Raw genomic sequence first — 72,089 nt, 5'->3', positions numbered from 1 at the left:
ACTGTAGTCAAAAGACTTGCTGCGGGTCTCAGCCATCTGGACACTCGGTTGTGGGTCATGAGGTGCCTGCTCAGATGCTGAGCGCCTCATCTCTCTGTGTGGATGTACCCCAGGCACTGTCAACATGTGAGGAGCTCTTGATCTCCTCGGTGGTGCTGATGTTGCCATCTCCAAGTCTGGCCGATTTGACTCTTCAAAGGATGTGGAACGACTGGATGCATAAGACGCGCTACTGTCCTGACTAGGGCTGTGGGGCAGAGATATAGAGTCAAAACTGGATTCCCCAGAAGACTGGGCAGCCTCGGCTAGACGTAAGCGCTTCTTCTTTGGGGGAAGCTTCTCAATAGGAAGCTGGGCCAGAGAGGGACTTCTCTGAGGCCACTGAAATTCATCAGGTTTCTCTGAATGTTTTACGGTGGTGGCTGGCTCTAGAGAGGTCTCCGCGCTCATGTTGGAATCCTCTGTGACCATTATTTCTGGAACCTGTACACTGTGTTGGCGGACCAGCTTTCGGGATGCTAGTTTTGTTGATTTTTGGGGTTGTTTCTGAGGCACCAGTTGATATTCTTCATGAGGTGGAGAGTTTTTTGTTGCCTCAGTGCCTTGATTCTCATTGCACAGAGATTCTTGTTTTTCAAAGGAACTAGTATGTTGGATTACTGAACAGGTTTGCAGCGTCGGCCTTCTGGGACCCTCATAAGCTACATTGCTATCATCTTTACACTGACCTGACAGGAGGGCAGGGGAGGGTAATGAAGGAGAAGAGGGGTCATCAAATTCAAAACTCTCTTCTTTCCTTCTCTTGCGCATTGCTGAGGATCCTGCTCTGGCTGCATGGTTAATTAACTGTGAGCACTCCATTTGACTAATTACCACCTCATTTCTGGGATGATGAGCTAAGCACAGGCTTTGCTTGTGTTTCTTATAACCCTCCCAATCTTTGCATCCAGTGCCACAGGCCTCACACTCATATGGCTGCGGTTGAGTTTGCTTGTGGTCAGGCACAGTGGTTATGCTGTCAGGGTAAAATGAATGAGATCCCTCATATTCCTCTTTTGTAAGTTCAGCACCAAGTGGGATTTCAATAGCAGGCTGCCGTCTTAACATCCCATAACGACGGGATGCCTGCCTTTCGGAAGGCTGTCGTTCATCAAAGGATTGACTTAGGCGGAATTTACTGAGTCCACCACTGGAGGCGTCAAATGAACTAGCTGCAGATGGCATTGAGTGACTTCTCACCAGAGGGGCGGTGGATGTTTGGCCAGCTGGCTGCTCCACATTTAGGGATGGATGATGAAATTTTTCACATGGAACTCCCATGGTGATGGAGCCACTGTTTTTATAGCCCAGATCTCCAGCTTTAGGGCTATGAATAAGTGGTTCTTTCATAGATGAACTCTTTTGCGACTCTGAACTATTCTTTCTAGAGAGTGAGAACCTCCTTGGCTTTACACTGTCGATTTTACTGGTGTCCACAACCGCCTCGTTGATGGTGATGAGTTTGGTGATATGGTCGATGACCTGCTTCTTGGGGACCGTGAATGGGATACTCTTGTCCTCCTGACCAGAGGGCTGCTGGTTGTGGTGCCGAGACATCCTCTGTAGGTGTCCGAGACGTCCATACTTGCCGAGGATGATCTCTGCATAGCTTTTGGCACTTGTGTTAGGAGGGCTGTCCTGTGATTGCTCAGTACTTTCAGAGCGAGAAAAATAACCAGACTCTGTGCTGCCTTTACTCCCTAAAATTAGAGATGAGGTCTTTTCATCAGAAGAGTCTCGAGGACCATGTTTTCCCCTACTGAGACGCAGGGCCAGTCTCTTTTTCACTGCGTAGGAGTCGTCATTTACTCCACTGCAATCTTTGGCCCTGTCTGTTTCATAACTCTTGATTGAGGCTACACTGCCTTGTCTCTCTGTATGGGAAGATGCTGATGATAGCTGTCTGCCTTCATCCTCTGACTCAGTCACTTGCTCCTCTAAAGATTTGGGCTCCCCGAGTGCTAGACCTGCCTTCACCCTGTGTGTATGCGATTTGCGGTGTTTGTACAGGTTACTCTTGGTCTTAAAAGAGAAGCCACATGGGGCACAGGGATAGGGTCTTTCGCCTGTGTGGGAGCGAATATGTTTCTGCAGGACACTAGGCTTTGCACATGCACGGCCACAGTAGGTGCAGACATATTTGCCTGGTCTCTGAGGCTTACGCTCACGTTTTTGCTTTGGGGTCCCCTCCTGGGTTTCCCGTTTTGACTCTGTGGGGCTACCTGCTGAGGAAGGTGGGACTCCCGGTGACAAATTAGAAGCTGTGGTTGCTTTTGTTGCCTCTTGTTTGTGTTCCAGCGCTGTATCTGAGTCGATGCTCTGCCGCTGGTGCCTGAGACGTTTACGCTCAGGATGCTGTCTTTTGGACTGTTTGGGTTGCTGTTGTGTGCATTGGGGCTTCGGGGAGCCAGTTTTCTGTTGCTGTTGCGTGCCATGGGGCTTTGGGGATCCAGTTTTCTGTTGCTGTTGCGTGCCATGGGCCTTCGGGGATCCAGTTTTCTGTTGCTGATGGGGCTGGGAGGGAGACTTCGGCTGCGGGCCTCGGTGAGGAGACTCTGGTTGACAATGCTCTTGACCTCCGGACTGCTCCCCAGTCGTCAGGCGACTATGCAAGGCCTCCATAAAATGGAAGGACAGCCTCAGGTAGACAAGTGGGATGCGTCTGCCTGCACCAGGCTACAGAGTTCAAGCCAAATCATGAACTGGATAATGGGTTGTGAGTGAAAGTGAGTGAATTCTATCAAATTACATCCACTTTAGCTGACTTTCAGGCTTCATCATTTTCACTTGTTTTGCGTAAACTTTATTCCTTGACAGCAGAATGATGCCATCAAATGTAGAACGGCGGCATCAAAGAATGCAGCTGCGATTTGTCATGTGCTATGGAGGAAGTCCTCTGCCAGGCTGACCTTAAGTATCCCATCATGAAGCACTCAGCCAGTCTTGCTGCCACACACTTTGATGCTCAGCTGACTCAGTTGGATATAGGATTCTTCTTTCTCCTCAGCATTAAAGATCTGTAAAAACAAACAGCTCATTATACAGAATATAGTGCAAACAATTCAACTTCGAGACACAGTCAATCCTTTGACCCCCCGCTCGCCAAATATAGATATTTATGTTTCATGTGTTACATAATAACTGTATGTGTCATAACATTCAGCTTTCACTTTCCCCTGGCTGTGGAATACTTTTAAATAAGAATGGTTTATGTAATATTTTGGTATAAAAATATATCAGCATGCAGCAAGTAAAAATGAAGATTCTGCTGACATTCCCAGAGAGAGGCAACATATCTGATGACAGGAAAAGTCCAATAACAGTGTACTTTAAATCTGTTATGGTCTTCAATGATTTCAAATCAACCATACATTACAAATTTCAAAGCGGTGGACCACAACGTCTTTCTGTGAGACAGTGTTAAATATTAAGAAAACCCAAGTAGGAGTAATTTTCCCGAGGGAATATATGATCCTCCTAGTTAAGGAGGGAGTTACTCATGTTACAAATTAATTGCCATAAAAGCAACTTTTTCTCTTTTTGGTCTTAATGAAAACGCTTTGCTTGAAGTTTTCTCTGCATAATTAACTAAGGGACTGTAGCATGTGAACCTGGTATAGTGTCCCATTACGCTCTGATTAATGCTGTTTATTTGACATGCTATGTCGTCCAGTATCAGACCGTGCGTCCCTCACGATCATGATCATCCAACAGTGCTACAGTGCAAGAGTGCCACATTAGGCAGCATGCGAATGGTTCTACCTGCATCATTACTTCATACTGAATGGATCATTTATCCGATTAACCGCTGGTTAAAAAGGCCAAGCCAAATGAGGGCAAGGGGTGGCTGTTTGCTCTGAGAGCATATACAAGGTGAATCAGTGGAGATACTGCAGAAAACTCCCAATGTCTTTTGGTGCCAGCATACTGAAACAGTAAACAAGGCATCCCACGCACTGACCAGCTGGTTTCTACACCCACGTTCTGGTGGAAGACGGCAAAGCTGCTGGATTAGATCCAAATCCCTGATAACAGGTTGATAGCCATCTTTGGTTTAACTTGTGGAAAGAGTATCCATGCCAGTACTGGAGGAATATTAAACCAATATTACTTTTCCTTATGACAAAAAAGAGGCACACTATAAATGTATATTATATCTGTTCTTTGCAGAGGATCATTCAGATGCCATAGCCTTAAACCTCTTGCAGTGAGACTAGTAAGTGGTAAATGTAGGTCAGACAGGTAGTGTAACTAGACTAGTGAAGAAGAGTTAGAGACAGTCATCTTACTGAAAAAGAACATGTCTGAGCTCAGACTGTGAGACGTTCGAGCATCTGTGTACTCTTCACAAGGGTGACAATGACATGTCTGCAGTACAGAACTAACACCTAAAACCAAGTGGCATTTCTAAAAATCAAGCAGCGCATCTGCTCATTTACACTTGCATGTGTCACACTTGCTCCAGAGTTAACTGAAGAAGTGTTCATTTGCACCTCAAACGGTGCAGGCAGTTTTTTCCCCTCAACCCTTCTCTCCACAAGGATCCTGTTTTCCCCCTCCCCTGTCCTTGGCTCTCAGCCTCTGTGATTCTCTCGAGGTGTACCGTTGCAAGGCTCTGCTACAAAACACATCTAGGGGTAATGTTGTCAGCGTTAGTCAGACCGCTGTTTGCTACTGTGAATTACTATATACTGAGCAGAAACTGAATATCCATGTCCTTCGAAAGCAAGAATCCGGGTAAAAATGAACACATCTCCTATTAATGTGTAAAATAACCAAACTGTCTGCAGTAAAACAGCTTTGTGGATAATGTAGGCCAGGTTTCCGCCAAGAAAAGAAAATGCATGGAATGATCATGAGTCAGACGATGTTATAGGAGTGTAATGCGAAAAAGATGCAGTGTTCTTTCAACCACTGTCAGACATTCTTTCCAAAAACACAGCTACACCTTAATGTAATGCATCCATCATTAATACTACTAATCACAGCTAGGCTTTAGCCTCTAGCCAGCATATAGAGCCTATAATGAGGAGAAAAAGTTGGCTGGTTCTCACAAGGCATCAGACAGGGATATAGACAGTGTGTGCAGTATGTGAATCCTGTTTACCCAAATACTGTATACTGTAATGTGTACCCTAAGATCTGTGAACGGGCTACTACAGGGGACAAGGACACAACGTAAAATGACATTTTCTGATGCTTGTCTGTTAGTTGCAGTGTGGGCATGCGCTTAGTTAAAATCTGCAGACCGCGCTCAACATCTTCAGGTACTAAAACACATTACCTCGAGTAAAGCAAAAAAAAAAAAAAAAAAATCTCTTATATAATTTTGTGGAATGCTGTGTCCATTCACACACCACACAGAAAGAGAATATTGTATAAATGGCTTTTTAAAAATCTTGTCAATTTCCTCTTCTCACACTAATGGGCACCCAGCGGTGGTTCCTATGGTAACGGCCCTAAACCATGTGGTAGCAGATGGAAGGAGAGCTGGAGGGCTAAATTTATCTTCCAGCATCCTCACCGACTACAGAGAGAGGGAGAGAGCGAGGCAGGCGAAGGTGCCTCCCTCCTAGCAGCTACGGCTTTTTGAGGAGAGAACGGCTCACATCTCAAAGGAAAATCAATAGTTTGGTAGTCTTGAATTCGTACTACACAGATCCTCCTCCATTCTTTCAGGGGGAACGAGAAAGGAAAATGCACACTTTACATGGGGATGACAAAGAGCACTGGACCAGTCTCCATGAAAACTAGGCTACACTATTTTACCACTAAATCAATTTAAACCCCTCTTTTCTCCTAGTAAGCTTGACCTAAAAACATTTTAAGCGGAAAAAAAGGCAACTATAACTGATTAATATGTAAAAATATGTATACTGGCTTGACTTTAACCTACTAAATGAGGTTAGGTTCAACCTAAATGACAATGACATGCAAGGCATCCGGATATGGAGGCAAAAAAAAAAATAGGAATTTCATTTTATGATGAAACACAATGAAAACAGCAGGCTGATTTGAACTTATTTCACCCTCATCTTCAATCATCATCTTGCAGCCTCATCTGAACTAAGCAACAAATGCCCTCGTGTGTTGTTGCGTTTCCACCACAATGTCAGCTGAACATTAGCGATGATGTCAAGTCAGACGGCGCAGCTTCATCAGCGGGCCTGATAGCAGCGCTCTCTGGGGACAGAGGAGAGCCCTCCGGGAGTCAACACATGCACAGCCATTCCTCTATGTGTGTGTGTGTGTGTGTGTGTGTGCACCTCAGGAGTACTCCCCAGTCCACAGGAGGACATGCCAAGCATAGGAGGTTGAATGCACAACACAGGGAGCTCATTCACTCCCAGTCTGAGCTGTGAGCTTTAATACATACACAGCCCACGGACCACTCACTATATGCACTCTCCCTCTCCTTCATTCACACACAGACACACACACACACACACACACACACACAAAACACCCTCACTGCAGAAGCTGCACTGTCTGCATTTCTTTAAAACAGCCAAAATATTCGGCTCATCTCAAACGTCTCTGTTTGCTCAGAGTATTCCTTCCACAAACGACACATGTATATTTTTTTTTTCCACCACTCACTGGCCCATTGATGTAGCAGCCTTTTGCAGCAACAAAGACCTGAATGGAGAAAATCCCCCCCCCCCATCCCCAGTCCTCACATCACGTCACTCACATCACCTCACACACATCAAAATCACTGCAGATGACAAAACGGATATCAATGGCATTTTTTTCCTTTTTTCTTTTTTTTTTTTTTTTTACCTGTTAGCAGGTGGTGCTGTCCTCCCGATTGTGAATGAGTGGAGACGGAGAGAGCAGAGAGAGCCAGCGAGAAGTGAAGGGAAGGAGAGAGAGAGAAAGGATGAATGAGAGTGACGGTGAAGAGAGAGGGGTAATCGAGTCTTCGCTCTACGTGCACTGGGCTGACAAACAGGTAGCTGAGTATATTATGCGTATGAATGAGGAGGAGGGGACACTCTCTCTCCGTCTATCTCCACCTCTTTCATACACCACCCTCTTAGTGTCTCTCTTTCAGGTCAAAGTGAAGTAGCAGCTCCTTATTTGGAAGTTGACGTAAGCTTGTGTTTCTTTTGGCAGCGGTCTCGGGCTGCACAGCTGGCAAAGCGGTGAGAGGTAGAGGGGCTGGGTGAGTGGTTGGTGTTTTAATTTGACTGGGAGAGGGGGGCGGAGAGGGTTACTTCATATTTTTAAAACACAGTTTCCCCATTCAGGTCTCATTTTCCAGCATAGGTGGAGAGCTATTGCTGCCACATTCCGAGAAAACCCTGGAAAATTTGAAAACATATAAGGACCTGCATGGAAAAAAAAAAAAGGCACAGGGATCCAGTTTTTAAGAGCAGCTCTGGAGAATGTCCACACACCACAGCGCAGCGTTCAGGCTCCTGCCAGGGGTCCGGCTGAAACAAGTCCAGGCAGCTCTGACATCACTCTCCACTCTTTTATGCCCCCACCACCACCACCACCTCCTCCGTAAAGCTTGCAGACATGTGGAGCATGGAGGGAATACCAGCCGGTGGGATGAAGGCAGGCGGTCAACAGCTCATCTGGCGGGGCGTGAAAAGGGGAAGCTTAGAGGGGAATGGAAGAGAGCCCAGGGTGTCCATCCTGCACCAGGAAACAGAGAGTCCTTGTGGCTAGGGCTCCAACTTTGAAAACGGTACATGAGGGACAGCTGTGATGAAGGCAGCCGATGGACGATTTATCCTTATCGATGAAGCATCCGAAACGGTCTGTAGATCATTACCCTTTGAGCCCCCTGTAAAGCAGCTCCTTCAAGAGTCACTTTGCCATCATCAGTTTGGTATAATTCTAACCTCCAGCACCACCTGCTTTTTTTAAACACACCCAACACTAAATGTCTTTCCATCCACCTGTATTTAAACGTGTTTTCAATTTTCCACCTGAGAAGAAACGAAGGAACTTTGAGAGAGGTTGAAATATCGCGAAAAAAGTTTTTACACTTGGTTGCTGTGGCGATAAAACAAAAGGTAAGTGCGAGTACTTTGTTTTTGTTCGTTTGAGCTTTGACCTGGAGCTCTTTTAATTACGTCATCTCACTGTGTCCTCTTCTCTTGCAACGGCTTTGTGGAGAATTACCAACTGTTTATCTTGATGAACTCCTGATTTGTATAAACATGCATTCATTTGCATTTTCTTTCGCCAACTTTCTGGAATTTTGTTTAAAATCTGGGATGAATTTGGATGGAAACCTCACTACTGTTCAAGAAAAGGCCGTGTGTACAGTGCAGATCTGCCTGTTTTTAAATCCTCCTACAATATCCTGTGTTCGCTGAGGTCCCTGTAGATGCTATAGAAGACCGTCTTTTCTTGCATGACAAACATCCCTAACAATCTAAATTACATCACGGGACAAGTGAACAATGGCTACCTTTGTGTTGCAGAGACGGTGGAAACAGGAATGCCCCCATGGACGTTAGCAGCTAAAGTCATGCAAGCGTCTTTTAGCAAACACAGGAAGTAACATTATTTAACGTCAAGATCGTCATTTGTCAGATGATCTCGCATTCTTGATGGTTTATCGTTCAAGAAATTTTCAAGTGCATCTCTAATGTCCGCTAATGTTACACATTAAAGTTTTAGGCAGGTGTGAAGAAATGCTGTAAGTAAGAATGCTTTCAAAAATATATAATTTAATTGTTTGTATCTATCAGTTTACAAAATGCAAAGTGAGTGAAAAGAAGAAAAATCTAAATCAAATCAATATTTGGTGTGACCACCCTTTGCCTTCAAAACAGCATCAGATCTTCCAGGTAGACTTTCACTGTTTTTGAAGGAACTCAGCAGGAAGGTTGTTTCAAACATGTTGGAGAACTTAACCACAGATCTTCTGTGGATGTCGGCTGCCTCAGATCTTCTGTCTCTTCATGTGATCCCACACAGACTGGATGATGTTGAGATCAGGGCTCTGTGGGGGGGGGGCACCGTCACTTCCAGGACTCCCTGTTCTTCTTTACTCTGATGATAGTTCCTAATGACACTGGCTGTATGTTTGGGGTCGTTGTCCTGCTGCAGAATACATTTGGGGCCAATCAGACTCCTCCCTGATGGTACTGATGATGGAAAAGTATCTGCCTGTATTTCTCAGCATTGATGACGACATTAATCCCAACTCCATTTGCAGAAATGCAGCCCCAAACTTATAAAGAACCTCTGCAGACACTCATTATTGTTCCTCTCTGCAGCCCGTCAGCAAACAAACTGTCTTCTGCTACGGCCAAATATTTAAGTCCAGAGCTCCTGCTGCACCCCAGTTCCTGTTTTCATGCGTGGTTGAGTTGCTTGGCCATGTTTCCATGTCAGAGGTTTGGCTTTTTGGCTGCAATTCTTCCATGAAGACCACTTCTGGATAGACTTCTCTGTACAGTAGATGGTGTACCTGAGTCCCACTGGTTTCTACTGGAAATTTTCCAATTTAGAAGGGAAGTAAGCATAATGTGTCTTTCCTTGTTCCTTGGCCGACCACTGCGTCTGCAGTCCTCAACGTTGCCCGTTTCTTTGTGCTTCTTCAAAAGAGCTTGAACAGCATATCCTGAAATCTCTGCTCTGAAATCTTTGCCTGGGAGAGACCTCGCTGATGCAGTAGAACCACCTTGGGTCTTGTTGCTGTGCTCAGTCTGAACATGATGACCTGTGACATGAAACAGTCTTCTACGACTTCACCTTTACAGCAGAGCTTGGCTGTTCCTCACAGTTTTTAGCTTCGTACTGCTGTTTCTGTTTCAGTTAATGACTGATGATCATTAGCACTTGTTTGGTTTAATTAGTTAAACATACACCTAAATATGATCCTACAAAATCCCTGACTTTGTGCAAGTATGCCTAGAAAAACTGATGCTGTTTTAAGGGTGGTCACACCAAACAGTGATTCGATTTACATTGTTCTTCTGTTTGCTCACTTTGCATTTTGTAAATTGATTAAAATAATGAAATTGTCTGTGCTGTGCAGTACTGTACAATAGTTATATGTGATAATTCAGCCATTTATACAATGTACAGTAATCAGTAATTCATAATAATACATTATGAAACAATGACCCTGGATCTGCCATAAATTATCCAATCCCATCTTTGCCAAGATCTCATTATGACAACTCACAGATGAACTTTGTTTTACAACATGCGTCAAGAAATCGGCATATGGGCTACCATATATGCCATTCATAACGTCTGACAATCATTAGCCCATATGCCGATTTCTTGACGCATGTTGTAAAACAAAGTTCATCTGTGAGTTGTCATAATGAGATCTTGGCAAAGATGGGAACCACTGCAAGAAAATAATTAAAGCATTAAACTGCAGAATGAACACGTATAATGATCTTCTGATGTGTGTAAAACACTAAACAATTAACTTTGGCATGCTAGTTCCAGGATACGTTTGTTATAATGAAGTTAATAAAATAACATCTTGGCATTTATGACAAATGACTGTTTATCGGTCTAAATCGGATGAAAACAAAGATGATCGTATTATTTGAGTATGACATGAAGGCTAATATTGGGTCAGTAAATCGATTTAACTCCACTTATCAGTCTTTCTGCAGGTGACAGTGCTGCCGGTGTGTGAGCTCGTTCACAGGAGAGGTTTGTCTCTGTGCAGCTGGGGCTTGTCTGGATGGCCTTGTCACAGTGTGAACATCATGCTACCAAACACGTTTCCTCAACAGAAATATTTCTTTTTGTTAGGAATGTGGGCCGAGGAAGGGATGGAAACATAAGAAAGATAAGGTCTCACAATGCTGTCCTCTTTTCACTAAAACCCAACACTGTGAATTCATCTTGCACCTCGAGCTATACAATACATTAACATTTAGCTGTGGCTGAATAGGAATGACGGACTATTTTTAAAAGATGCAGATGTGAAGGCTAAATCTGCCTAATTTCAGTTTAGCCACCATTTTATTTGCAGAAAAGTGTTTATCCTGACTCTAAAGCTGACATAAACCTGTGGCGGAGAAGAAAGGGCCTTTTATGGGGAAAAGCACACAATTTACTGAAATTGAAAGGGCTTTATCTATTGTAGGCTGTAGAAATCACCATTCATGGACCAGGTCAAGCACTTTACCTCTCTCAGCGATGCTTTACAGTAAAGCCTTGTGTTTTCATTTTGGGTCGCCCTTCTCATCAATTGGGTAATCTCAAACAGTGATCTACATTAGAACGGACTTAAGCAGAACAAGGCCAGCAGAGAGAACCTTCAGCCTCTCGGAGTGCAGGATTCAAGTAAAAGCCAAGGGGCAAATCAGGCTGTTAATGCCTCCGGCCGAATACAAGCTTGTGTGCTACTTGATCTACCACAGGCAGCTATATGCTTAAAAAGGGCATCAAGGCTATCACTCTAACCAGCTGTCCCTGGTTTGTTTGTTGGCTTCCAACCAATGACGATTTTGCATTGTCTGACGATTATTTTCTGCATTAATAGATTAGTTGTTTGTCCTACAACATGTCACAAAATGGCAAAACAAATGTTGAAAAAGCAAGACGGCGTCCTCAAATGTAATGTTCGTGGAGGAGTACACAAACCATAAAATATACACGTTTATGTAGCTGGAATCAGAGAAGTTTGATGTTTTTGTCTTAAAAATGACTCCAACTAATTAATTCAGTAGTCGTCAAGTAGCTCTATTTGTGTGTCTGAAAAAAATGACTGAAGTGGCATCACCTCTGCTTAAAGATCACCAATTTACAACAGAAAGCCTGTGTTACATTGTTACACTGACTGGAGTTACACACAGTGTCTTTTTTTTTCGATGATTGCCAAGCAGATTTCTGGACGTTGATTCACAATGGATATCAAAGATGATAAATCCTTGGAAAGTGCAAGTCACGCTGACTCTAAAAATATGTGTATCGTGGCTGTGTTCTCAGTTTTGACACACAGTTGCAGAGGAGAAGCAGCTTAAGTTCCTTAATTGCCTCCATGAGCTGTGTGTCACAACCGCTGCTGCAGCTGTAACATGCCAAATCAATGAGCCAAACTGCAATAACTAACTTCCCGTTGTTTTTGGAACATCTGCTTGTAGTTTTGTAAAACACCACATCACCCCAATGAAATAATTTCTCTCTTCAGACATCTGACTTCACTTGCTTTAGTCAGGGACGACCCTCCATTAAACTGGAGGCCAACAACAGTGACCGGTCAGTATTTGATTCGACAAGAAGGCCCATATGGTCAAACATATACACATCGCTCCGACCCCGGTTGGTTCGGGGAGGAGTGTCAGCAGCAGCAGGCTTAGGACAGTGCTGGCTCCATCCTGCAGTGCCACAGAGGGAGTTTCTGGGCACTATGCCACCTGTCAGAGGGGAGAAAACACAGGCAGCATCCTCCTCAGCATCCCAGCTGTCCAGGGCTTCACATATGGCCCTTAAACACCACAGAGACACCAGAATGTGTCACTGCCACTGCCTCCTACAGTACAGGGTGGTCTTTACCGAGTCAGCCAGTAGTACTTCATGACCTCGGACATGCATTATCAGTGTCTGTTGAAAATGTGGGACTGCATGTTTGATGGAGAACACGTCTGTGGGCGTGCACGCTGTAGGCTCAGGGTACAGAAAGCCAAGAAGAACAGGGCCTTTTTCATGTACAGAGTGTGTACCTGGCTATAAAAATAACGCTGTGTCTGGATCTAGAAGGTTGATGTGAACCTTTTTGCATGAGTATGTGTGCGCATATGTCTGTAAACCCAGCCAATAAATCCCAACATACAACCATGACCGCAGGGCCCCTTGCCTCCCTCCAGACGTCCAGCCACAGAAAGACCAGAGAACCCCCCCCCCCCCATACAACAAGATGCCCCTCTCAACCTCAACCTGCCGAGATGGCCACAGAAAACGGCAGTGTGACCGACACATGGTAGGCTGCCGCAATGTATAGAGCCAACGGAGGAAAAAATAGCCGCCTGAGCTCTGAAAAGTGTCTAAACAAAAAAATAAGAAGTCTCCGCTTGCTGGACTTCCCAACAGCAGACCATGTTGACAGATGTTGTGCAGATCCCAGCTGTGGTGGGTGGTGCTGGTTCAAACTCTACTACCAAATGTTCCAATAACATACTAATTCCATGTGTGTACAAATGTACCTTTATGGACCAAAGGGGCCTGTGTGTGTGCTCAAGGTGCAATAATTCAGTTTTTGACTGTGCCCCACAGCATAATACACCTACCAGCCCAGTGCCCTTTCAAGACTCTCCCAAAGCTACACACCATGACTTATAACAAATTTTCATTTGTAAAGTACTTTATTTTTAGATTATTTTTGTTGGATTTCACGCTAAGGTGTGCCCGTCACAGCCAGGGTTTTATTTTTGGTCCTCACTCAAGGGAAATTGAGACCAAATGCATGAGATTAATGATGGCCAGTCGCCATGATGTGTTATCACAATATAAAGGGATTGGCAGCAGAGCGACTGGAAGCAGGGGAAACAGCTAGCCTGGATCGGTGACGGCAGCACGTTCGGATGTCACTGCCTCCTGCCAAGAAATAGTCCGGTGCAAAATCCCCCCAGGAAACCACAACTTGTCACTTTACACTTTCGTTTTCGCTCCGATTAAACAAACAAGGTTTAAAGGGATACTTTGTTCACCTTGCGGGCTCTCAGTGTTGCCTGCACCGAGAGCTCTCTGCTCTCGTTTCGGGTGATTAATAAAGTGAAGGGATGTACTCAAAAGTAACACAGAAGGATTCCGACAATTGTTACCTCCCATGTTACCTACACCCGGAGCTCCCCGCTCTAGGTGTCGAGGAACACATCATCTAGTAGACCGGCTCTAGTGCTGTCGTATGATTGAATAACTGATTTAACAGTAAAATAACAGCAATCATTTAATTGATGAGTCAGTAATTTAATTGAACAATGGCCATACAACTACGTGTTTGACGTCACATGGCAGACACCAGGAGAGGGATGCCCCAAGGGAGCGTCGGGTCAGGCCACATGGACGAAGGTCAAACATTGTTCATTTGCATACAACACCCATAAAAAAGTAAGTAAGTAAGTAATATGTTAATTAGTGATCTTAACTCCACATCTGCTTCGTGCTCCGGCTGCAGTTTTGCAGGTCTCGCCAAGTTTCTTCTGGGACACTCCTGAAATGCACTGCAGTGCTTCTGGTGGGATTTGAAGTGTTAACTACAGCGGAGACAATCAGCTGTGGCAGCTGCGGCGCGGCCGGAGCGTAACGCAGGCGCTCCCGGTGGCATTTGGCCCTGTGAGGTGCTGACTTTGGACAGAGCCGGGCTAGCTGTTTGGGCTAGCAATAGCTACATTAGCTGCTAGCCTTCTGCAAGCATAACTGCTAACACTAACCGATAGTAAACAGTCAAAGAGAGGATATTTTCTAAAATTTAGTTTGTTTTCATGTGTGACTCTCACAAGTTAAAAGAATAGTTTTAGTGCATCTGGCAGTTATTTTAACATCTTTGAATTAGCTTTCTATGAGATCATCTGAGTGTTAGTGATACCTCTCAAAAATGTGGCCATTTCCTCATAGTTTCTAGACGAAGCAATGTCTGAGACCTGCCGACTGCCAGAGGAGCTGTGACCAGTTGTCTGATGTGACTCAGACTTCTGTCAACAATCTTACAAAATTTTATGTTTACTGGCGCTTTTAAGAACATCAGCGCGATTGTTTGTGTTTTATTTTCAACCACATGCCTTAGCATCACAAAGAAATACTGATAAATGCTTCATTATCCTCGTCAGAAAAACAGGAAGCGCGATGTGCGCGGACAGATGTGCATCATGGACCACCAAAGCGCTAACCTTAACAGTTTCAGTCAATCATGCTCAACATACTGATCTGCACGGGTGGTCCACCACCGAAGCCCTATTTTGAGCCAGGAAAAACCCTGCTTACAGGCCGCCGGAGGCTGTGCCAGACACTGGCTGATGTTCCTGTAGTTCCTCGGTCAGCAGCGCAGGCTGATAAAGTCGATACTTTGTGGCCTTAAATTATAAAACAGCAGAAGAAAGCATTTGGGTAACTAGTCGCACACTATACTTCCAAATAGAAACACTGTTTACAATAACTATTCTGATCGTTTGGCTGGAGATTCCTTTTCTGCTCTTCAAACTTGACAAACCCCAATGTATATACTACAGCTAAGGCAATCACTCTATGAATAAAAATAGTGTTATGTGGCTATTTGCAGACAGAGACTCACTGACAACAGACTCATTTACAGAAATGTGGGAAAGGCTTATATTTAGAGCAGCAGAAAACCAAATCAGGAACAAGGAAAGAGGCACAAAGATCCATAGAATGGGAGGCATTGTGCGAGTGAAGAGAAAACAAGTCGGAAATAGAGGAAATGCTAAATATAGGCAAAAATGAGCAGCGACCTGCTATATTTGTCCCCACATCTAAGTTAGGCAGTTTCTGCGAGCGTGTGTGGTTACAGGGTGTGAGTGTGGGTTTCAAGTGAGGCCGCTGGCTGAGACTGTGACAGTGTTTGCATACACTCGTCACCACGACCATGACAAAGGCGTGCTGCGAAAGGCTTCACCTGCAGCCGAATGACAGGCTGAGACAGACAGAAAGAGTCATACTACATGGTGACATGTGGTTACAAATGTATGACATGAGGATTAGTCGATCAATCAACTGATAGAAGATGCAGCTGCAACTTTTGTTCATCGCTTTGTCGTTCATTATGCACAACTGCCACCAATGAAAATAATCATTAGTTGCTGCCACAAACTATGATACTGAAAATCTGATAAAAGTGGTTTATACAGGAAGTGGCCCTAGGGATGCTGGGACACTGTAAACGATGTGACACCAGTGAATCATCGTTTCTTTTCCACTCCAATGTTCGTACCAATTCTCAGTGTTGATTGTGATATTTTTGACATTCCTTACTTTACGAAGTTCAAACACGTATCCCTCTACAAAAGCATTTCATGTATTAACCATCTAAAATGTTGTCTTACAAAAACTTCCTCCATTTATCAGCTTTTTCCTGAGCTTTTGACCGCACCACATGCTCCTCATCAGGGGATGGGGGTTTCCTCAGCTGTCGCAGAGATGGCTCTGTTGACTCGGCAGCTTTTCACAGGGTCAAGTTCAGATGAGGTCAACATACAGTGGGTTAATAGGAAAAGGTCCTAACTGATATACTACTATATATGATATACTATATACATACTTTTATATATTTCTATTTCTATTTTACTTTATGTTTGAAGTGTAGTCTTACAAATTGCTTACAAAAAGCAATTTCCCCCTGGGGATTATTAAAGTAATTCTGATTCTGATTCTGATTCTGATCTGAGGACCATCTGTTGGCAAACCACTTCAGATTGAAACGGCTCATCACAGTTTGAATATTTTATTTTTTCCCAATAAAGCAAAACTGTCAGGACTGAGGAAAGTGTGCTGTCAACACTTAATCAGACAGTGGATGTTACAATCATAAAGTGAAAGGGTCTGCTCTGAACCCGTGCGTCCCTGCCGACCGCCGTGTAACAACGGTAACACGACTACCACGGTAGGCCTTGTAAGAAGGCAGGAAGATGTTTCAAACCAAATCGCCACCGATATCAGAGCGAGAGCGAAAGTGCACGGGGCATTAGCGCATGAAAAGAGCCGGGGAGGAAACAAGTGAATAGCTGATAACGACCGCATGCAAAGTCTTCGCAGGAGCCTGAACGCATGCAGCAGGCAGTAATTCTGGTAATTCTGCATGATGCGATAGAACTCACATAGATCAATACTAACACTGTTGAGCTCCATCCATCTGGCTGCGCCGTGCGCTGAGTTAGGCAGGATGCTGAGCACAAAACAGTACACCCCAACCCGCCTTTATTTCAAAGAAGGAAAGAGAGAAAAAAAAAGTCTCTGACCTTTTGTGTGCATCCACATCATTAAGACACAGTTCATTTCAGAGCTTAGAAGCTCTACGTTTGGAAAAAACCCACTTCAAATACAAGGTTTGTTTTGTTTTTTTTAGCTGAGCTGTGAACTCAAACCAGTGTGCTTGGATCTCAAGGTGATGTAATGCAGGGAGAGAGCAGCCATATGTTCTCTTATTTCACCAACAGTGAATCAAAAGACAGGGATGAGGCAGCCTGCCAAAGAGCCCGCCTGTCCAAGAATCCATATCTTCCACACAAAGAGACGGGGGGGGAAGCTAGTGTTACTGCAGGCAGCTGTAATATTGTGACATACAGAACGATGCAAAGCTTTAACTGGGACGTGGCTGGCGGTGCGACTGAGGTCTACCTGTAGGTGCAGCTGAGGCTCCGCGTCCAGCCGGGCTGTCCAGCAGTGCTGCAGTGAGTCTCCGTCACGTGAGGATCGTGGACAACAGGTCCAGGAAAATTATGTAACACAAAAGCCCGCGGTCTAGGACCGTATATTGACCTCCGCTGAGAGAAAACATGACCTTGATCGACAATGACAATGTCAACAGGAGTAAGCAGGGGAGGGGAGGGGGGGGCACACAGTGGGGTGGGGGCGTCAGTGTGACATACTACAGTCAGCCTACCTGAACTCTAAAATACTCTCTCCTCAGACAGGACGCTGGAGATGCAATGCTCATTGTGACGTTAAAGCTGCTATGATCAATATTTTGACTGTCACTGATACCAGGACTCTACAGACAATGTTTTATTTTTAAAAAGCCAATGAATAAAATGGTGCTGTTTCTCTTACTGCCTGCACACCACGAAGGGCTTATTTGACACACACACACACACACACACACACACTTTGGCCATAAGCAAACATCATAGTCTAACCTCTGTTCAGTGTTAGAAAAAAAAAAGGTAAAATGAATTCAAAGGGTCTGAGATATATCAACACTCTATAAAATGATCTGAACCTGCATCCAACGTCTTGAAAATAATGTAAATCAATTTGTAGATTAATTAGTCGATTGACAGAAAACTAATAACCAAGAACTCTGGTTATGATCATTATTTTCATTTAACGTTAAAAAATAAATCAAAAATCATTTCATTTCAGAAGATTTACTTTCTTTCTCTGTCGTAAAATTCATACATTTGGACTGTTTTTTAAGATGTGGGCCTCGTGGGCAAATGTTTTTACAAATTTCAGACAGAATGATTCATCACACAAAGATAGATGATGAAAATAAGAGTGGGGCCAGCTGCAGCCCCATTCTGGACCACAGGCTCGGCAGTGCAAGAAAAGCGCAGGTGTCACTAATGGCAGTAATCGCTGCTCAGTTCCAGTAACCGTCACACACAATGCCAGGACCCCGCAAACCAGATGAGCTGTGCGGACACACTGCTGCCATTATTAATGTTATTAACGTTATTGCTTGCACCATGCGTTTCCTGCAACAACATGCCAGAATGGAAAAAGGCTGATGGACACTCATCTTGGTGAAACCCATGAAATGACTAACTAAGGTAGAAACAATAAGAACTAAAATAGTAATAATACAAACACAATCGTTACTGTTTGTGTGGAATACATGTTTGGAGAGAGCAGTGTTACATGTGTGTGTGTGTGTGTGTGTGTGTGTGCCTCCACTATTTGTGAATGAGAGGTGCAGCTGACGGGCCTTCTGCCTGACAGGCTGCTCTCTCCGCGGGGGTCACTCAGACCAGAGGCCCCTCCACCCAAGCTGGGTCCATACGCTCGCCTGCGGGGTCACTGACGGCATCCAACCCCCCCACCCCACCCCCACCCCCCCAGCGAGGGGCTGCAGCTCAGCCAAGGGCCTAACGCCTCACAGCGAGCTCACACATGCTCTGATTCCCATGCACCTCCACACACACACACACACACACACAGCATGTAAACACGTCACTTAACACCCGAACATACGCTGTTCGTAGAACACACGTGCAGGCTTCTCCTTTCCCCGTGCACAGGCCTATCCTTTCACTGTCCTGTCATCCTCTCAGTAAGGAGGATCGGGGGGGTGGCGTCTTCTCGCTTCCGGCACTTCTGACATTTAAGCTCGTGTCTCTGCAGCTCGGGGAAAGTCCTAAAGATTGATGACAGGGGCCACCCTAGGGCCCCCCTGCTGCATGGCTGGCTGGGATGTTGCACCCCCCCCCCTCCCTCAACTACGTGCAGAACTGTGTGTGCGCTGCACATCCCGACTTGCACGTGAGCGCCGGTTCCATGACACATCTTAAATCATAAACGGAGCTTTGCGCGCCCAATGTTTGATTTATTGCTGCTGAGGTCGCTTACAGTTAAAAAAATGGGGTTTTCCGGGATCGAAGGCGGGAAGAGGAGCCTGATGATATATTGCATTGGGAGGAGATTTGTTCCAATAAGACTGGTGCAGCTTCAGCATTATGTACAGCAGCAGCGAGGGAAGAGTTGATGTTCATTTCCTACTTCCTCCAGTCGAAGCTGTGGTGGACGCTCAGAATTAATGCTGCCGTGTCCACATCTGGCTTCTCAGGGATGCTCACACACATCCAGACCGGCTGTGCACGCTCTCTGACTGACCGTCTTCACACACAGAGGTGCTGTTGCATGTGTTTTAAACACCACAAATGATGGAGGTAGAGGAAGGAGAGCTACTGCCTCACCTCCGAACAGCCGACTAGTCGCTGTCTGACTGTTGGATTGTCATGGTACACGACTGAATGGTACAAAGTCGTTGGGATCGTGCTCTTCAGCCCCAGCGTCGGAGGGCCTCAGACGAGCACAGCGCCGAAGCCAGCGACCCCTCTGAGATACTGCAGAAAAATCCATTTGTGGCATCACGCTGAAACTAGAGTAAGATAAATCTTCAAAGTAAGGACACTCTGCCCTAATATGTGTGCAGTACGATAATGATGGAATAAAATTAATCCGTTTTTCTTCCATACATTCTACTTAGAGGAGTTATGAGGATGATTTCCCATCACCTCCTGGGTAAATATATTTTCAGTCCCTCGCCTGGAAGACTGTTCCCTTTATGTTTCACTAAGGTTCACACTGTACGTCCACTTGGCGTTTTCTGCCCTCGCTAAGTGCCTGGAGGAGTGATACGGACAACATCAGCGAAGCTCTAGAGATACAAGTGCCCTCACATTTCACCTGCTACCAAGGACACTGTAATGACTGACATTTGAGGGATGAGGCGCCCACTGGTGACTCCATAAGAACGAGCCGCATGAATATCAATGTTGTCCTCTCCGGCGCTGCTGCCCTTGGCTGAACAGAGGGACCTTTGACGGGGCTCTGGCAAAAACCGAGAGCGTAAGCCATTTCATAATGCAACAGCACGCCGTGGGACTTCAGGACACACTCTGAGACTCTGCACGCCGCGGAAATGTTTACCATACCACCACTGTATGTGTCAGGAGCCGGCAGGGTTAACGCTTTTGAGCCGTGCAGCTCATGTCCAGTGTCAAGAAACACACACACACACACAATTCTGGCTGTGGTAGCAAACACGGTGAAAGCCGTTTGGGCTTCAGGCCTATCAGTGCCACAGTGAGGACATTATTCTCCCAAACATCAGTACTGATAGAGGCAACTCTGTCCCTACTGTCCCTGAACAAACTCACAGGAACTACAGTGTCGCCAATGGCCAGTGGTGATGCTTTCGATTGTGCCTGACACACTGGAGAACATGTCCACAGCTTGGTAAGGGCTTCTGTGTATAAAAGCAGCTGATATGACGATATATTGGGATAGAAAGACGTCCATTGTTTTATTTTATACTCATCCGTTCATTTCGTTGCATCACTAATCGCTCTCTTTGCGGTGATGTTTTTCGTCGTTGGGGCAGCGTTTCCTCCACGCGACACGGATGCAGGCGGGGACTTTGCGTGAAGGCAGCGCAGACATGGAAGAGAGAAACCATGACAGGGCGGGATACTTCAAAACATGAGGAGTCCACCCAGCCAAAGCAAAACGAGGAGCTGGGGCCTAACAGAGGGGCTGCTTCTGTCGCATGGATGTGCTTTGGGTATGAAAAGTCTGACACGGACCGGAAAAATGTATTTTGCAAATTATGCCACAGACTGCCCCCCCACCACCACCACCACCCTAACAACCTCAAACAGCATCCACCTGTTTTACCACCTGAGCGAGCCTCGTGTGAATGTACAGAGAATGTGCTGTACCACAATATGTAGCGCTACCTGGGTATGAAATGACCAATACGATGTGTGAAATCAGTGGAGTGCTCCTTTAAACGTGTGTATATACAAAGTACAACAGGCAGATTTATGACACATGGAGTCTGTTCGGTTTCAGAAATGTTGTGCTGTGCTTTGAAAAGACACAAGGTCAACGTTTCAAGTCTCAAGACAGGAGCTGCCTCCTGCTCATCATCTGGGTGAGTGATTGATGCAGGTACACGCATTCAAAGACGACTGCTGGAACACACGGCAGAGGATTGTTATGTCCCCTGTGCATCCTTCCTGAGGTGAAGGACGACTCCAGGGGAAGGAAAAATGATAATAAGCAACCACAGTCACACGCCGCTGGCTTTTCCATGGAGCCTTTGAGGAAAGAAATTCCCTGTCGAGGACGCGGCCGGACAGAAGAATGGCAAAAATGTGACTCGTTCACTCCGGCGTGAGACAGCAGGACGGCATGACACACAGACAGGGAGGAGGCCTGGGGTCCTAGTTACAGAATGAGAGTGCTGCACTTAACTGTACAAACACTGAGGCTTTACTGTAAAAACACTGAGGCTTTACTGTAGAAACACTAAGACCTTACTGTAAAAACAGACTTTACTGTAAAAACACTGACACTTTACTGTAAAAACACTGACGCTTTACTGTAAAAACACTGACGCTTTACTGTAAAAACACTGAGGCTTTACTGTAAAAACACTGACACTTCAATGTAAAAACAGACTTTACTGTAGAAACACTAAGACTTTACTGTAAAAACAGACTTTACTGTAAAAACAGACTTTACTGTAAAAACGCTGAGACTTTACTGTAAAAACGCTGAGACTTTACTGTAAAAACAGACTTCACTGTAAAAACGCTGAGACTTTACTGTAAAAACAGACTTCACTGTAAAAACTCTGAGACTTTACTGTAAAAACAGACTTCACTGTAAAAACAGACTTCACTGTAAAAACAGACTTCACTGTAGAAACACTAAGACTTCACTGTAAAAACACTGAGACTTCACTGTAAAAACAGACTTCACTGTAAAAACGCTGAGACTTCACTGTAAAAACAGACTTCACTGTAAAAATGCTGAGACTTCACTGTAAAAACACTGAGACTTCACTGTAAAAACAGACTTTACTGTAAAAACACTGAGACTTCACTGTAAAAACAGACTTTACTGTAAAAACACTGAGACTTCACTGTAAAAACAGACTTTACTGTAAAAACACTGAGACTTTACTGTAAAAACACTGATACTTCACTGTAGAAACACTAAGACTTTACTGTAAAAACAGACTTCACTGTAAAAACACTGAGACTTCACTGTTTTCTGTAAAAACAGTGACGACGCAGCCCGAGTCATTATGTCACCTGTTTGTCTGAGATGTTACAGTGTAGCAATTAACTTCTATAACTAAGATCCTTGTCACGTCCGACCAAATCATGCACCAATTTATGAGACATTTTCTCACAAAGGAGATCTTTGAACAACAACATGTCACTTTATATCACAAACCTTGCCGTTGCTTTATAAAACTGACCTAACTTTTCTCATTAGAACATAAGTTGGTATCATGTTATGACAACAGTGATGTGCTGTTCCTTCCCATCAGCATGTTGCACTTCATATGAACAGGAAATGAGAATATGTAACATATATATATATAAAACATGTGGTGCTGTGTTCACTGACACCAGCTGTGGGTTACATTAAGCAAGCCTAAAACAACCCATCAAAACTTCTCTCACATCCAATAATCACATTTCTGGTGATTTTTTTTATTGGAATTATATATTTTAATCATTTAACATGTATCAAGGGAAATATGTGGAATACTCATCAGCCCAGTGTGAGGATTTGCTTTCTGTCTTTACTGCTGACTGGGAAACTGAAGAGCTCACCTCGGGTACATTGTGGCTTTTACATTCTACATTTTATGGACTTAATAACCAATAGATTAACGGATGATGAATGTCATCAGCCCTTGCAGCCTCCTGGCAGCAGGTAGCGTGATGACAGCAGAGAACTGATCAGAACAACAAAAGCCTGCCTACGCCCAGGACAGAATTAGCTTGGTCTAAATCTTATGATAAAGCGATCGCATTCACATGCAGGAAATGAAAAGATGCCTTGTTGTATCAAGTGTTGTGCAGCAGAGCAGTGTTGCACAGACACAGCTGTCCTCAGATGCCCTCTAATCCAGCAGCACCACAGCAGAGAGGAGTGCTTTGGGGCTGCAGAGCCCCATCAGCACTCTGGGTCATTCTGTAGGCACATCCTCATGGATATTCCTTTTATTTCTACAGGGGACAGAAATAGAGAAACCACGGGGGTTGGCGGAATCCACTGGAACATGGGACCTTAAAGCTTATCCACTCGGCCACCACACTGACATCCAAATCAGCCCAGCAATTGAAGCTCAGTCGTGATTATGTAATATTATTGGCGATTTGAAAAAGAAAAAAAAAAAAAAAAAAATCCGCCCCGATCTGTTTCTACTGTTTGTTCTCGCGCATGATGTCATGTTGGATTCCTTGCAAGCAGGTTATGCAGAGCAGCGAGTCCGATGGCTTTCGTTTTCTCTTGCATGTGGGAGACGCCGACGCCAAACCCCGTTCAAATAATCACACATTTTAGTCTAATCACTCTTCTCCGCGAGATGTTTACATTACAGAACACCGATGGTATTTTACCACAATTTTTCAAGGGTTTTTGAACATTCGGCATTCACAAATTCAGTAAATGTGGCCACTGGTTCTCACAATGACCTCCCACTAAAATAGAAGAGGAGAGTGGGGGGGTTGGACTGAGGAAAATTGGGGGAATTAATGCAAGCTGGTTGGGTGGATAATATACATTTGCCAAAAAAAAAAAAAAAAAAGAAAGAGGATAATTTAGAAAACGTCATGCTCATACCGGACATGCGCGCTTACAGACGAATTAATAAAATATATCAAAGTGTCCGATTTTTTGAATGGAGGCTGGTTTGCTAGAAACGGGGCGCATAGCGGTGATGTAGCCCCGCGCTGCCGAATGACAGAGCCAATAACTAAAAGCCATGACCGAAGGTGACACACACACACACACACACACACACACACACACACACACACACACACACACACACACACACACTCTTATTTGGGGGATTTTAAAATGGTGTGACTGGCGGTTGCTGCACTTATATGAGACCTAATACTTCCGCACCGCTGAGTTACAGCAGCAACAGTAACATCGATGAAGTGCACATCTTGGCATCGTAAAGGCAGATTACTCCAGTTTTTTGACGTAGTGCCACAGAGCCGAGCCATGCAGCCCTGCTGCTACAACCAGCGTCAAGCTAACAGGAACACAGCAAAGCCTCCGAATACGGCGTTTTCAAAATAAAACCTCTTCACGAACCTAAGCCGCTCTCCTCGTGCCAGTGTGTCTGCACTAGATCCGCTCCGTGTTGTCCGCTTCACAGTTACTGACGTGTATTTTAACACCACCTCGGCTGTTTTACGGGACCAGCTACGCGCTGCATTCAGGGACAAATTCAGTGCGTTTATTTCTGAAATCACTGCACTTCCTGTCTCGTTACGTCCAATTGTGGCTGACTTGCCGCAGCTCCCCACCTCCTCCTCCCTCTCCCAGACAATGAATGGAGCCAGTTTGGGGACTGGGCTAGCCCAGGACCACTTCAGGTAGCCTCACACCCCTCCGACATGTTAGCCAAAAACACCCCACAAAGCGGACAGACCCCCGGCTCAGCTCCACCTTAGCTGTCCATCGTAGCCTGAGCTGCCTTTATCTAACCATTCCGAACAAATAGCGACATGAATAACATACTGGATAATAACACCCCCCTCACCCCCCCACGCCTGGTGAAATGTTACACTAAAACAGGGCTACCAAATGCATGCTAATGAGCCCAGCAGTCCGACACCATGGAGGAGCTTACGTTACCTGCAGGATGCTCAACTTCACTTCTCTGCGGTGCGGCCACGGCTTCACGAGATGCGTCAAGTCAGCGGAGGCGCGCCAAGGCGGCACAGGAAGTCCTCGAACGAGGCCTTCAAAATAAAAGCAAGAAAGGTACGAGCTTTGGGGCGTTGACCAAAATACACAACCCTGAAGCAAAAGATGCCATGACTGCCCTCGAGTCCCCGTGTAAACTTATAAGTGGCTTTAACTTCTGCTGTAAATACAACCACATTCAACTGTTTTCAATTAGAGCTGCACACTTAAAAAGGAAGGGGTTTGATAGCCAAAGCTTGCATTTCAGACCGGAAACGCCCTGTTTCACTTTAGCAAACTTGATCTTCAGCAACACCTCGTACAGTGCATCAGATAATAGTAATTATGCTAATTTATTGTAACACCTCCCGCTGCTGGTATCTGGCTCACTAACCTGGCAGCATACAGGTCATGCTGTCCCACACAGGCAGCTGATCACACCCCCACCAGGTCCAGGGGGGTGGGGGTGGGCGGGACGGGGGGGCAGGACGGGACGGGATCAATCCTCCTGAAAGTTGATGCTGCAATTTGCCATCACCACTGTGAGTGTGAGGTACACAGAAAACAGCATTTCCGGAGACAACAAGAGATATAATGCCACGAACCATGTGAAAATTAATAAAGCAGGTGTGTTAATAAAAAATAATAAATAATAAAAAGTCAGCTGTCACCTTTCAGCCTAATTATTATGAAGAGAATCAGAGCCGAGTTCCGGTTTGGACGCGGCTCACTCCGGCTACCTTGACGCTGCCAACATCCCGCCACAGCTGGAGCGAGACTCTCACGCCTGCCCAAGACTCACGCGCACTACCGCGATACCCCGCCCCCTTACAGCAACAATACAAATAAAAAAAAATACAAGTGGGGGCAGTAAGACTCGAACAGGTTTTAAAGTCTCTTAAACATCACTCAGAGCATCAGGTGACCAAACAACACACAAAACAAGATGAATCACTTTTTCTTTTTTTTTTTTTAAAATCAGCCAAACATGATCTCATTCTTAATGCGGGCTCATTATCAGCTATCATCACTATCATTAATTATTCAACAAATATTTGAGTCTATCATTTCTTTTATTGATTTGAATATTGAAGTTTTAAATGTGACATACCCCCCCTCCCCCCCATCATCACATTTCAGGGACGTGCTCCGTCTCCTGACATCACTTAGTCCTCAGACCTGCGGCAACAAGAGCGTCTAATGACCTCCACAAACCTACAGGGCTCCATTTAGCTTGTTTTTCTACCTGGCTGCCAGGTGCTCAGAGCCCCCAGAGGAGGAGGGGTGTGGCTGCTGTTGATGATGGTGATGGCGACGGTCCCCCCACTCCCCCCTCAGGGCAGGGCCCAGAACACCAAAACCACAACAGTCACAGAGCGTGATCCTACAACTGGCTTATGCAACTGATCAGAGCCTCCTTCAGCGTTACATAAGAGAATTAGATCAGCCTGCTGCTCACAGCTGGGCCGGGGGGGGGGTGGGGTGGGGGACCACCGCCATCACCGCCACCCACAACAATGTGGGTCACATCCCAGCTTCAGCGTGGCTACTGTTCAGAGCGGTCAAATGTCACGAGCCACCAAATGTTCAGTGGAACGTGAGCGGGCTTCACTTGTCCAGAGACAAAGTGGGACATCACGGTGCTAAATGAGCTGCTTGGCGCCGTGTGAGTCAACAAAGCTGTCAGCTGCCTTTAAAGTTCCTCTGTGATGACAAGGGAAGAAAGATCAAACTGGACTGTTCCATCAGGCCTTCTTATTCAGCTATCCAGCCTGTTTCCTCACCGACGCTGGAAGCTTTACAACATTATACATGTATTTATGACTATGGCATTTGCATTTTCTCTGCTTGGTTCAGCACGGATGTCTGCTGTGTAGATCACTCGTCCTTTGTAGTGCTCTGAAAAAAAACCCATCAGAGACGTATCCGTCTATTTAGAAGTGGAAATAAAAACAAACCAACAACGTTAGACGTTATTTGGACTACAAACAGAGGTGACTAGCTGTGATTTCAGCTGGACTTTAAGACCCCGTTCACGCCTGGTTTTATGGTGATCTGAGCACACACCTGTGTCCACCGTGGGTCTCCAAGGTGTCCGGTTGTGCTCCGATTCCAATCCAGCCCGTTTCACTTGTGCTTAGATGAGAAGACGTTTTAGCCAGTTGTTCATAAAAGTCGTGGTCAGACCAGTTTGGTGTGGTGGAGCCTGATCTCAGCCCCACTGAACACCTATGAGAGTCGGGCCTCCTCTCCCAACATCAGCACCTGACCTCACAAATGCTCTTTTGGCTGAATGGGCACATTTTCCCTCAGACACACTCCACAGTCGTGTGGAAGAGTGACGGCTGTTCTAGCCAGCTCCACCATGATGCTGATGGTTTTAGCAGGGGATGTTCAACAAGCTCGTACAGGCGTCCACTGACTTTTGGCCATATAGTGCAAACAACTACAAAAACATGTCTGAACAGCTGATAGATCAGTTTGGTCGTTTGGAGCTCTGAGGCAGTCTGCTTCCAGCCCTCTGGACGGCTGTCCACAATCTTAACTTCTCAAACAGGTCAGTGTTGTGCTCACTGCCAGTGGAGCTAACTGGGGCTTTGCAGGAGGGATTAAAGGGGAATTCCACCAATTATACACGTCAATATCGGTTGATGGACGTTGGGGAGACCTACTCTGTGTGTGAAAAAGTTGCACAAAGCCTTTCGTCGTCCAGAGGGAGCTGTGTGAAGTCTGATAAATGTTCTCAAGTGAGGGAGTGAGTGCTGGTTGGGTCTGAAGACTACAAGTACTGCAAGAGGACTACAAGATTATTTTGGTTTAGGTTAGAGCCTCTGCTGCTTTGAGTATGACAATTTCTCCTTTACATGAGTATGGTTTATGTGAGTATTGTGTGGACGCTCCTGCTAATTGCTGAGTTTGGGTCTTTCAGCCACATCCCTTACAAACAGGTGCATAAAGCCCGACACGTCATCATTAAAGCTCCATTGACAAACATTTAGAATTTGGAACGGGCCATAAAGAGCTCAGGGACTTTAAACATGGCACTGTCAGAGGACGCCACCTTTGCCACAAAGCGGTCGACCACGCAGTCACAAGAACGGGGCCAGCAAGCTCCAAACTGTCTCTGGAAGCAACATCAGCACCTGAACTGTGTCTCCGTGGGCTTCATGGAATGTGTTTCCACGACCGAGAGGCTGCCCAGAAGCCTCACATCACCACGAACAATGCCAGGCACCAGCGGGAGAGGTGGAAAGCACGCCGCAACTGGACTCTGGAGTAGTGGAGACGTGGTCTTTGGACTGATCGATCTGGAATCTGATGGATGAATCTGGGTTTGGCAGGTGCCAGGAGAGCGCTGCATACCAGAATGCATAATGCCTCGTGTAAAGTTTGGTGGAGGGCTGATGGTTTGGGTGTCCCTTTGGCCACACGGTGGAAACAACAGCAAAAACATAACTGCCGCATGTACGGTCAGTTTATCTACCTGGCTGTGCTTTAATGGCCAACAATGCCTGTAAAGTGTTTTTTTTTTTTTAAATAAGAGAATAAAAAGAAGCAGCCACAGAGGGTTTCCCATGTTTAAGGGAATATTAGAGCATGGAGATGTGGGTAGAAATGTCCACAGTAAAGTTACTGAGATTTGTCCCCATGTGTCCAAACGCAGCTTCAGAGGCTTCTGTTTGTCGTTCCTCCCACCACAAGCCTTGAATGTATATTGTGAGGTATAATGAAGTGTTGTGTTCGCCCCCCTGCTCATGCTGATCTTGTGATGGAGGGGAAAAGCACATTACTTGCCAAGTATGTCTACGTACGTGTGTGTGTGTGTGTGTGTTGCACTGGGGAATCCTGCATCGAGGGAACACAGTAAATCACATTTTAGCAGGCTCATGCGATTAAAGGGGGGGGGGGCAGAAGCATTTGGAAATCCCTGCTGACCAGATTTGATGACACCGTGTTTGCTGTTTGTGAAGAACTACTGTGTAAAAAAAACAGAGCTCGTCATCATCCAGGGGTAGAATGTTACGCCACATATGAACAGATCAGCTCCACGTGACGACAGCCAGCACGTCTCCTAGAGACAATAGAGACAGTCTGATTCGATGAGCGACAGCCCCGCCTGCTGGACAGAAATGCTGCTGACGCTCTGACTAAAGACAGAGAACTCCAGCTTTATTCATTATGACAGAAAGTGAACATACAGCATATTGTGGAGGCAACCAAACGCTGAAAACGATCATTAAAAAAAAAGAATTAAAAAAAAAGGTATCAAAAATTGGTCCCTCTGAATAACTTGTGTGCAAGATATAATAAGGCACTTGATATAAAACTAGCTGTTGGAACAAAGCTGTGCAATAAAAATACACGTCTAGAATAAAGTGAGCCTCTAAAATGTGGACAAAACCCTTCCATGAAAACAAACTGATTAAAAAGGGAATGGTAAGAGGATGACAGGTGACCGTAAATGTAGTGGAAGAAAGTCATCAGTTCCCCGCAGACTGACATGAAGTTTCATTTGGTTTTGCCCTATAAAAAGCATGTAGTGCTCTCTATTAGAATATCTGTAGCAATGTAGGAAAAACAGAGACAGTGACCTGAGGAGGAAAAGCTGGACGGTGGGATTAAAGCTCACCCCAAACCTCTTCTGCAAGGCTGAAAAATTTCAACTCCAGCTCCGAATCAAAGCACGTCACCTTTTCATTTTCCGGTTTTAAACGTGGAGCTGCGATCAAATCAGACAATCAAAGCGGAGCATTCTCATCAGCTACCTTTCATGGGGGTGCAAATAGCATGTTGACAGACTTTGTCGTTTTGTTTTTCTTTAATTGAAGTCTCTGTCGGGGAGCACCAGCGGGGCCACCAGGGTCCACAGGTAGAGGGCCAGGCCGAGCCAGCTGGAGCAGATCTTCACCCACACGGCCGGCATGCTGCTCTGCATGGTCAGGTAGTTGGAGTCGGGCCTAGAGCCAAGTCAGGCAGACGTTGTGAGACGGTCGGCCCGTCTGAAGGACGAGCCGCAAACAGCGGAGAGCGGATACTCACCTGTACCAGTTGGTGAGGGTCATCATGATGTAGAGGGAGGCCAGAAAGAGGCTGAAGTGGAAGAAGGAGTAGCTGTAGGTCACTCCCTCCTCTTCGTTGTCCACGGCCCGTCGGACGCCGTCCTCCCCTGTGGCGTCCTCTTCGGCGACGGTCAGACCTGTGCCCTCCTCCGTCTGCATCAGCTTGTTCACCTGGGTGTTGTTGGACGAGCGGATGCTGTGGGGCACAGGAGGCCATCTTGTCATACGTGGACGTGTGTTTCCGGGCTCTGTCTGAATGTTCAGGTCTGCTGACGGACCGTCTCTATGCTCTGGTTGGCTGCACTCTTTGCACTAAGGAGGTGGTCAACACCACTAATATAAGAGACTTTCAAAGTGGTCTCAGACTTTTGGACCTCGCCGCCTGTAAAACTCTCTGGGTGCAAAGATTAACGCTCAAGCTGCTTTCAAACACGACGTCAACTTTAACTTCTCGTCACGAAATATTGAGCTTCCAGCGTGTTCGTTTGGGGGCTTTTCTTAAGACAGAAGAACACGTGACATGCTGTCAGTAATGTGTGCAGAACTTAACCGTCTACAGTCAAATCAAATCAAATCACGACGACATGAAACCCCAAGACGAGACTGCCGGTAGAATACCTGGCGTAAAGTGTACAGAACAGGAAGATGATCAATCCCACGATGCCCTGCGCATCCCACCACTGGACGTCTGAGGGGGCTGGAGTGGGAGGAGCAGGTCCTGGCGGTGGAGTCGGACTGCTGGGCTGGACCAGACTCAGCAGACTGGGGTTACACTGCCGGTCTGAGGGTCGGAAACACGGAAAACAATGTCAGCAGGCGACAACTAGCGACACAATTCTTTATTCGTGAATAAAATGCGGTTGACGCAGATTCAGCGGACTTACTGGGGTTGTTGGTCATTGCCGACCAGGTGACGTACATGGTGTAGAGGGAGATGAGGGAGGCCTGCAGCAGGCCCGAGCTGGGCTGAGCCTCCTGTGGAGACGTGGCAGGGGACCAGTCACAAAACAAACCCAGTGCCAGTAAGACAAACCTCTCTTCATCGCTCAGGTCATGTTATCAGTCGCTCACAGAGGAGACAGACAGTCGTTGGTAGAGTATTAATTATGAAGGAAGAAACACATTTTACCATCAGTCTCCTGGAGTCTCTACGTTACCTGCACTTTGGGCAGAATGGCCACGATGGACACGATGATGCAGAATATCAGGTTGAGGCTGATGAAGACCTTGTGCTCTGTGCAGGCGTCAGGCTGGGTGTAAAACACGTAGAAGAGCACGACAGCAGTGAAAGCCAAGGCGTAGTGGACGATAGTGAAGGACAGCAGAGCTGTGAAGGAACACGTGAGCCAGGAGTAAAAGTCAGTCAGTCACATGAAACCCTGCGTTTCACACTGGCACTTAAAAAGGCTTTAAAAGGGGACTGACGTGTCTACCTGCAAACCAGCACCTGGTGTTTCCTTCCTCTGCCTTCTCCAGCCACGACTGGTTCCAGGAATGGGCGAAGTCCACCAGCAGGATGAGCTGGATGATGATGAAGATGAAGGAGCCCACCACACCAAAGTAATACCACACTGAGAGAAGGAGAGGATGGAGACACAGAAGGAGACCCTCGGTATGAGACTGACCAGATCAGGTTGTACGAGTAATGATGTTTAGCTATTTTAGGAACTACCAGCATCACAGTGGACAACTACAGTACTGAGGTTAAATATCACTCGCTAATCTTGACTCAGGATTCTGTATCTTATTTGTCTTCAGGGTGTGTGAGCCTGGCGTCACCAGAGCATATGCAAATGCAAATGAGTTCCTTTCCGCACAAACTGACAGACCTGCTACCGATCAGGGTAACGAAATGTGACCAAAAACTAAATCCTGTGGGATGCACGTCAGCACATCTTTCAACAGCTGTGAGAGCAGTTGTTAGTTCTTCTAGACAACATGTGCTCCTGCATGTGTTGTCTAAAACATGCATTCAAAAGAATGTAGCAGATCAGCGGCAGCCATCTTGTTGTTTAGGGAACGCCTCCACATCGCTCCCCTGTCAGTCATCATATCAAACCCGTCCCATGTTAGATTTGTCTGGTGCAACTGCATTGTTTGGCCTCCACAGACACGACGACAGTGCGGGATTCATACCTGTGTTGAAAATGCCATCCGGAATGAAGAAAGCTCCCACAGTTATGCCGACCAGCACCAGGAACTTAAAGAACCAGAAACTGAGAGGACAAAAGCAAAGTTATTCTGAGTATGTACTGAACAAGTATGTCTGTGTCCCAGAACAAAAACAAGCAGTCCCCATGTTTGGCCACCAGAGGGCAGCATGCTTTCACCACACAAGGACTGTGGTCCTCAGTACGGACCCATTTTGGATGGCGGCTCGGGGGTCCTTGCTGCTGCGCACTCGGATCATGATGACGGAGAAGAGGAAGAAGAAGCAGGCCATGGCGAAGCACATGCGGTACACCGACTTGTAGCCGACGATGACGTCACAGTTCACCTTGTTCTCTATGCCAGGTATGGTCGAGCCCCCCACACAGAAACCTGGGATCTGACAGCACGCAAAAGAATGGATGGGCAGAGGACAGGAAAGGATTCAGTCAGGTCAAACGGAGAAAGCTTTAGGATTCTTCCAATTAATGGCAAAAAAAATAAACATAATCCAAGCATCCTGTGCAGCTGCTCCACAGTGTCACTGTTGCTGGGTTACAGCCTCACGAAAACCAATTTGAATTAATTGCCTATTTCTTCTCAAATTGGACAGGGCAGCACACGTGCGAACATGTAATGATGCTTGGGCCTTATGCAACAGTTTAAGAGCCTGATGTAACAGCCCCGTGTGGACCGTTAAATTAGATGCCATCTTCTCTTATCTGATGTACCTTTTTAAGATTTTCCTCCATGCCTGGGAGGATCATAATGACGGACACCATCGTCCCGAGCAGCAGCAGGAAGGAGAAGGCCAGCCGGCTCACGGTGGAGTTGTAGGTTGACGGGCAGCATGACGACAGGAGGCAGGGGGCCGCGCCGCACAAGCAGGACGCCTGGAGAAGAAGGGACGAGGGAGAGAATCAGCAGGGCCTTCATGCAGATTCATGTTTTAGAAAAGTCAGGGACAAGGCTCTGGGGTGAGGGATAATCAGGGTAATGCATGCATGGCTTGCAATGAAAGAGGTTGGGAGGAAAAACAAAGCACATAACGCCGCGTCTGCTGTCAGGGCAACCATCTTTCTCCATCCTCCGCACGACTCCAGCGAGGCAGAGGCAAACAATGATTTACAGTGGCAGCAATCGGGCCTGTGATTAGAGCCGCCATCATAACAAATCTCTCCCTCCCTCCGTTTCTCATCCGGCGCCGCGAACGGGATCACAGAGGATTCCTGCATGATTCAGATGCAGACCGCTGAGAGGTGAGTGAAGCACTGAGGCGGAGACCGGAGCCGAGATCAGCCATCCTTCACTAAATACGAGTATGCACCAGAGTACACAAGCCCAGGGTGTAAACACTGATGCTGTGACCAGAAGAGTCCCGTTTCTGTGGTTCACAATGGCCTATGAATATACTGCCATGGCAACAAATAGCTCTTATTAAGAAGAACTCCAATCCTAAAACAGTCAAGATGACACAAATACCAAAAACAAAATTCCACATTTACTAAAAGATTATAAAGAACTCATAATGGTAACATTGGATATTAGATATTATCAAATCAGAGCGCACACAGCGACCTTTTACATGCTCACTTTTACAAAACTATATTAGAACTGGACATCGAACCAACAACACGTGTTGGCAGCACAGAGAATCAAAACTGAAAACTGCCAAGTTTGCCGAGCTTCTTAGGAGTAAATTAAAAATGGGATTTGTAGAAAACAGGTTGTAGTTCTCAAAGTAATAAGGCCTAAAAATAATAATGTCTTGGCTTCAGTACTGTCAAGGCACTCGTATCAAACCCCTGACACCGTAGATGTTCAGTGGATTCACAGAAAAAGTCAAAACAAAATGACCTATATTAGATGTGCCTGCATCTTCCATCTCCCTTCTTCCTTCCCCTGTTTGGTGCATGGGAGGGAAGTCTTGTTTGTCATTTTCTTTTAATCTGACCTGAAATCTCTTGTTGTCTGATGTGGGTAAATACACAACCAGAGGAGCAGTTACTGTCTGAGCCAAGGCAGGAAGGATCAGATGGAGCAGCTCGGCAGTGACTCCCTGCTCCACAGGTTAGTGATGCGATCCTGACTGAAACCAAGGAGAAGGAACCCGGAAATGATGCCTTTTGAGAAAATACCGTGCAGATCGATCAGGTCTGATATTATCACACATATTAGTCAATAACTGCGGTGATTCAGAAACACTAGCAGACCAGTCACCCTGTGAGGGAGCAGTAAATGAAGTCAAAGGGCAACACGAAGACGCTCCTGCTCTTCCACCAAACTCCATTCAGAAATATGGCAATTTAATGCCACCTTAGAAAACCCGTCAACTTTACGACCACACGAAGCGTCGTTAGGCTAGAACATGTCACCTGTCGGTCTTAAGGTTAGTTTAACTTTAACACGGTTAACTTGTTAAAACGGCACAACTTTGTCAACTTCAAATGTTTTGGTCGCTTGTTTTTCCGCCATCTCCGCCAGGACGGTTAGCACACTGGAGAGCGTCAAGACGAGTAATGTCACTTCCTGAGTCACCTGGTTTAGTTCAAGTATTCAATTAATGTTATTCAGGGTAAATTAAACGTCACATGAGCCATTAGAGAGGGGGTTTTATCGGTACTTTCCCATGAAAGTTAAATCATACTGTAACGCCACCGCTGTCTTGACTTAATAACCCAACGCAAGCTGACGTTCAAGTTCTCCAGAAATTGCCAGAAAAAAACTAAGTCTACGCACAACCGACAGCAACACAACAACCGGTAAATGTTTACTCACACAACTGCCGAGGGAGCCCAGGGCCAAACAAGCACCCATGTCGGTTTAATTCTCAGATCAGATGAAAGTCGTAAAAGCTTAAAAGTTCAGGAAGAAACTGAGTCGAAATGGTGAAGTCAAGCCACTTAAAAGACCAGACGTAAATCCGTCTGGTTCTTTCAAAATAAAAGCTTTGATTCGTTTATACACACTGTCTTTGGTACACACGTACATTTAAATATAGTCTGCACAAGAGTAGGATGTGATATTCTTTCTGTCTGTTTATTTAGGCATTTTAGTGTAAAAAAAAAAAACAAAACATAAGGAACACGACGAATCCATGAAGTGTAATAAAATGTGTCGCTGATGTGCTATGAACACAATACGTTGACGGTTTCAGTTTTGTTTTATTATGAAATTCAGTCTACTTCCGGCTTTGTTTAATTAAATTACACTCACTTTACAGAGGGCGTTGAGGTTAACGATTGAGCTGTAAACCAACACCCAGACTGTGATTGGTTCAGTGAGACGTCACTCCAAAAGCTTCACCAATTGGATGTTAATGCGCCAAAGAGAAACCCACTCTATTATGTTCCTGTCATTTATCTCCCCAACACCTAAATTATACTGTGCTTCAACACCAAATACGTTTGATTTAATTCATATAAATTCAAAACACACTTTCTTGAGCTTTTGCCTCCTGCTGCATCACATTATTTTGATCTAAGAAATACAAACTGTTTGGTGTTAGAGGCCATGAATCAACAGATGTGCTACCGTCTTTTCTCCCCTCTGAAGATGTGCTGTTATTGTTCTTTTTCATAAAGTGAAACTTTTTATTTTAAAACTTTATAGTCTGTGTCAGGTCACTTTTATTCATAGCACATTAAAAAAGACAACATGAGTTGACCCTCCGTGCTTTCCTTTCGAGGCAGATGGGTTGGTATCTGGATAGAAAGGGTTAACTCTATTTAAAGGGAATTACAGTATTTAAGCCAAGAGGTGATGAAAGGATAACCGTTTCCAGGTCCTTGTGAGGTAAAGCTTTAATTTGGCTGTGGTTCTAAGCTGATAGACGCTGCCCCGCACAACACAACTGACTGGCTTGTTAAAATGCAATGAAGTGTCCAATAAAACACAAATATTTGTTACTACATTGTGCAAATTGTGCAGACAGGGGCCTAAGTATGGAAAGCTAAAAGGGTCACAATTCAACTTTGTTTTCATTGCCATTGCAGTTTTAATGCAATTTGATATCACCATGTGGCATTTATAAACGCTGTTAGAAACAATGCTTGTGGTTTGTGAACACGGCTTCATGTGCCTGTAAAATATGACAGACGGCAGATGGGCCAAGTACATTGCTCTGAGCTTTCACCCAGGAGACACTGGGGTTTGTTTCCCCTGTGAAACAAAATGTCAACGTGTGACGTAAATTTAATGTAATTATATCACATGCGCCATTGTGACTCACTTCTGTTGCTGATGTTCTTATTTCATTGTAAACCATAATCTTTTCCTAAACCTAACCATGTAGGTGCGGTGATTTATTTTGAAGGAGTAAACTAGATGTTGCTAAGCTGACTGCGGAATGAGACACTGGACTTTCACACAGGAGTTTGCCTCCCGTGTGAAATGAAAACGTTGGGTTATTTAAATGACATAACTTATGTGAACTATGTAATTGTGTCACACACCTCAAGTAACTTCGTGGTCCTGCAATTGAACCATGGGGGATGCCACATTTACTGGGAGCAATTCTTTCTCTCTGGTAAGAGGTAAGCCATTTTACACCGATTGTTGCAGTTTTGTAGTTTAATCCAGCTGTTTGAACAGAATGTCATGGTTGTGTAAAATGCTATGCTGAGATAGAGTGGGACTACAATGGCACGAGAAGCAGAATAGACAAGAGAGAAGAATATCGTTACGTACCTTCAGCAGAGTGGATTCTATCGGCGTTCTGTCTGTTCAAGTAGACGGAGATCAACACAACAACAAAATCTTCAAAATAAATGGTAGCTTTAAGATGGCCCAGGAGTTTTTATGATCACTGGGGTCTAGTCTAAGCTTTCAGTGAAGGTTACACAAGTTGCATGCTTAAAACTGGACAGGACGACTCCATTTGTTAATCAGGTATTTATTATAGCCAAAATAAGGGGGCAGACAGTGACAGAACTGTCACAATAGGTGGGAGTTTGTCTTTTTTCCATCTGAACTCTGCACTCCTACAGCCTCATTCAAGAGCACAGGTGGAATCACTGAAACAGGGGGCGCCAACAGGTGTCAGGCTTGGGTCTTTTTTAGTTTTAAAGGAGCCACACAGTGTGTCACTACATCCCATAATAACCACGCTGAGCCACTGAGGTTTTGTGCACTACTCTGTATTCTGTGCCAGGAAACGTATTACAGGGATATTACAGTTGTTTGCATCGGTAATAAATATTCATACCCTGTGATTCACACATACAGCTTGTCCTCTACAAGAGGACACGGAGACGAGATCCTTTCTGTGGATACGTATGGGAAACACAGGAAGGCAGAGGATACAGGAAGCTAAAGGAGTAGATATGGAGGAAATCACCCGCACACATCACAGTCTGTTTCCAGGTGTTGGGGAGTATTACTGCATAATATGTGGAAAACAGCCCTGTCTCTGTCGATTACGTTGATATACAAATGATATAACAAATTTGCAACTGAAAATTAATTTTGAGGGAAACGTCACATCGGCTGAATCCTATTTTTTATCAACAAAATGAGGAAAAGTTGTTAATTAATGCACCTGGGAAGTTCGACATTGAACATATCAATAAAATATTCACTGGCAATGTATTTAATGTGATTTCCATATTTAATGCCATACGTATTTCATTTGTTTTCATTTTATTTTTGGCCAAAATAACTGACATGTCTTTTCCTATAATTAACCAAAGTGCTTTCAACGCCCAAACTTAATCATGCAGACCCTGACCACCTCCGTACGACTCCACAAAAATGTTTGATTCACTCAAAGAAACGATATCTGCGACATAATCCAGGATTTACATTTGCCGGTATGATTAGATTAGGAAAATAAGTTGGTCATTTACAAACGGCAGTTCTAGGAGACGGGGATTGGTGGGAAAAGTAGTATGTAGCCTTTAGTGCCTCCAGAGGGAGCCGTGTGCGAATCTAGTGACCGTCCTCAGGTGATGTCACTTGAGTCAGCCTCGGGTGGGTTTGGAGACGACAAGTTTTAAAATGAAACCCATTTTTGGGGAGCAGAATCGGACAGATGTGAGCTTAGCACGCCTCTGTAGTCTGCTGCAGACTGGACGCTACAATAGCAGCCACTAGCGTGACGCACCCAAATATATGACCAAACTGCTAGCAGGTGGACGGCATTGTGGGTAATGTATCACCACAGTTTGACAAGGAAGAAGAATGTGTGCTATAAAAAGATGATTGCCTCATTTTTGAACTCCTGGACTATTCAAAGCCCCAGCTGACTTTACTTTTACTCCTGTTCTGTCTGGAAGTCGTACATTAAGTCCAAACTTTGCTTAAATCAGCATTTACAGCCTCACTGTTCCAGGGGGACATTTTTAAACTTTTAAATATAGTTTTGATATAAATAATTCAGCGATGTCTGCAACAACTGCGTAGTAACAAAGACTAGAGGAGAAAAACTGGGATCCAAAACTAACATATTATGAGATGATAAAGGTGCAGGAATCCAGTAAACGTCCTCTAAGACTTTCCGCTTCACTTAACTTCTACTTTCCTCTCCTCTCTTCTCTCCTATTCTATGACTGCATACACTACTTGTGTTTTTCATGGGCTGGATTAGTATTTAAGAAGAATACAAACATCAAACTTTATATCGCATTACTTCATCTGAGCATCCATTACTAGAATAATGACCAAGAAACCACCCAGTATCAAACTCGATCTTGAGTAACACACACACACTCAATGCGCTCTCTGTGAGTGTGTGTTTTCCAGTCAGAAAGATGTGTGTGTGAGACCCCTGTGCAACACGTATGATGCATTAGAACATATTTGTATTTTTCGGCTACAACAAAATGATCCCAAATAGCACCAATAGCCCATTGCAAAGTCACCGCACAGCCGCGTGTCTGTGTTTTGGCGTGAGGTGGCACACGGTGAGTTAACAGGTGTGCCAGTGAAGGTCAGACGGTGAGTTTACAGCAACAGGACGCAGAAAACCGAACCTCCATCTGTTTGCGTCCGACCTTCAGGAACTCCAGTGAAGGTGTTCACCTGTGAATAATCAGTACAAAGAAAGTAAAGCAAAGAAAGTACTTCCCCCACAGCTCCGGTCCACACTGCAGCAGCAGGCCCAAAACGTTCTCCTCTCCGTTACACAAACGCCACGCCATCGTTCCTCGAGGGCGCTGAAGCTGGTGCAATTAGCCCACTGGCTTCTTTATATTTTTCCCACTGATCCTAGGACGCCATGTGTCTGGTGAATCGTGTCAGTGCAGCATGTTCCCATGAGTCTCTGCAGCCTTGTTGGTGGCAGTGAGTCCAATATCAGCTTCCTCAGACATTAAACTGTAACATTAAGGATAGAAATCAAACCACACATTGAACAAGTAAAAAATTAAATTCAAATATGTTCAAATAATATTATTATTTGACCCAAATAATTGGAGTCTTTGGTCAAACACGCTTGACTTGCTTTGCTACTACTGGAGCACTGCTTCTATTTAAGGTGGTAGTATCTACAGAGCTGGTGCCTTAGGTTTATTATCTCTGTGATGAGAATGAGATGAGGAGAGATCACTGGATTTAGCCGCACTTCTCAGGACTGGGGGACAAATGGCTGAGCGCTTCTGTGAAATGACAGGTGAGAAGACGAGTCCATTCCTCGGCAGTTGAATGTTTAGGTGAAGGAGCACCCCTTGATAAAAAAAGACAATGGTACGAACCTTGGAGCAGCAGCGGCGAGACAAGCCAGCCAGAGTGAGAGAGAACCACACGGGAAGCTGTGTCGGTGCGCCTTCAAAATAAAACAAAAGACTTGAAATTAGAAAAAGAAAATCCTGCATTGGTCATCACCACAACTTCTGCAGCTAATGGTGTTAATGACAATATAAATAAAATAATTACTGTGCTATACAAGAGGCCTACAATGCATCTTTCATCTAAGATGAGTTACTGAAAAAGTAAAGCTAAAACACAGGGAAATAGTGTCTTTAGTGCTTTATATTATACTCTAGTGAAGGGTGTCTCAGAACTTGATGTTCTGATTGCTGTGATATTACTGTTGTTAACGCTACGCAGTGACTCCTTCGGGGCAGACAGACAAACAAACCACCAACAAAATGTATATATGACATCCTGCTCAGAGGATCCAGCCCTCTATATATGTAATATATCATATTCAGTGTTTTTGAGCTAATGCATTCAATCAGTGTATCTGTATATGCCTGTATAAGTCTGGGCTCTCTCAGCACTCATAGATAGATGACATTCTTTCTTTTATTTTATTTTTACTGTAACGTTTACAGGTGAGTAAATGGTGACCTATAATACGCACTTTAAATGATGGAATTATTATACTCATGATTTGATTTATTTATATTTAGCTTTCTTTGCGTGTCCTGATCCCGTTTATGTTTTTCTGCAATATTCCACTTTTCCTCATGGACACAATAAAAACTGTTTTTTTCCCCCCCTCGTTTCTCTCTCGACAGCTTTTACTTTGAAGGCCACACTCCGTCTCTTCCTGTGCGCTCCGGGCTCAGTGCCGGCAGCTTGACGCTCGTCCCTGTTGCTGGGGGTGAGCGCACGGAGAGGCGCTCGCTCGGCTGTCCGTGCGGTGTGAGTCCTCCGCGCCGCGGGTCCGGCCGTGTCAGCTGTGATGAGGCAGAGGAACGCGTCGCCCCGGACAGACCCCCCGACACCCCGCACTTTCTCTTCTTCGTCCCTGCAGAAGATGGTGGCAGGCGGCTAGTTCCAACTTCGGACTCCTTGGTTTTTTTTTTCACCCCCCCCCCCCTCCTCCTCGGCGAAGCGCACTGACATCAGTTGGTGAGTGCCCGTCGTTGCGCACATTCCCTGTCACCTGTTCTGCTCCACAGGTAGGACACCAGACACGGCCACAAACCTGCACAACAGGCGGAGGATCGACTGCTGGATTAGAAGCGACAGGTTACTGTGGATTAGAGGCGAACGGGGAAGGATCAGGGAGGCTTGCTGGATTCAGCCATCTTCACTGAAACTGGTTTAAAAGCAATCAAGGATCAAAACATGTGATCAAGTTGTGTGTCATGTCAGGCATCATCCACAGGCCAGTAAAGATTTAATGGTGAAGTGTTTCATGTTCCAATCAGGCCCTCAGTGGGCTCCCGGCAGCCTGTACCTGTCACCTTCATATGGGCTCACTGCATTATATGTGTGTGTGTGTGTGTTTCAGCTGTTACAGTGATGATGCCACTGGCTCCCAGCAGAGAGCTCCATGGCAGCTGGATTATCGGCTTTGGTTTATTAAATAGGTGCTTAAAGCTTGACCTTCAGATGATGATCATATGGTATATGGTGAACTGAATCCATCAGGCCCAAACTAATGTTTAACGTCTGAAATGCGAGGGGAAAAAAAATGAAAGAGAAGAAGACTTTTGGTTATTGTTTCACCCTTATGATGTGTGCACAATAAGCCTGCAGCTACAAAGTGGTTTAGTCGAGTTGGTTTAGTTCAGTCGGATCAGCCTGGATCAGTTTCTGAAGGCCAAATCTAAGGGCCGGTGGGCAGTTTTTTGTGCCAGTGTTAAGCCAAAATCCTAAAAATGAACATAATCTACCACTCAGACCACCGTGAGATGCTAAAAACTAAAACCTCCAATGAAAATGTTATTTCATAACCCTTAACCCTTAACTGATATTATTAGCAAACCCTTAAATCTAATAAATTCTTAAACTGTCCCTGATTATCCTTTATCATTATTCCAGATGCCTGTTCAGACGCGTGTGTTTAGGCCCCTGAACAAGCCTCTGCCTTTATGCTTTCGGTGACTGTGGAGCAGAAAATGTTTCCAAAGAAGCACAGAATCGGAGCAGAAACCCCGTCTTTGTGTCGCTGTTGTAACCCCGGTCTTCTTAAACGTGCTCCTTGGTGAATCATCGCCGTGATGCACCATGTCGAGAAGGGAAAATGAAGTCTGGTCTGCTGAGGTACCAGCAGCTCCTCCCTATTTTTAATATTCATTTTAGCTGCGAGGCACTTCCTTTTAATTTAATGATTTCGCCCCGTGTTAATTACACATCCATGAGGTCATCAGTCTCTTTTCTTGGTCGCTCTGGTGTTTTTGCTCCGCGATGCAGAGATCACCTGTCAATCAAACTGCACCGGCTACACCAGGTCTAAATTTGCCTTTGATTTTTATTTTATTTTTTTTGTGCAGCGGATATTTGTGTGTCTTTGGCGGCCTGTCTGTTCGGCCACGCTGACTCTCACTGCCAGCGTTTAATGTAATGAAATGCATTAACGTGTGACATTAAAGCTGCATGGATTCTTTTTTGATAACAAGCTGTAAACACAGAATTGGCACGTTATCATGTGATATGGTCAGGATGGCCGAGGTGTTAGCCAACAGACATCCACCAGACATTAGTATTCATTTGAAGTCGTGTTTCTAGCCACCTGAAGACTTGTAGTCCACCATTCACTTTTCTTTAAGGCCTGTTTTGGTCTCCACCAACCCCTGAGAAAAAAAATATGTAGCTTTAGCAGCTAATGTCTGTGAAGATTCTCAGTCATCCAGGTCGTAGTTATTCCTTAGGAGTTGAGCAAAAGTCAGCTGGACTTGTTGAAGTCTAAGCTAAATGCTAGCAGCTACATGCTAACTCTGCCTGATGTGGTGCACAGTGGCTTTATCTGCCCTTTTTTTTTTTCATGAAAACAGCTGGAAATGAGGCTAGTGAGAGCAGCGAGGGTGAGGCAAAACAGAACATGTAAGCAAACAAAAGCTGGGTCATAATCTGGGGGTGTGTCACTACGAGGGTCACTCTTTTACATCATGCAAATATTGTGTTGGACCCCAACTAAAGTCACAGAACAATGCAAACCTACTAACCGGCTGAGGCAGGAGTAGAGCAGCAGCGCCTGCGTTCTGTCAGGTAAAATGACTGGTTTTGTCAGTGGAGTTTGGTGCCTGTGAAGAGAGCGATCTAACTGCATGTTAAACATAAAGTCAGGATCCTTTCCATAATGCTGCCACACACTTGGAATAACAGTTTGAGCCTGTCAGTGGATCAAACAAGCACTTTTAGCGGACCTACTTCGATCAGGTGCAGTTGCCCCAAAGGATTTCGTTGCAGCCAGTAGATCACCTCTGTCACAAAAGTGATCTACTGGACCAATTCCAAAACATTTTTTTGTTTAGTTTTTTTACCAATTATTCATTTAGGCTTGGTTTAAAAATACCAGAATGATCCTTTAGCAAAACATTAATGATTGTGCAGCTTTAAGTTGACCTAAAAGATAAATGTATTTGACAGTGAATTAGCTCTGAGGTCAGCAAATTACAGTTTAGACGTAAGTTAAAGATGGGAAATCTTTTCCAATGTGTCTGTGTAAGTGTTTCGATGGCGGTGGGGGAGCTGCAGCAGTGTAATCATAGAATACAGTCAGTTCTTGTCTTATTTTAGCACCGTTAGTTAGTATTTTGTCTGGGAAGCGAAGGGACTCTGCTCACACCGTTGTTGCTGGCCGCCCGCTCCGTTCTGTCACCGCCGGGTGAATCATCTAACCTCCCATCATCTGTTCCCTTCCACATCCTGCTCTTTCTCGGAAATCAGACCTCATGTCACCGCGTGTTAACACAGATGATGGCAGACAGATGATGACATCACTCAGCGTGCCCCCCCACCCAGTCTGACTTTGGAGTCCCAGAGGTGCCAGACGTGACTGCTGGCTGCTCAGTCCCTTTTTCCACTAACCTCCTGAACGGCCCCAGTCAGCATTTATCTTTATCTTTTCCAGGGAACAAAGGCTGCCACTGTAATCAGCAAACAGGTAACTGCTTTACCTATAAAGTCTGATTAATCTCCAGCGGCCTCGACACACTGAGCAGCTTATGTTCATCGCTGTCCGACACTTTCCCTCATTATTACTCAGTACTCAAGTACAGTTTGACTTTGATATTTTGCACCAAAAAGCTCAGAAAAGGACAACTTTGGTGCTGAAATACATAAATAAATAGTTGAATTTGATTGCAAACACGCCACAGACCTCAGAGAACTATTTTGTTGTCTTAAAGATTCTACTTTTGTATTTGAATGCTTCATTTATCTGAAAGGACAGCGTCAGAATGACAGGGGATGACAGTCAAACCTACTAGTATGTACTCTACCAGGTGGGCCACTGCTTGGTTTCAGTCCTTTGAATATCTGCCCACATGTATGATTTGTTCAGTCATTTAAATAGGTCTGGAGTAGGAGTGTAGAGCGCACACGTCCCAGAAACTTTTACAGGTGCTGAATGAATAAAGAAACGTGGAGATCAGGTCGATACGCTGCACTAATAACTCCCAGTGAGTTTAGTTAGCCAGAGCAGTGTTTCCATCAGAGATCTCCATCATTGGCAAAACTGAATAAACAAATTAAGGCAGTTGTCAAAATACCTGTGAAAACCCAACTCGGTTAGAAATGGTGACACCACCTTCAGAGCCAGAGCCAGGAAAAAAACACAAAATAAACAAACAGCAAAATAAAAACTAGTAACTAAAACATCAAAATTGTAGTGAAATAAAACAACTCTTTGGTCTAATTACCAGGCCATCATTCTGCTACGTCTGCACTGTATTTTATGTCAGGGAAGTTCCTGTACAGCAGCATGTTTCTTTTGTTTAAGTTAAACCTTCAAATTGAGACATCAAAACTGGCATTTTGGTGACAGTCCCAAAGCTCAGGTGCCGGGGATGAGGCAGGTAAAGTACCATCAGAAATGTGAAGGAATGTGAAACGGCCCGCAGGCCTGCTCACCGCTGCTGCTGCTGCTGCTGCTGCTGCTGCTGCTGCTGCAGACCACTGAAATGTGGAGGAACACATGTTGTTTTGGGCCTTTTTTTTTCACATCTGCCGCACAAATGCAGTTGCGGGAAGGAAAAGCGGAATGTGTCTCTTGGCATCAAGATGAACGACAGCCAAGTGCCGCCTGTCACTTACAATTTTACCACCCAGCACCAAATTCAATTTCCATTGATTGGGGGCCTCGCCACTTTGAAGATGGAAATTTCCCCGACTAAATTCTTGTCATTCATTATTCCTCTGTATTGACCACTGACCTATAAGTATTTAGTCTGAGCCGGTGCTTCTGTAAAGCCCGCTGCCCTTTACGGTGACCTATGGCCGGCTGCCATTTGGCGACGGCTACTTTTATCTTTCTGCCATTAAAACATGTCGGTCAGTTCTTTGCCCACCTGTGTGGAGGACGTAGAAGGCGGCGGACATGTTTTGCCGAGGTGTAGAGGACGCAGGATGATAACAGAAACAGAGGGGGCCTGTTTCCTAAGAAGCTGTGTTAGTCTGGTCTGACCCCAACCTCCTCGTGCCCATTTTCCCAGCAGCCCTGGCTGACAAGAGGCGGGGGGTGGGGGGGGGGGGAGGCATAACTCAATAGACTTCCCCCAGCATGCCTCTGCCCAGCTCTATGGGAAAGGACTGTGGCTCGTCAATGTCATCCCTCCTGCTGCCAGCCTCTCCATACTGATTAGAGGGGAAGGGAACAGTAGGTGAGATGGGATGGTTCCTGTGGAGACAAAGGCTTTATTGTAATTCCCAAGGCATCCATTCAGTCCACAGATCAGTGACCTTTTCAGTGTATCAGACCACACAATAGAATCAGCTGCTCTGTTTTCCCCTATAATTGCCACGTGGAACTCCGTCTGCCCCAGAAACCGCCTCAGAACAGTTTGTCAGACATCACCCGTCTGAAGAGCCCATTCTGCTGATTGGTAAATGGAGAGGCTGTAAGAGGGTGAGAGGTGCAATTGCTGTCTGAATTTCATTTCAATGGGCACCGTCGACCGTGGTTTTTCCCTGAAGGAGCTTCTCTACAGCTGCACCTGGCAGCTTTGCACATTTGCATCTTCGAATGGCAGCAAGAGCGAAATGTTTGAAAATGTTGAGGATCACCAGTTAGAGATCAGAATAATCACGTCCTCAGTCTTCAAGTCAGATTTGCTGTGGATTTGTCTACTGCGGCAGAACCACACTGCAGCGTGTCTCCCCCTACTGGCAGTGAGAGTATTTACACAAACACTGTTGACGCGATGTATGCCTAAGGCTCCTCGCCATCAATCGCTTCCCTTTAGTCACTGTAATCCTCCGTTTGAATGAGAGAGAGAGTATCTTTTTTATCTGTAGCATCGGAAATGTTTCTTGGACAGGTTTTTCCGTCGTAGACTCCACCATACTCCTCGATGCTGTAGCCTACTCCATCGCTGTGGTTGCTCCCCCCATCAGCTGGTTGGCGAGGGCTTGTATGTAACAGACGCTGTCTATACATTCTCGATCTAAAACTGCATGTAGAATGTCAAAGTAACGACAAACCCACGGAGAATTATCGCCTAATTCTAATTCTAAAGCTCTTCGGTCTCTTTCAGCTCGTTGTTTTGGCTTTCGTCTCCTCACTTCCCGCAGCGGCAGACTGAAAAAGCTGTGATCAAACCCGCACGACCTGCTCAGCACCAAACGGCAGACAGACTACCTTAGCGAGTAGCTGGTGAACGAGGCGTATCATTTTCTGGGGCGTGAGGAGACCAAAGCAGAGCCAAAAGGACAGTCAGTGTTGGGCTGACGTTTATCAGGTGGACAGACACATGACCCAGAAATTGTTCTATGTGATAATAAAGTCATTATCGTCGGTCTTAAAGCGTTGCTCGAACAGAACAAACAATCTGATACCGTCATCTTGGGTTTTAGGAAAATGTGAGACACTATTCCACTATTTTCGGACATTTGGACCAGAATTTTAATCAGTTTATTAATCTTTCAATAACCAGCAGATTAATCTAATCCACCCGTTAAGGTAATTGTTAGTTGCAGCCGAGGATAAATTTAGAGACAGGCAGGAGGTGGGTTGTTGGCGGGCTTAGTCAATGAACATGCAGGTGGGGCTGGCTGTCCTGTCTGGTGGTGGGGGAACACCTCGGGATGTTTTCCAGGAGGAGCTGAAGGAAATGTTTGGGAAGTGGATGCCAGTCCTTCACAGTTCATTTTGGAGCCGTAGAAATGATGGAACATGGCAGGATGAACAGATGAGCGCAGATTCTACTGGTGATGGAGATGAAATCCTCTTCTGTTGCAGCTCCTCTCGTATCCCCATTGCTGAGTGCAGCTTTAACCACAAACACAAACACAAACACGACACAAGAGCTTGACACTTCTGCTGATGCAGGGTGGCGGTGTCTGCGTTGTGTGTGTTGCAGCAAGTTTTGGTGTGTGTGTGTGTGTGTGTGTGTGTGTCTCAGCCGATGCCCCATTTGCGAAGGTTGTTGCTGGAGAGTGCCAGAGGCCGATGGGTGGTAGCCAGTGTGCAGGAGCAGCACGCACAGTCGCAGCCACCCGGGCCGCATCGCTGTTGACACGATGGTGTAGTTCGGAGAGCGCCTGGGGGGAGGACGGCCTCAGCTACTCTCTGTAAAACAACAGGCTTTGTGCTGAAATATTGATGTGGCGGCAGCACACGCTGTCCCGACTGGTGTCACACATGCATCGGACATTTGTGACATCGACAGTAGAGTTATTCTCCCGGCTGTGCTGCACCTACCAGGGAGCCGCTGATATGTGGACTCTGAAAGCTGATACTACTAGTTTTGAATAGAACAGTCAATCTACGTAAAGTAATTTGTTAAAAATGTCATTAGTCAAGAAAAAAAACAAACTGTGCCTGCAGCTTCTCTACTGAGATTTGTAACTGTTTAATTGCTTTGCTCCTCATTTAAGTCAATTAAAATATTTCTGACAAAGTTCTTTTGCCTGTAACATTTGACAACTTTGGCTCCTTTTCTTAAATGAAAAAGGGATTTTGTAGAAAAACAGGTTTATATTTCTCAAAGTAATGTCGAAATCTATAAATTTAACGATTTAATACCAGTGCCTAGATTTCAAACAATACCCAACACTTTGCAGCCCTACGTTTAAACTTTCTAAACTCATCTTCAATGTTTTCATTGAAATAATTTTTTGACAGATTGTGAAATATTTTCTTTTCTGTCTTTTTCTTGCCATTTGTAATGACACAAATCCACTAACATACTGCATGTCTAGTACTTTAGGTTTGAACTTCCCTATTGGCTTCTAAGTGCTCCTATTGGCTTTGATGCGTGAAATCGGTGGAGTTCCCCGGTAAAGTGCTGCGACCGAACCAGACGGCTAAGGATCGGATTCACAGGCTCACTCTGTTCACTTACACACATCAATGGCAGCACCAGCGTCTGGTGTGCAGCCACAACCGGGCAAAAATAGGACACTCTGTAGGGTTAGGACAATGGTGCTATCCCGTGTTTGACCTCTCTAATGCTGCAAATTGGAGGCCCATGTGCTCAGGCTCTAGCTGACAATCAGAAGTGAACCACAACATGACGTGTAAAAGTTGTAGAGTTGTTGTAGTTTCACCCGAAACAGTCTGTTCTTGCTCGACATGTTCTGTACCTCCCATCATTCCTGAGGCCTTTGCCAGCGCCGCTTGCCAGCCATTCTTTACGACTCTCTGTCAAGTGTGCTAATTGCTGTCAATAGCTGGGTGCTCTGTTGTTGTGATTGACCCTTATGAAAAGCCGCTCAATCTGTTTCGTATTTGGCAACGTGGAGGCCACTTTGTCGACTTCATTTTGTATAATGGCTTGTTGTTATCGCGCATTAAACGCTGTTAATTGCAGAGAGGGTGTTTTTCTCTTTAGCTATATCCCTTCCCCATCGATTCTTGTCTGTTGACTGTTTGCTGGCAGAGTTTGTCTGCTGGAGGGATTAACTCCATGGGTTGGCTGAAAACTCCATCCTCAGTTGACTTGTTAATGTTTCAAATCTGTCTCGATTTAAACCAAGAACTCTGTAAAAAAGTTGTTAAATACGCACATCATGGCTACATATGCCGCGTTTCCACTAGCACTACTCGGCTCGACTCTACTCGACTTGGCACGGTTTGGTTGTGTTTCCATTACAGAAGCGTACCACTTCAAAGTGGGCGGGGTCGTCATAGCAAGGCGGGCCGAAACTCCAGTAGCGTAATTTGTACACGGCACAAAAAACACAACTAAGGACATGGAGCGTTTGGTTTGTGTGTGGATCCGTTTACCTCGTTCACAGAAATAATAAAAACGCCCGGTCTCTGTTTCCAGGGTTTTAAAAATGGCGGGTTTGACTCTTGTGAACAAGTCGCTCTCGTGACTCATCCACTGACGCCGCTCCCTGGCCAATCAGTGGCCTGCAGTCTGGTGACGTCGCATTGTCAGCTCGACTCAGCTCGCTTGGAACCCCGGCCGAGGAGATACTAAAATAGTACCCGGTACCAGGTACTAGTGCTGGTGGAAACGCAACCAAACCGAGTCGAGTCGAGCCGAGTTGTGCTGGTGGAAACGCGGCTATACTTTTCACAGAAAAACCTACTTGCTCGAACAACACATATTTGCTTTATTTCCGTGGAATTTTTTGTACAAAACTGGGATAAAAAAATCCTCTAAAACACATCGGATACCACCACAGGACACACAAGGGGTTTACCACTCCACACGCTAAAATGAATAATATTGCTAATAAAAATGATAATACACTATCCTTCCATCAGAGTCTCTGTGAAATGGCTGATATTCACTGGTTGATTTCTAGTAAAAGACCAGGAAGAATCTTCCATGTTGAGATATTTCGCCCACCAAGACAATCATCTGGGTTACGCTGTACATGCGCAGACCTGTAGCCCAAGACCTTGACAATTTCTCACTAAAAAGAAGCAAATTATCTACAAAGTAAAAGCCTCTGCTGATGCGTTTTTTGCCTGTGAGTCCCGGCTTCTGAAACATGAAAGCAGGCAGCCATAGTGAGGAAAAGGGCTGTGCAGATCAGCAGAAAAGACAGGAAGATGTGCCCGGGATGTTTGTGAGATCTGAAGGGAGGCTGTGATCATGCTGTCTCATTAGATCAGTCTCAACTCCCTGCTTCTTTCTCTCTCTCTCTCTCTGCTGCTGCTGCTGCTCGAGTAAAAAAAAACCACAGCTATTTTGAAAATCAACTGCTATCACAGTCGTGCTTCACCTTCCAGCTTTTGTGCATACGTATGACCTCCTGTGCACCTGTTAATGTGGAAATGATGAGCGAAGCCTATTTCTGCTCTTCACATTTTTTCTCACTGTCTGTGTTTGGCATACAACCTGATAGTTTTGCACTGCATACATCTCATTTCATACTTTCATGCTGCATTTTTCATACGTCCTCTGTGAGGAAGTGCTCATGATTCATAGTTTTTTTTAATTCTACACTCCTACATACCATGCTCTGAACAGTTTTTAGTTAGTTTGCCCAAACTTAATTTTAACATTAAGCAGGACATCCACGAGTAGAATCCCCCCCCCCCCAATATCAATTCAGTATAAAGATAGTCTGCCTTTTCCTTGGCTCCCCTCCTCCACCATATAGCTGCCTTTATAACAATGGTGCTGTTTCCATGGCAGCTGGAGCATGTTAAGCTTTAGGATAACAGTGAAAAAAGTGGGGAGAAAGACAGGGAATAATCACAGGGTATGAAAGACTAAAAATAGCAAGGGACTTAATCCCAAGCATTATTTATTCATCTAAAACTTCTCGTGTCTGTGCTGGCTGTGTAAACATCATTTCTTCTACGGTTCCTCGCCGGGCTGAGAGGCTGGTTTTTGACCTAAACCCCCACAGTCTTACTGGCTGACTAATACCATAACTACAGGAGAGGGGCGGGGGGAGCAGTCACACACAAATACAACACTGTGGATGGACATATAGGGGTTGGATTTGCTGTGCTGAGGCAAGCAATCTATGGCTCTTCTCCCTCTTTACAAGATGAGGCATGAGCATTAAGACTGCATAATAGAGAGTGAAATGAGCACAAAACTCTCGCTTTGTCACTGGAAAACATCCACAGTGACAACTTGCCAATTAGTAATTAACCATCTCTCTGAATGAGGCCATAAATGACATGAAATGTGATAATGTTTAATTGAATCATTGCCAGCGTGTGTGTTTTATGTACAGATTTGTAATGCATAGACTGTAATGAGGCTGTAGTGTGTGCGGTGGCTGTGGCTGTCACACCGTGAGCGTTGGACTGATGAGAAGCAGAAAAAGGGGGTCAGCCTCAGGCCGCAGGCAGGGCCAGGCTGCTTGGCTCGGGGAACTGATATCTATCCTCTTGTTTGGAGAGAGGAAAGCATTGATTGATACGGCTTATTAAGGGCCAGCGACACTGCTGATAATTTGGCACCGAAGCTGCCAATACTCTTGCATATACTCTGTGCTTTAAGTGTAGAGCTATATTATTTAGCATGTTGCACGGGAAATAGAGCCAGTATTCATGTGGTATTGTTCCAATTAATTCCTGTTGCCTGGATAATAGAGCTCGACCAATAAACTGGCGATTGATTAACTTATTGTAGACATCGGAAACAGTGACATTGCAGTACAGAAATGCCAAAGTAGAATAGAATAATAGAATAGAATAGCCTTTATTGTCATTGCGGTACAATGAAATTAGGAAAGTAGATTTGAGGTCATTTAGAAACATTACATAATTTGCCTTGTTCGCACTGATGAGCAGATTTTTGAATTGATACATTTTCCACTCAGCGTGAACGTAAACGTCAAAAAAAGAAAAAGAAAACAAATCTATGAGATGTGTTTATTATATGTATTGATGTTCAGCTAATGTATCCAGTATCACATTTCTTAGCTGAATGTGCAAAAATGCGAAATTCGTCTACATACAATTCAGCATATTATGTAATTAGTGATGTAAAGTTTCCAAAAGTAAACAAAATGATGGCTTTTCTCTCAAAGAAATTCACATTTTCCCTCTAAAGAGTAACAAATTACACAACTCTTCCAGCAAAACCTTCAAGGACATCTGAAGAAATAAAGTAAATAAAGCTTGACCAAGCTTACTCAAGGTTTATTTACTAGGTCTTTAGGAACATTTGACCTTGCTGGCCTTCTCCAGTGAGTGGTGTCACTTGGTATCATCAAGTGACTCAAGTAGGGAAGCGTGTCTGCAGGTGGTCTTGTCGTGTGTGCCATGTGTACACATTGAGACGGATGGGTGAAGCACATGACTCCCTCGGGGACGTTCCCCCGCGTGAAACCAGAAGTGAAACTTATCTTCTGTAACTAATCTACATATTTTGACCCAAACCACCTTCTGCTAAACATTAACCACATAGTTTTTATGCGTTCATAATATTTCATACAGACACATTTTTACTTTTATGAAGCATTAACAGTTCCTCCAGAGAAACTTAAGATGTTCAGCTTTGAAATTAAGTATCAATTTATAAGTAGTGGGAAATTAAATGAATCAATAAAATATGCAAACAAAGGGAGTTTTTACTGACTAGTTCAAAGACAGTTTTCTCACAGCTGTGGGCAGTGTTACACAGTGATACCGGTACCAATAAAAAAAATAAAAACAGGATATAACATAAAATCTGTGAGCGACCAATAAGATGTCAGTGTCATCCCGGGGAGATTAGACTTTAGACTTTATTGTGCCTTTATTTTCCACAGCACCCTCTATATCCACAAACAAAGACACCACAGACGGTCACTCCCAGCTCTCCTTGATTATCAGCCTATATGCGCACCTTACACTTCACGGTGCGAACAATTCAGGATTTATGGTTAGATCCAATATGTTTCCCCCATGTTATCGTCTTATTACATCTGCAATCCAGCAAAAAAAAGCAGTGCCCGAGTTTGTGCATTTCACTCTCGCAGACGTTGGAGTTTTCCCGACCCATTTAAAGTGGTTTTCTCAGCGCTCTGTACTGGTTTATTGTGAAACACTACAGGGCTTCCAAGTGTCTGAAATCACTCAAGGAGATGAGGATGCAGAATGCATATCACATTAATTCTGACACAGCCGCCGACTGTAATGGACGTGACATTTTCAAACACCTGCCTTCGTGCATGGTTTGTACAGCAGGTGGATCCTTAAATGCTTCTTTTATGTAACATCGATGTGTCAGAGATGACCCAATATTGAATTACTGTTTGGATATTGTACCAGATTACTGATAATGTATATTTCTAGCCTGTAAACAGTAATCTGACCAGTATTTTCAAAACACTAGTGTCTTTGGTATGTATTTAGTCAACTGCTGCCCAAATGGCAAAACGCTAAAGCTGCCCCAGTCATTATTTTTAAGTAAATAATAGATTAAACGACATTGTGCATTGTGAAAGGGTCACTTTTGATGACAAACCCCCAGAGAATTGCAGTTTCTGTGTGTTGGTATTATACTCAGAAGTACATTACTGTTTCGGTTCTGTTTCCTCGATGTAATTTTCGTGCTCAGCTCTTCAACTCTGATAAACCTCTTGTCCATGACGTGCTCAGCTCCAAACAGCAGACAGAGAAAGTTAGTGATGGGGTATCGAACAAGGTACAGACCCAAAGTGTTTCTAACAAGAATCAAAAAAGTTGGCATTGGCTGGTCACATTTATACTGTTCTTTACTTCCTCTTTGATCAGAAAGAAAGTTACTGTACAACTTCTACTACGACAAAAAATAAAATACGTGGATGTTTATATAGAAGCACATTGTTGCTGCTCTACAGAGGAAACCAGTTCTAAAAGTTGAAACTACAGTGTTAAAAGAGCTTCTTGGGGTGTTGGCATTTTTACACAAAGTCTATGCTATTGAGCTCCCAGCATCTCTTTAACTTTGTCGCTCTCGCTCACCTCCCCTTGCTCTGTCCGCGGTGCTGAAAGCCTCCATTTACTGCTGGTGAAAATATCTATGGAGACAAGCTTTCTTGCTGAGGGTCCTTGGACTTGGATATCCTTTTAGAAAAGCAGGCACTCTCTCTCTCTCTCGAAGCCGACGAGGCTTCTCTTGAAAAGAGCTGCTCTCGCTGATGCTGAGAGCACTGTGAGGTTTGAGCGGAGACAATACCTCGTGCTGTTGTGGTCGAAATTACCCTTCGACTTGAAAGCGATGTGCTAAGGTTCAGAGACACAGCAGACCTGCTCTGTTTAACACATCGAAGAAGAGATGCATTAAGGGGCTTTTTTTTTTTTGTTTGCAAATGTCAACTGACAACATATGAAAGGATCATTTTAGCTGCATGGTTATTTACATAGTTGCCCTGCAAGACAGAGGACGTTTCAAGTACAAACGGTATAATTTAGTGCTAAATTATGGAGATCACTGTGTGTGGAAACAGCCCAGGTAGCAATTTGCAGTATTAATGAGCTTTGATTTAATTGCACAGCTGTCACATGTTTGCAGTTTTAAAGAAAAGAAGACAGATAGCCTTTTGTTAACTCAGCATCTTCACATCATCTCTGTAAACAATCCTTGACCTCTGCCAACTCTCCAATCAAAAGGCTTTCATAACTCTACCTTGTTGTGTAACATACCTGCAGCTTGTTCCTGTGTCTGACTGAGCCGGTGCGGGCGTCACTGTATCTAGGTCAACTTTCTTGACAAGATAATCCCATCTAAATTGTTGTTGGATTATCAGCTAAAATAAACCTGTTCAGATGACGGGTCACTGCCTGTTCAGTGTTTAATCCGACGGCTTAATGAAAGTTACCAAAGAGATGTTCTAATTAGGTCTGGACTGGTGGTGGAAGCTGTTACTGACACTGATAGTTTGGGATTTTAGCTACTGAAAGCCAGTGTTTTGTGCTCATGGTCAATTGTTCATATTTACCCCCCTAAAAAAATGACAATGAAGAAGCTGTCACATCAGCAGTGGGCGACTGTGGTCAGTATCTGATATTAAATAGAAGGACGGTAATATAGATCTGACATTACAGAAAGTCAATATTCAGTGAAAGTCTACAGTAGGTTTAATGATCCAGATTAACAGATAACAAATCCTAGCTTTCACTGATAATCAGTTTTTCAGCTTGACAAGCCTGTCAGATAGAGCGAAGCAGGAGGTGTCCTGCCTGCCGCTTAGCCCTGATTAGTCCCCTATTGTCAGACTTTCAGTGGAACTGTGGTCTCTGATTCAGGACAAAGAGCAGCTTTGTCATGCGGGGCCAGAGAAGGAAAGCTGCAACAGCGCCGTGGCATCGCAGGACACCTACTGTACGATCCAACTGTGAAAGGCCAAGTTCAGTCCTGCAACTACAGAATGATTCACTAGAGAGCACTTCAATTCAAAGCCCTGAAACTGGAGTGGTCGTAGAGGACACTGAGGCTATTTTTAAGTGAAGTTTAAGGGATTTAGAACCAGAAACATGGAGGGAGTTCACAATTGGACTCGCGGTCTTTCGAAAATTGAAAACCACTGTGGAGAAAAAAAATAAAGATTTGATCCATAATGTGTTTGAACTGTGTCTTGTATTCCAACAGGTGGGGGGTTCGCAAAATGCTCTCTCTCTGGCCTGTTTGACCCCCTAATTATGACTCACAACTGCTGTTATGTGTAAGTTAGGAGTTTGTGCATCAGGAGGGGAGGATTTATGACCTCATCACTTAAATCCTTGCAATTGCCCTGGTCGGACTATTGTACGGGTGTTGTACAGAACACGGCACTAAATGTGCAGCAACATTTAACAGTAGTAAATCATCAGTGTGTTAAATATTAGTATCTGACCATATGTTTAAACCTGCACAGTAAAGCCAAGGATGCTGTGGGGGAGGGTAGACACACACACACACACTGTGGGTGCTGTCATGAATTTCAAAACAATAACGTCATTTCTTCTGTTAAAAAAAAAAAGGCTATCAATCATTTATGGTAATTGTTGGCAGCACAGTTAATTTGATAATCATATTTTGACGTTCAGAAATGCTACATCTGTCGCCTTTAATTAAACAAAGCCATGTTTACATTGCATTCGCCATTCCTCCCCGTTTGTGCAGAGTGATGGGCACAGTTAGCAATGTGTGATTTTGTGTGGGGAAATATGTTTATGCTCGTGGGATTATTTAAAAGAAATAGGCCACAATGCACTACTATGGCTTATGTGAGCTCAGTGGCTAAGCTACAAAAGTGCTTGAGGCTAACAGATGGCCAACCTGTGGCCCTTTTTCTGGAGATCCAGATTTTCTGTGTGTGCAAGTGTGTGTGTGTGTGTGTGTGTGTGTTCATAGCTGCAAGTATGCATTAACTCACATGACATTCCTTTGTTAAAAGGAAGCGATGGGAAATAGGATTTTGCTCCACAGAATGGGATGGCTATTTAAAGCGAGGCAACACAACAAAAGAAGGGGGGACTGGGAAGAGAAAGTGAGATAGTGAGAGAATGGATTAGAGTCATATGTTTACCTGCCAGTGGTGCTTTTTCTGTATTGTTGCCATAGCAACAGTGGCTCGCTGTATTTCAGTGTGCGCTGTGCTCGAGTGTGTGCATGTGTGTGACAAGGGATGTAATTCTGCCTGTCACCAGTGTAGCCTAGAGCTGGCTCCCCAGCTGCTGGTTGCTATGAGACCAGACAGACACATCCTCCGCCTCAGTGATAAATCTCTTCTCTTGACATTCACTCGCTAAACAGATTAGGTACAACTTGCTTCAACCATGTCAAGGTAAATGGTCACTGATGCGTTCAGTTTAACTCAAAATGGATCATATCAATCATTTCTTAAATTAATGTCATTAACATGCCATTAAAATGAAATCTAAAACAAAAACAATAAGCTTATGAGAACATGTGAAATGTACTTGGAGTAGAACTTAATTAAAGGGTATTTCCCATAGGCTACATGCTAGCAAAGCAAAATCACACAGACTAATAGCAACAGAGATAAGACCCTGAACTTCATGTAATTTCAATTTGTTATGAGTAGACTTAAAAACATTAATAAAAATCTTAATTATTCAGCATTCCAATCATTCTGCTCATAGTAGTAGTAACTTCGCTAGCAGCTATTCAACTGTCCAGTAGACCAGTTAGCTAGCTGTAGCTGCAGCATTCGTTTTTTGGGACGAACTAAGAAAAGCATCCAGTATGTAACCTCGTGTTATCATGAGTTTTACTTCAAATGCACATCCTTAATATTCAACAACATCACTACAACTCTGTTTCATGTCCGACAAACTAGTCAGCAAGAGCTAGCAAGCTAACAAACCAAGCGAACAAGGCAGTAATACTGTAACTGGACAGCTAATGTTAATGCAGCTAATATCACGGCTAACTTTGGCTAACTTTACGCAGGAAAAAGTGAAATTATGTTGAAATTACTTAATGTTTCGTGAACATTATAATTACTTCACTATACATGGGTTTTCTCATGCTCGGTAAAGGTCAAAGGGACAAGAACATTGTAGCTGACACTGAACATTAATTTTGATGATATATCAAATGGGCATCCTTTGTTTCTTTTGCTGTTAGCTATTAGCCACAGCTAGCTTACAGAAAAACCAAGCAAACAGAGCAGTACTGCTGTAACTGGACAGCTAATGCTAATCCAGCTAACATCACAGATAACTTAATTTACTCTGAAATATGGTCAGTTAATGATGTTTTCATCGCATGTCAGTACAAAAATATATCAAATATATATATATATATCATCACTTCAATGTACGAGCATTCATAATATAACAAATCAGAGTCCTTGCTGTTACAGAGCTGCTAAGCTAACCAAAGAGCGCTCTTTCGCTCTTATTGCAGGGGACGCTTTTCAAGCACAGGTAAAAATGTAACATGGCACTCCGTCTCCTCTTTTATCGCAGAGGGGTCCTGAGATGACGGAAGTGGAGCCAGTGTTGGACTTTGCCTCCTCGGGGCGCTCGGGGAGGAGAAATGCCCTGCCTGACATCCTGGGCTCTCCGGCGGGCGTAAACCCTGATGACCTGCCTCTTAAACTGGCCGAGCTGAACCTCAAAGGTAAAGTTCATCACATTTACCTTTTCATTATCCCGATATCAAGCACAGTACCGACTGTAATCAACGCGTGAATTGAATTTGTTGTGAAATCTTTAGTCCTTTAGTGTGTAAAAGGTTTCCCGCCATGAATTTTGGTCCAACTTTAACGGGTTGTTGGGATATTCTGTATAGGCTTTCTATTCTCTAGTAGCCTTTAAGCCTTATGAAGCCTTTTAGACAAAGAAAAGATAATGAGACACTGAGACATGATCTAATCAAACATGATGACGTATCGCTCAGCTCAGGCCCGGCACTGCAAACTACCCAGGGAGTTATGCGCACTCAGCTGTGATATTTGGTCCTTCGGGCCCCGGCTCTGGTCCACAAATGGCTGCCAGATATTGCAAAGATTTGAAGACTTAGGGTTGAATATCACCTGCAGTCAGAAGCACTGGGGCCAGCTTTGGGCGAGGATTGGCACTTGGGAATAGCGTAGAACTGGCCCATTCCATGCCAGAAGTCATTCGTCACGACATTGGCACGAGTGTGGCCACCAGGCGGGCCACTTTTAGACCACTGCTGGGCTGAGTATTTTTGGCTGCACGGGTAGCAAGCAAATGAGCGTGCTGCTAAAATATAATGATGCATTTGTCTTGCATGCTCCAAAACATCAATTCTGGTTCTTGTTCTGTTGTGTGTATGCTAGTGCTGAACTAATTAAAGTAAGCATGCTCCTACTGGTTTCCCATGTATTTCCTCCCCTATAGCCTCAAACTAGCCCCCATATGTTGGAGGAACACACTTGTAAAGATTTTTAAAGAAATTTGTGCTGTGCTACTTTTGGTGGGTTTGAAACTTGCTGTGCAACAGAGGCCACAAAATGACTCAAAGACAGAAAGTGTCACAAAGTCATTTGTGCTAATCAGCAATAGATTTGCAATTATTTCCTTTGTGTCTTTTTGGGTCTGAGCGCAGATGGTCCGGGAGGGGCCCAGTCGCCCACGGCGGAGGAGCCTCCAGCGCCGCCGGAGAGCTCAGAGGGGAAAGAGGGATCGTAGGGACTTGTTTATTTACCTCCCTCGGAGACCTGCGAAGATAACCTGAGAGACGGGATGAGGGACGAGCGAGAGGGCGACCTGTGGGAGAGAGACGGATTATCTGTGGACAGTCAGTCTGTTTGCGCGAAGCAGCTGAGCCACAGAGGGAGAGTGACGGACCGACTCCCAGTGGACTGGAGCCAGGAGCTTAGGACTGTTTGGCGCTCAGCACTATCTGAAAAGAGTCAGACGTCACCTAGTTATGAACCAGTGTGCGTGCGCGTATAGGTGAGTTATACACTCACCTGTGGACACTGAGAATCAAAGGGACCGTGACAGATTGTACACTGTACACTACTATTTTTGTATGATTTATTTAAAAGGAAAGAAAACCAGAAAGTCAAACTGTAATATGAACCATTTCCTCGCATTCCCTGCTGATTTTTGTTTCATAGTGACGTGTGGTATTTTCCACTGATGATAGCAGGAGGGAGCTTTTTAACCCAGCTGGATGCAAAATGGCACATGTGACAGTCTTCATGTTGTCCTGCTCACTTATGCTTTTACACTAAACGTGTTCGATCTGCTGTATGTTTTCAAATCTAAGGCTGTTGTACAGTATATCTACATTGTAAATGTACAGTTTTTACCCCTCATCACCAGACTGTTTTGATCCTAGCAACAACCACCAGGGATTTGATCCCGTTTTTTTAAGCGTCCATATGGTGCGAGTTGATAACGTGGATCCATATCTTGAGACATTCCTTCAGAGAATAGAGTCCCACTGCCAGAGGTGTACACACCGCTTCATTAGAATACCGAGAAAAGTCCGATTTCCTATTGTTGTTTGCTCAAGGCTGCTTTTAAAAGTCTTTTTATTTTCCAAACCTCTGAAAATGTGCCTAGTGGCAGTTCACAACCGCAAACCTGTGTTGTGTTCTTTCTCTGTGAAGTACTGTTATCCACTATTTTTGGGCTACTGATATTTTTAATAGGAGGTATCATTACGCCTCTTTACTGCTTGAACTGTAAAAAAAAAAAAAAACACATTTTTGTAACTTTCTTCAGACCTTCATCTGCAGACTCTACACTCTCGTCAGGAAAAGTGTTCATTTTTGCGTAAAAAAAAAAAAAAAAAAAACTTGAGCAGGACTTTTTTTTTGCTGCAGCTCCTCAAACATGCTTCTTCCAGCGACCGCAAGCATATGCCCGCCGACTGGGCACGGGAGCAAGCATCGAGCGACACCACCGCCGCAATGTGTTTTGGAGCGCCGAAAATGGCAGCGAGCTCTCTCCGCACGGAAGAAAAGTCTGTTCACACTCATCAACACATAAGCGGAGCTGTGAATAGGATGCAAGACAGTGAGTGAGAAACACAGCGAGAGTCTACATTGGCCAGATATCCGCTCACTGCTCCTGTATATATACTGTGTTGTAGTATAATCCATGTGTGTCATACATGCTGCCTGTATGATGACCAGACTTTATTCACATACTGTACCCACAAAGAAATGGTGTTCTATAATTGTCTCTATTGAAGATGTGTTGCCGGTGGCTGTGTCTTTATGTGGGTGTGTTTCACAAATGCAACAAGGATAGCCTGATGTGCTGCTGCCCAGCCTCTTTTTTTGATGCTGTTCTACTACTAATGCTGATGAAAAGTGTTCACCGTCTAACTGAAGCTGTACGATCAACACTTTTTTTTTTGGGGGGGCGGGGTGGGGAGGGTTAATGAATCAGAGGTGTATTTTGTAGTGTCCTGATCTATAAGTGGTGCATATATTTTACTTAGCTGGATTGAATCCCTTATGTTGATTCTCTCTGGTGGTGAAAATTGCCATATTAAACCCACAAGCTTTACATATACGTCTGTGTGTTGAATAGTGTCGTTTCTATGCAAACTATGCAAATAATCATATTTAACGGATAATTTAAGTGAGCGTATGGAGAGTTTTTAACCATTCTAGCAACAGGGATCTATAGAAGGAAAAGTCAGTAGGGCTGTCGCAATAACTGCAATATTGCAATGCCGCTCTATTGACAAGCCAACCGCAGCGGACTGAACCGCCACAACCACAAGCTGCAAAACTCATTTCATATACTGTACTAATACTTTTTTTTCCTTCAAAAAGCAACAATATGTCTATTTTATTGAGTTCACTTTTAGCAAAAGGCTCAGGAGCCTCCATGTTAACTGTCTTAATCATAGAATCATAACCCTCTGCACGGGTCACCATGGAAGTTTGTGAAGACATCAGTGTTCCCCCAGAGGGTGAAGCCAAACTCTTTGTTGACTACAGTAGCTGATGAATCCTCAATTTCATTATCGAAGCTGTCGCCTTTGTAAACTCATTTTGTAGTAGAGAGAATACGTTCTGCAAGGCGCAGCAGAAACAGAAAGACTTGCCAGCCAGAGTTAAGCTTAAAGGGACGCTTGGCCAATTTTCAAACGGCTGCGTATCATTACAGTGTGAGTGGTACATGCAAATGTACGTTTAAAAAGGTTGTGTAAAGCCTTTAGTGTGTCCAGAGGGAGTCGCGTGGAGTCTGTCCTCGTGTGATGTCACCCGAGTCAGCATCAGTTGGGTCTGAAGACTGCAAGTTTGGGGGTGTGAAGTTAGAAAGAAGTGAGCTGACCTGAGGTCTGTGGCCCGCTGTTCATCTCTGCTTGAGGCTAGCGGACAATGTCACAGGAGTGCGAAATCTAAATCATACATTATTCTTAAGAATTATTCAAAACATTTAGCGCTGCTTTTTGTAATGGTAGTGAGAATGATGACTGCATGTTCAATGATCATAATAATTCATTATGATAATAATTTGACAAACAGTTTTTAGCCCCACAAATAAAGAGGCCAAATATTGAAGGACTGGCCCGTCCAACATGCAGCCCTTTACAATTCCTGGGCAGATGACATTAAATGTGACGTGGATATTAATAGAGCATTGCTAATACTTCCACTGACCTCACTAACCTTTCCTCTCATGCAGTCGTCATGTCACAGCGCCACTGTCAGGCCAAATGTTTTACTTCCACACAAGTGAAAGAACTAAAAAGGGAATTTGGCCAACTGGCCACTCCTCAGACCCTTATTATTTATAGAATTAATGAATCCAAAATGTCATCAGGTAAATTTGATCATCTATAAATTTTACCTGATGAAGGTTTGAGGAATAAAACATTGAAAGCAGAGTTGAAGTGATTCATAGCGTGCCAGATTTTTTTTGGGAGTAGCACAAATATTGTGCTGGATCCAGATGAACCATTTAAAACACCAAAGTCACACATAACGCTAACAAACTAGCCGATCGAGGCAGCAGTAGACCAGCAACTCCTGTGTTCTCTCTGTAGGAATCCTTTCTCTAATGTTGTCACTTCAAATAACAATCTGAGCCTGTCAGTGGCAAAACCACTGTTAGTGGGTGCACTTTGATGGGGTGCAGTTGCCCCAAAGGATTTACATGGCCACTGCAGCCCATGCTGCGGCTGTTCTGGACTTCTTCCAGAACTTCTTGTATCTAGTTGTCATTTCAGACCCTTAAACCTAAAAATAGGGCCCACTAAGTTATTCTTAGTGGTGAGCAAGAACATAAATAAATAAAAATAAATTCCACCTGATGGACACATTTCCCTAAAAGGCTTCATGATTGACCGGTTTGGACTCTCCATGAGCATCACAGTCAGGCCAAAACATTCATTTTGAACCCAAGCTATCTTAATCTCTTAATATAGAAAAGGTGCATGTTCATGCTCTCAGAAGATGAACCATTTAGATTTTGTCGAGTCTATGGCTTTCACATTCACACTCCACAGCAGTTTTATATTGGATGTTATATACTGAGCGTTGCAAGCAGAACGATGGGATTTCTTTCTCCTTTAAGTTTTTTTTTTTATGATCTAGCGTATGTCATGATTATGGTGGGGGCTGATTGCTGTTGAATAACGAAAAACAAAGGCAAAGTATACTTTCCTGCTTTCCTCTGATGATAAGTACTACATGGCTCTATACCATTTGATTAGGACCACCTTCTGTGATGAAAGGCACTTGAAACGGCGCCAATCATTTTTTACAGCTTCTGAAGTGTAAAGTCAGAGCGCACAAGGAGCACTTGAGGGGGACACAAGGTAAGACATGCCCTTTTCTGTTCCTCTCAGCATGGCCACGTTGGTGCGCTCTTGTTACATAACGCAGCAGTTCCTGTGGGTGCGCAGCAGATGGAGACATTCACTAAATTATCATTCACCCCACATCACGCTTCTAGAATTTCTTTGTTATGGCCGGTACAAAGAAAATGGCTGAAACACAATTCCTACAACAATATTTACAACATATATACAACAATATGTACGAGTCACATAAATATGATGACTGGAAATCATCATCTTGGAGGTTCTGGTTTCACATTCCTGCCCGCAACTTTCCGTCTTGAGCACAGTGAGGACACACCCAGTGTCGTCTCGATGCCCAGACAGCAGGAGGGGGTGATTTTGTCGAAATGTGACACTTTTTGTATCAGATTTGGTGTAATCAGATCAAATACTGCTCCTAACCTGTGGAGGTGGAGGCTAACAATGAAAGTGGGTATGTGCACAGAATGTGTGTGGACGCCATGAGTGAACCTTTGTGATCGCGCGGGCTGCTCGTCTGGCTGCGTCCCAGCATCCCTGCTGACAGGAGATGAGACCATCCGTGCACCCAAGGGCTCTTTGTCTCTCTGCAGACACAACCCCAGTACTTATGGGTAATCCATTATGTTTGTTAGCTGATGCTGTGGTGCACAGATTATGTAAGATGAGCATCACTTATCACACACGCCGCGTGTGGTACATTCCTGCGTTAATACTGGTCATTTATTTGAGCAAAACAGAAATGTGTAGCCCATTTGAGACTTGTTGTTTTTGCTAATGTATCAGTGTTAGTCTCCACCTCCACCCTCATCCTCCTCTCCTCTGAGGTAGCTCCTTCGCCCAGGCTGTTTCTACGTAACTTGTTGCTAGGGTAACCTTGCCTTGAGAGAAGCTCGGGCCTTATTGCTTTGTATACAGTCATGCTTCTTTGGAGCATGCGGGAAGGTGAAGAATGGATGTGATGGATTTGGCTGCAATGAGGGCAGGAGGCATACGCACGATACCAACGGGGTATGCAAAGGTGGGAGGCCTCAGATTAGTGCTATTATGACCTTGCTGTCATTGATTAAGTGACTGGATGCAAAGAATAGCTTTGGATGTAGTGCAATGCAAGGCCCCCAAATGTTGTCATTCATCTCATTTACTGTGAATTGGCACTTTTACAAATCTAAAATAACAAGACAGCGAGTTTCTAATTCCACAAAGCAGAGAAGCAGCCGAGAGGAAAGCTCTCCATCTTCTTACATAATTGAATAGCATGGGATAAGCGGTTAACTATTGGCTTTCCTCGAGGAAATTGTCGTGTAATTGCCTCACAGAAATGCACCGTGGTTCCTCTCGCAGACAGGTTAGGGCCAAATGCTCCGTTATCAATCGAAGCTAAGTGAATGAACAGCAGCAGCAGCCTTTAGGTACCCCACTACTCTCTCCTTTTCAATATCAATCTCTCTTTGTCTCTCACCTCCCGTGACCAGGCCAGTGAGTGAGCGATCCCTCCCCGTGGAGGAGGCAGCGACTGTTAGAGAGACTTTATAGAAAGAGAGAGACACAGACAGGGAAAGGGAGGGAGGGCGGATGATAAGACGGCCGCTGAGGCCATGCAGACGTGGGTCACACAGAGGATGCCAGGCAGGCAGGCAGGCAGCCCAGCGAATAGAAAAGCCTTCACGTGGAAGTCAACGTGCCATTTCCGACGCACAGGAGCCTCGGGAGGGAAGATGGAGGGAGGAAGAAGAAGAGATGTAAGACATTACAGAGAAAGGGAGACAGAAAAAGAGAGAGGGAGCAGAGAAGAAGGTACAGGAGCTGCTGGAACACAACACAACCTCAAAACTCCTGAGCCATGGCAACGTGGCTGCATTAAAGCACCACGTCAACTTAAAGGGAAAAGATGACATTTCACTTTGTCAACAAATCTCATGAAAAGACCAAGAATGCATTAATCCCTGTCTCAGTACTTTCTGATTTCCTCAGCTTATCTGTGGAACTGACGGTTTTTACTGTGTTACTAATGTTTGAAAAACTGCTCCCTAGACTATATTACGGTACAGCTCATTTTTTACCATTTCACATGTATTTGTTTTGTAACATAACAATTGTGGCTTAATAATGCAACAAAAGCATAATCGCATAGATGCGAGATTAGCCAACCACTCCCTCCCTCCCTCCCTCCCTCCACTCCAACAGCCCACGCCCCATTACCCACACACATTCAAGCCAAACTCCCACCCACCCTTCAGATCTGACCACTAATATTTATGCACCTATTTAAATAAAAAGGAATAAACTACAACATTTTTGAAAGGCTCAGTAATTTCCTTAAACAGCTGGTCACTGCAGTTTTTAACACGTCACTCAAACAGAATGAAACGGTGTATTTGTTGGGGACTTGTTTCCGCTGCGGATTAAGACACATTTAGTGGTTATTTCTGGCAGCAGGACAGTATACAGTATATAAGACTGACTTAATATGAACTACAGTGTCCATGTTCAGCTCCGTAGCACTGAAGAATAAGATACAGCCAGCAGTGAGCATCCAGCTGCTGTAAAATGGTTCTCCAGGCCGTGGTCATTCAGAGACCGCCACATAGTCTGTTTCCGACCTGGCTGTTTCCGACCTGGCTCCATCTGAGCGCCCCTGGATCAAGCTGCAGTCGACGGCTAAACGGTGTTCTGAGCAGACACAACACCGGACGCCGCGTTTACATCAGTGATGCTCGGTGCTCGAACACAGTCAAAGTTGGTGGACAGTGTTTTCCCTGATGTCCAACTTTTAACGTGAAGATGAAGACCATATTATCATCACTGCGATTCTGCTGTTTCTATTGTATCTATTTTACTGTATAAATGACACTGTTCTATTATAAATGTAATTATCTGAATATAGAGTATGTTGTACACGGAGTATGTTGCATGAAGGGACCGCAACTTTCATTTCAAAGTTCAGTCTTGTTGTAAAATGACACATAAATGAGTTACTATACATTTTGACAGTCTACTTGGTGTGGACACGACGGGAGGAGGAGGTGGAACGCTGCCCCTATTCTTTAAGAGAAGGTGGCCGATCCTTTGATATTACACCTTAAACACATCCACACGTCCTCTGCGAGTACCTATAACACCCCTCTCTGTGCAGGTCTGGAGGGGGGGGCATTTAAGCGTACCTTCCCAGAAGCATTATTTCTGCTTTAAGAGTCCCAATGCTGACGTGGGAAAGGTGTGAGGGGAGGAGGAGGGGGGGGTTCACAGTTGCTCTAAAGCAGCTTTAAAGGGTGCAGAAGGAAAGAAATAACACGTGACACAAAAACAAATGGATTCCTGGGGATGAAAATATGTATGATTCACCATTGTGAGTGAATGTGTGTTTCTGTGAAGGTCACAAAGTGCAGCTGATTAAGGAGCCTTGGGGCGTCACATACTGAAGTCATATGGCTGCTGATATTTTATATTTCTCTTACTGTCAACAAATTGAACTGATCCAACTAACAAGTATTATGTGTGTATCCAAAGCCTGATGCATCTTAGTCCTCTCTGCCATATACTATATACACTATATATATATATATATGTGTGTGTGTGTGTGTGTGTGTGTGTGTGTGTGTGTGTGTAGTAACAGTAGTAACAGGAGACTTATTAGATTATTTAATGAACAGGAAGTGTACGGGGTAAACAACCAACTCAAAGCATTCAGTGTGTGTTTAAGCAGATTGACAGCCGCCAGTGATTAGACCTTCTCACTGTGTAATCTATGAACAGCCAAGTAGCCAAGCATCAGTTGAGTCAAGTGCAACCAAAACATCATTCCAATCCTCTGTCCTCAATGTATGGGAGATACCAAGAGTGTCGAGAAACGAGGGAGCACCTAATGTGCTAATAATGAGGTCAGTTTGTTAATTTCCTCAGCAGATTGTCTCTGAATATGTCTCCCTTCTTCCCTCCGTCTGCTGCATCAAAGCTTGGCAGTGGCTACATTCTTTGTCCAGCGATGGATCACAAGGCTGTAAAATGCACTCATGCTCACACACACAAGACACATGACATCACCCAAGCAGTGGCGGGGCGGAGACTGGCAGCGTAAGCCTGGCATCACACACACACACATAAGCTCTCCATCAGACAGCTCAGCTTGGCATCACTCTCTCCCAACAAGATGAAACGAGCATTAGCCTGACCCCGTTCTCACGGAGACCAAGTCACTTTGCACTAAACAGCGTGTGGTGTCTGGCCTTCCGAGCATCCCATATCCCTCTTCGTCTACAGCATGCTCTTGATAAGAAATATAGTCAGGTATAGTCAGGGACAGATTTCCCCACGCCTAAATTCTGACCTCTCCTCTGCCTTTCTGCTTAAGTCTGCTCTTAATTGGTTTCTCGAACGGCAGCCTCAGAGGGAGGACTACCCCTGTCCCTGTTCCATCTCATCAATATTCTCTCTGCACAGTAGTAGGTCAGCGGATTCACTGTTCTGCAGACAGTCTTATATAGACTTCTAGTGGGCAGAGAACACTGAACGACTCGCACTTACTGTTTGAATTTATGTCTTCCAACTGTAAGAAATGTGGTCGCAGTGCCGTCTCACAGCAACAACAAAAAACTCTGTGATGTCTAACTGACGCCAGGAGCTATTTTGGGATGAGGTGAATAAAATCGTCTCTTAGCCTACCCAAGTTAATAAGTACCTACGTTTCCCAGAATGCTTCCCACTGCCCAGACAATGTTCCTGAACATGCCCGAGCTCGTCAGATGGGAGTTAGTGGACGTAAAGGTGAATGATTTCTTTTAGCTGCATCTAGCCACAAGCTCTGTCGTGAGTCCCGCCTCCAGTTTGACTAGTTATCCAGCAGAATAAGAATGAAACTTAAGGATCAGGTCATGCTTGTACAACATGATTTTACCTGATCCTCACTTAAACACCAGGAATGCCTAAATATAGCAGCAAACACTTTCAGACAGTCTCCCCTGGGAGGCATTCATGTTGTCCGCATGAAAAGTGACAGAAGTAGCTTCGTGACAAATAAAAAAAAAAAGAGAGACCTTGAGAGAGAAGATCAGACCCTAGAAGTGGAAGTTAATGTTGGACTGTCGGCTTCGGAATGTCACAGAAATGGTCGGACACAGTCCCTCCAGTTCCGATGTCGGAAAGGTGTGGGGAGAGGGGCTTTCCAAAGCTATTCACCCATCCAACAAGCAGTTTAGACGGAGCGTATTAGCTCCTTTTAGCTCATGCCAGCCTCTCTGTGAGGTTAGACATCGGCACAGTAGCGCTTTGAGCTAAATGCAGCATGTTAACATGCTAATAATGTCAATATGTCTGCATCAAATTTCATGGCGATCCAATCCATCTATCCAATAGTTGTGAAGATATTTAACTTAAAACCATGAATGTGAACCTCATGTTGGCACTAGAGAGAGTCAGGGGATCATCGAAATCATACAGATTCATCCTCTAGGGACAATGAATGTGCTACCAAATGCCATAGTAATCCATTGAATAGTTGTTCTAATACACATACTCAATCTGCAGTCAAGTTAGCAATAATGAATATGAAGCAACCGGTTACCCTTTAAAAATAAAGCAACAAAACTACATGGTTAGGTTTAGGAAGTTAACATCCGTGACAAAACTAGTGTTGACTTCTCGCTTCAGACAGGAAGCAAACACCAGTCTCCTGTGCCAAAGTCCTGTGTTTGACCCATCCAACTACCCTGACCTCCTCCTTACATGGGCTAAGTCCATCCTGCTGGTACTGCACATTCACTCACACATTTACTTTACCCGCTTTAGCGAGGCAATACGTGATATCGACAAGGTATCCTCCATCTACGAGACTCAGCTGCCAGATTTTTAGATGGTTTTGATGGTAGATGGAGTATCTTAAAATGTACTGATACATCCGTTATTCATTGGGCCTCGCTGCAATGCTACCCTTGTTTGATTACTCAGATTGAGAGAAGATATCCTAATCTGATGCATGTCGCAGAGACATGTAGGAACAAAAGTTGACCAGCAGCAATCAGATCTGTTGAGGCTGAGATTAAGGCACACTGGTTCCTCCTTAGACACCTTTATTTTGTTTCACACTAATGTCTAGCTGCGTGTGATTGTCTACATTTTACAACATGGCTAAAGAGCTCAGTGGCATGTCGAAAAAACCAGAGGGCGACTAAAACGCTCGGACCGTTTGAGATAATACCCAGAGATGAACGGCGCTGAGCCTCACATACAGACATCTGGCTCGTACGAGTGGATGTTGGTATGATAATATCAGGATAACACTAATCGCCCAGATTGGGATTATGATTATCACTCACCAGCACACAAACGGAGTTCCCTCCATACCTCAGGCCTAATCTAAGAGTTCACATGTCAGTTTCCAGGGCTGAGGCAGTCCAAGCTTGGGCCAATCAGCGACATTGTGAATAATTGTTTTAGCACCACCTCTGCAAGCCATTCAGCGTGACTCAGAAGAAATCAATAGCATGTATCATTCTAGTCATAAAACTAATTGCATCATGGGGGTTTGTAGCTCTCTAGATTGACATCTAGCATGCAGCTTTCAGTGGCCATCTGTGGATCATCTATGCAGGTCTTCTTTGTCAATCCCCCTGTGGTTTCCCCTCCCCACCTCCACCTCCCTCTCGTCCTTCTCATCCCTTTGTTTGCCTCCCCTCCTTGCTCTGTCCCGAGGCTGACATCACGGTCCCAGAGGAGCTCTGTGATGGTAACAAGCCCTGATTTAGCACCGAGAAGTCCCATCCATGCCCCCACCCTGCATCACTTTTCATTCGGTGGTTGCTCCCTACCTATCCCTCTCCTCATCTTTCTTTTTATACCCCTCACCCTCCTCCCCACAACAACACAACCCCACCCCGCCGGCCTTAAGCAGGCTCCAGGGCTCAGACTGCTTTTACTGTGCTGAAAACAAGCTCTCCCAAGCGGGCAGGGCTCTTATTTCACCATCGGCTGTGCCCAGGATGTCTACAGTACATTACTAGGAAACATCAGGGCAACACCAAAATGAAATATTTATCTGAAGCATAAATATGGAAGAGAACATCAAAGTATTACCTTCTACATTTCACCTTCTTTTCAGACTACATTGCTTCCCATTTTCAAGTCAGAGGGTTTGGATCTCACTTGCAGCAAAGAAATGTCAACCAGTACAACCCAGAGGTAAGAGTTCTGAGGACGTGGCTCGAATTGTTAAAAAAAAGCTGCCGAAACTGGCCAGAAAAGGCATCAACCTGGCAAAACATGAAAAGATTCCTTGAATGTGACATGATGCAAAAAATAAGAACAGCGAATGAAGACAAAGGAAAGACTGAGCAACGCTTTTGCCCAAGCTTGTAAACCATTACCAGCTAATGCCCTACAGCAACACCTTGATGAGGCATTCTTAAGAAAGTAATCTTTTAATTAGAAAAAAAAAAGACTGTGGTAATGTGCTAATGCACTGTGACTTGGGTCTTGTCATTGGGGCGTAAAAATATTCAATATATTAAAACAAAAAGTGAAAACAAATAATCTTCATGTTCTAATAAATTAGGAATCAACTCCATGTCCAATTTACACAAGTATAGAGGAATTACAATTACCTCCACAGATAAAGACAGAGTAGTGTGAAGTGTAGATGGGCCTGCTGCATTATGTTGTTTTATTACTGGAATTCATTTACTTAATTCACAGACAAACAAATAGTTTAACATTTTGGGAAATATTTATTTGTGAATATGTTTCTGGTGTGGGTGGGCTGCAGTAGTTTCAGTGCAGAGGACACGTTTGAAGTGGATTTCGCAGGTGAAATCAACTATGGTCCTTGCGCATCTTTCGAATAGATTTCAGAAGGGGGCCAATGCCCCTGTGGCCCCTGGATGTGTCCATGATCCACTGTCACACGTGTCATTTACACTTCTTCCACGTCTTCATTAATGGAGCTGCGGTGGAGCAGGTGAACAGGTTTAGGTTCCTGAATCCAGTTGTCATAACTTGTCAATCTCACATCTCCACTCCAGTGAAGAAAGCTCAGAAACGGCCAACAAGACACGTCAAGTTCTTCTCAATTCTTACACTGCGGTAATAGAAAGCATCCTGACCGGAAACTTGACAAATGGGCATGGGATATTCACAGCCCAGGACAGAGGAGCCCTGCAGCAGGTGATTAAAACATTCCACAACATCTACTACTGAGCATCGGGGATGTCAGTGAGGCGCGAAGCCCAAAAAACACTCAAAGACCAACCCCATCCCGGCAACAGCCTGTTCACCCTGCTGCCGTCTGGCAGATGATTCAGAAGTATCCGCTGTGGTACCACCAGACAACAGAGCAGCCTCTTTCCTCAGCCTGTGACACTCCTCAGCTCATCCCCTGCACTCCACCATAGACAATAGGTTTCTGTGCTCCAGGTGTTTTGAGCCTAGAGAAGCCATATTTTATTAACCAACATGAGAGTAATATCATAGTAAGCTAAATTAAGGACTTAACTTGCTATGTTTGATATATTAAATCACATGTTATTGTGCTTTGTTAATATTTGGCCAGTTGTTACTTTATTTTAGGTATTTCAGGATAGACCAAATATTAGAAACAACTCTCAGTTCAATAACAACATAAACAACAGCCTCCACAATGAAGATTAAATCAAAAGAACACTTCTATAAAACAGTTTGAAGAAAGACTGGAGGTGGGGATTTTAGGGCTATTGTACAGACTGCATTGCTTTTAGCTAGACGCATAACTGGAAACTGAGAGTACATTTGAAAATCCACTGAAAAGTTCAGA

General features: G+C 44.6%; 3 protein-coding genes across 4 annotated transcripts in view; 1 reads left to right on the top strand and 2 right to left on the bottom strand.

Moving 5' to 3' along the window:
* The window catches only part of hivep3a (HIVEP zinc finger 3a), a 14,295-nt gene extending 11,634 nt beyond the window's left edge, over positions 1-2,661 (bottom strand). The window contains exons 1-2 of the mRNA XM_070846923.1: positions 2,521-2,661; positions 1-2,436 (exon numbers count right to left, since the gene is read on the bottom strand). The exon at positions 1-2,436 is cut by the window's left edge and continues 1,257 nt beyond it. Coding sequence (XP_070703024.1) covers positions 1-2,436; positions 2,521-2,661 — 2,577 coding nt within the window. The remainder of the gene's footprint in view (positions 2,437-2,520) is intronic.
* Positions 2,662-29,313: 26,652 nt separating this feature from the next.
* On the bottom strand, positions 29,314-35,253 carry serinc2 (serine incorporator 2). The gene is made up of 10 exons (XM_070846312.1): positions 35,151-35,253; positions 33,104-33,265; positions 32,585-32,772; positions 32,361-32,440; positions 31,658-31,795; positions 31,382-31,551; positions 31,109-31,199; positions 30,843-31,005; positions 30,205-30,420; positions 29,314-30,122 (listed from the first exon to the last, which is right to left on the bottom strand). Exons 1-10 carry the CDS (start codon positions 35,187-35,189, stop codon positions 29,984-29,986), a joined length of 1,386 nt encoding a protein of 461 aa, XP_070702413.1. The 5' UTR covers positions 35,190-35,253; the 3' UTR covers positions 29,314-29,983.
* A 5,737-nt stretch (positions 35,254-40,990) lies between these two features.
* Positions 40,991-61,027, top strand: pkib (protein kinase (cAMP-dependent, catalytic) inhibitor beta). 2 transcript variants are annotated; one of them, XM_070846584.1, is made up of 3 exons: positions 40,991-41,168; positions 58,012-58,165; positions 59,120-61,027. In XM_070846584.1, the coding sequence occupies exons 2-3, from the start codon at positions 58,024-58,026 to the stop codon at positions 59,200-59,202; spliced, it is 225 nt and encodes a 74-aa protein (XP_070702685.1). In that variant the 5' UTR covers positions 40,991-41,168; positions 58,012-58,023; the 3' UTR covers positions 59,203-61,027. The 2 variants fall into 2 exon arrangements, with proteins under 2 accessions (XP_070702685.1, XP_070702684.1); XM_070846583.1 differs by lacking the exon at positions 40,991-41,168 and adding an exon at positions 53,167-53,285.
* Positions 61,028-72,089: the final 11,062 nt, after the last annotated feature.

The sequence above is a fragment of the Pempheris klunzingeri genome, chromosome 16 (assembly GCF_042242105.1).
Source record: "Pempheris klunzingeri isolate RE-2024b chromosome 16, fPemKlu1.hap1, whole genome shotgun sequence".
Taxonomy (NCBI): Eukaryota; Metazoa; Chordata; class Actinopteri; order Acropomatiformes; family Pempheridae; genus Pempheris; species Pempheris klunzingeri.
Note: the sequence above shows the minus strand (reverse complement) of the source record. Positions and strands in the feature narration are given on the sequence as shown.

Bases quoted from the DNA above. Each gene is read 5' to 3' on its own strand.
- serinc2 (XM_070846312.1), bottom strand. From the start codon at position 35,189: ATGGGTGCTTGTTTGGCCCTGGGCTCCCTCGGCAGTTGT. The intron at 32,441-32,584 runs GTCCGTACTGAG...TTGTCCTCTCAG, and splicing joins CGAGCCGCCATCCAAAATGG to TTTCTGGTTCTTTAAGTTCC. The intron at 31,796-32,360 runs GTATGAATCCCG...TCCTTCTCTCAG, and splicing joins GGATGGCATTTTCAACACAG to TGTGGTATTACTTTGGTGTG.
- pkib (XM_070846583.1), top strand. From the start codon at position 53,196: ATGAGGATGCAGAATGCATATCACATTAATTCTGACACAGCCGCCGAC. The intron at 53,286-58,011 runs GTTTGTACAGCA...CTTTTATCGCAG, and splicing joins AACACCTGCCTTCGTGCATG to AGGGGTCCTGAGATGACGGA. The intron at 58,166-59,119 runs GTAAAGTTCATC...GTCTGAGCGCAG, and splicing joins GGCCGAGCTGAACCTCAAAG to ATGGTCCGGGAGGGGCCCAG.